This window comes from Dama dama, chromosome X (genome assembly GCF_033118175.1).
Source record: "Dama dama isolate Ldn47 chromosome X, ASM3311817v1, whole genome shotgun sequence".
In the NCBI taxonomy this organism is placed as follows: domain Eukaryota; kingdom Metazoa; phylum Chordata; class Mammalia; order Artiodactyla; family Cervidae; genus Dama; species Dama dama.
This window is the reverse complement of record NC_083714.1, coordinates 24,757,913-24,830,001: the sequence shown is the minus strand read 5'-3', so window position 1 is coordinate 24,830,001 and position 72,089 is coordinate 24,757,913. Positions and strand designations below refer to the sequence as shown.

The 72,089-nt window shown below is 37.7% G+C and overlaps 2 pseudogenes; one reads left to right on the top strand and one right to left on the bottom strand.

Annotated features, from left to right (window-relative positions):
• Window positions 1-8,656: 8,656 nt before the first annotated feature.
• Window positions 8,657-9,301, bottom strand: LOC133051597 (PRELI domain-containing protein 1, mitochondrial-like; annotated as a pseudogene).
• Window positions 9,302-13,280: 3,979 nt separating this feature from the next.
• Window positions 13,281-41,794, top strand: LOC133052575 (histone-lysine N-methyltransferase SETMAR-like; annotated as a pseudogene).
• The last annotated feature ends 30,295 nt before the right edge of the window (window positions 41,795-72,089 follow it).

The window sequence follows — 72,089 nt, the reverse complement described above, 5'->3', positions numbered from 1 at the left end:
GGGTGCACGCTTTAAGAGCCAGTGCATATTGCATTATACACTCTTTCCCTCTGTTGAGATGATCAACAATCCTAGAGATAACAGATAGATTCTGTCAACCTGGGTCCTGCAATGATGACGATGACATGCAACCAAAACTATGTAGCAAAACCAAGGAAAGAACTTCTGTGATTTTAAGCCATAAGATTCAGAGCTTCCTCCTGCAATACGATGATCCATACTAAATCGTATAGACTAAATGATTACAAATTTAGGCTCTGAAGTCAAAAAGATCAAGTTTCACTTCAGATGTATAATCTTAAATTATGGAACCTCACTTAGCTTAATTTCATCATTTGTAAACTGGGCAAAAACAATATTTACATCATTGGGTTCTTTCCAGAATTAAATGAAGTAATACACATATGTCTATGAAAAGTGTCTAACACAACTATGAACTATGTCCTCAGTTCATCATGTGATTATCATCTAATCCTACAAGGTGGAAGGGACTTGCTGTGCCCATTTTGAAGATGAGAGAATAGAGGCCAACAAAAAATATGTTTGTCTTGAACAATGTCATAGAATTCATTACTGGCACAATTATACCTAAAATAGAAATCTCCTAATGCCTAGCCCAACTGTTCGATTTTAAAATGTAGCATATCTCCTGAATTTAGAATATCTGTTTTAAGGCAGTGGTTCATATCTGAGGACTCCTAATACCCAGGAATCTGCACAGTAGTAACAAAAATCTGTGATTTCTTTTACTGCTTCCAACAGCCTAATATGTAATTTCTCCCACAAAAGACTAACAAAACAAAATTAACAAAAGCATCAAGTTTCTCATCTTTAACAGCAATTATATCAGCTCAGCTCGGAAACAAAGTAAAATGAAGGCGGTGGTAACAGAAAACCTTTACAAACACCAAAATGTATAACAGAAGGTTTTATAATTGTCAAAAGTAGGGCACAAATGTGGATTTCATAAGTTAATGGGGGATACATGTTGTTATAAACATATTATCCATAAGACAACTGCATATCAGTTACCCAGAAGACATAAAGGCTTTCCCTGCTACTAAAGACAGGAAAAAAAAAAACCAGCATATTTTAATAAAGAGACACTAGATAGTGTAGTAAGTCTTCCCAAACCACTATTCCATGGACTTGTTACATCAAAATCACCATGAGTAACTGTTAACAATACATATTCCCAGGCAGTACTTAAGATCAGTAGTTTACAAACGTCTCAGATGATTCTTTTGTGCAATCAGGCCTTGGAATCACTTCTGTAGTGTATAATATTCTCAGTAGTATCCAGCAGTAAATACAATGAATTTCAACAGCTGCTTTTCACAGTGGTCTTCAGTGCAAATAAATGAGAGAGAAAACTAAAGCATGCTGTGTGAAACAATTAGCCAAAGCTTGGGAACTGAGTGCACAGCTTTCCAACGATCTGGCCTGATCCAGGAGTAAAACATACAGCAAAGCCCAGAAAAATATTTATTCAGAGAAACTCAAAATTTGGCATAAAATTTCAGTGAGTAAACAGACTTCCTGAAGACCAGCTCCTGTTGAGCTTCAGATAAGGCTATCTGCTCTAAACTACTGCTTTTCAGACCTTAATGTGCATATAAAGCACCCAGGAATTCCTGTTAAAATGCAGATTCTGATACTGTAGGTCTGGAATGGGTCCTGAGAGTCTCCATTTTTTCCCTAAGTTTTCAGCTGATGCTGATGGACCTCTGGATATTCTAGGACTGATCCTGAAGAACTGTGTATCTTTCAAACAATCCTCCATGAATATGTGGTCGTACCATTTGGCTTTCATAAACATGTTGAAGTTACATTCTCAAGCAAAAAGCTGGAACTCAGCTGTGTTTCCATCCCAAATGAAATATTTGGGTTAACTTTTTAGTGCCTGCCTACATAGCAGAAAAAGACTTTTCAGAGAAACAAGAGAATTTTTAAAATATATACTGAATAAGTTGGAATTCCACGGTTTCTCCTTCCCTGAGCCAGAGTAGCTATGGGCACTTAAGTACTTAATACACCATCCCATTTACACAGCCAGCCATTCCTTTACAAAGGGTGGTCCTGTAGGGTTCTCAAAGCATTTACATTGCCTACCTGTTATCATGTCTATTTTAGCCACTATCCAATGAGATAGCAGTGTACACTTTAACTTCATTTCTCTGTAGTTACTACTTTTTTGTGTGGCTGCTTCTTTTTTCAGTAGTTACTATTTTTTAGTATCCTTCCATGGATTTTTTTCAAAGCTCAAGTAAAATATGTGGAGAATAGTTAATTCTACATTTTTTTTCCACCAGCCAACAACCTAGTGGAAATATTCTACAAAAATGTACTTACTGCTTAATCCTATTAGTTTGGGGTTCATTTGTTTGGATTATATCAGATGCACAAAAATGGGTCATCAATCACAACACACACTCATGTTTGGTCCATGCATGGTACTCTTTTATTTACTTTTTAATTATTTTAATAATATTATAAGCTGATGATCCCATTAAACCAATTTAGGAACCAGAACATTACTAACAGCCTACACTAACCTGCTCTTCCCCATCCCATTCTCCTATCTCACCCTCAGAGATAACCACCAACCTAAATTTTATGATTATGTTTACCAAGTTTTGTTTTCTCTTTAATTTTATCTCATGTATGTTTGTGTTTGTGTGTAATTCACCTAAGCTATATGATATTTGATTTTGCTTGGATGTGTACATTATACAAAGGGTAATGATACTGTATGGAGTACCTTGGGAACTTGCATCTTTTACTCCAACTTATGCTATTAAGATTTATCCAGGCTATTGCACACTGTAGCTCATTGACTTTCAAAGCTTTATAATATTCCATCATGTCTATATATCACAATTTACCCATTCTCCTGTTGATGAGGATTTGGGTAACCTCCAGTTTATTACTACTATATTAAATGTTGCTATGAGTATTTGTGGACATTACTGCTGGTTTCCAGTAGCTAATGTTTCTGTTGGGTAGAGGTGATGCAGACAGGAAGGTGGGAAGGGGAAAACCTGGTAAGAGGAGGGAGATGGTCTGGGCATGAGGTAGGAACAGGACCAGGTAGGTCTAAGTAACTGGTGACTAAGGCAGGCACAGGATAAAGTGACAGGGAAGTCATAGGGACAAGAGGCAGAAGAGAAGGAAGGGAGGGAACCGAAAGCTGAGCAAAGGCAGAGGGAGAAGTATGATAAAGAGGAGGTTGAGCAGGAAAGAGACAGGGCAGCTTTTCCTGAAAAGCTCTCAGATGAAATGCTGGGTTCAGTGTTCTGCATTCTTTCTTTGCTGGATTCCATTATGACTTAGATTCCATTAAAAGAGAGTCTAAGATTCTATGACATTTTGTCTTGGAAGATAACTTTGACATTTGAATACAGCTTTCTTATAAATTAAGAAACAAAGGTCCAAAAGGACTAGCCAAAGGTACCTAACAATCAAGGGCACAGTTTGGAGACAATACAATTCAGAGCTCATAAAAGTAATCCCAGGATGACCAGGCAATGGATCAAAGTGCAGCTCTCCCCAGGGTGCAGGGGGGCTCCTCTTGAAATTAGGACCACCCTAGATACAGGCGATAAAGAATGACCACTCTTTATCCAAGAAAGGCACTTTATATTCCTGTCTTTCAAAAACTGAGACTTCAAAACCATAAATATATTATGCCTTCCTCTATATATATATATATATCCTTTCCAAAATTTACAGTTTCTCTCTAGCATATTTGATCATCTTTCATTGGATTAATTCCTAGGTCATGTTTTTTGTTGATACTGTAAAGATCAGGAAAACTGATAAACTTCCAGCAAGACTAACAGTAAAAAAGAAAAAAAAGAACATAAATACTCATATCAAAAGTGAAAGAGGGGCTAATACTATAGGTCTCACAAATATTAATGGGCTTCCCTGGTGGCTGAGACAGTAAAGAATCTGCCTGCAATGCAGGAGACCTGGGATCAGTCCCTGGATCAGGAAGATCCTCTGGAGAAGGGAATGGCAATCACTCCAGTTTTCTTTACTGGAGAATTCCATGGACAGGGGAGCCTGATGGGCTACAGTCCATGGGGTCACAAATACTCAGACACAACTGACCAATTAACACTTTCACAAACGTTGAAAGTATAACAAAGCTATACTACAAACAACTCTATGTACCTAAATTTGTCATCTTGGATAAAATAAACCAATTGCTCAAAAATCACAAACTGTCAAAACTCACTCAAGAAGAAGAGAGAAATCCAAACAGTCATATAATTAAATAAAATGATTATATAGTTTTAAAACTTGTCCAAAAATGGTTTCTCTAGGCCCAGAAGATTTCACTGGCAAATTCTAACAAACAGTTAAAGAAATAATGCCAATCTACATAACCTTTCTACAGAAAACAGAGGAGGAAGTAATGCTTCCCAACTCATTTTATGAGGCAACATTAACCTGATAGCAAAACCAGATAATAATACAAGAAAGTAAAACTACAGACCAATACCCCTCATGATTCATGTAAAAATCCACAAAGTATCAGCAAATTAAATCAGGCAATAGTTAAAAATAATACCAAATAACCAAATGGGGTTTATACCAGGAATGCAACTCTGTTTCAATATTCTCAAATTAATCAATGCAATCCAACATATTAAATGAGTTTTAAAAAAGAAAAATCACATTATTATATCAATGGGTACAGAAAAAACACTTGACAAAATTCAATATTAATACATAATTTTAAAACTCAGCAATTTCTTCAACTTGATAAAGGGCATCCACAAAATCTATAGCTAACATTGTACCTAATGGAGAGAGACTAAATGCATTTCCTCTAGTATCACTATTCTTAGTGCAATAAGGAAAATAAATAAAATGCATATCAATTAGAAAAGAAGAAATTAAATGATCCTTATTTGCTAACATGCTGCCTAAGTAGAAAATGACAAATAATCTAAAAACAAATAACCATAAAAAAACTTCCTACTACTAATCTGTAAGTTTAATATTATAAAATAAAAAGACAATACACAAAAATCAACATTTATATATATTAGCAATGTAAAATTGGAAACTGAAATTCCACCCTCCCCCAAAAAATTAACATCAATTAAAACACGTCCAGAACATGAGACACTTTAAATACAAATCCAATAAAATATGCACAGGATATTTATGCTGAAAATGACAAAATTTTGATGAAAAAAAATCAGCAAAGACCTAAATAAATGGAGAGACATAGTGCTCTCATGGATCCAAAGACTTAGTACAATTTAGATGTTAATCTCCTCTACAAAATAAATTTAATGCAATATCTTTAGAAATTTAGTAGGTATTGACAAATTGATTCTAAAATTTATGTGGAAAGGAAAAAAAAGGAGCAAAAATATTTTGAAAAAAGAACAAAGTTGGAAGACTCACACAACCCAATGAGGTACCACATCATGCTGGTCAGAACAGCTGCTTTCAAAAAGTCTACAAACAATAAATGCTGGAGAGGGTGTGGAGAAAAGGGAACCCTCTTACACTGTTGGTGAGAATGCAGACTAGTACAGCCACTATGGAGAATAGTGTGGAGATTCCTTAAAAAACTGGAAATAGAACCCCCATATGACCCAGCAATCCCACTGCTGGGCATATACACCGAGGAAACCAGAATTGAAAGAGACACGTGCACCCCAATGTTCATCACAGCACTGTTTATAATAGCCAGGTCATGGAAGCAGCCTAGATATGCATCAGCAGACAAATGGATAAGAAAGCTGTGGTACATGTACACTATGGAATATTACTCAGCCATTAAAAAGAATAAATTTGAATCAGTTCTAATGAGGTGGATGAAACTGAAGCCTACTATACAGAGTGAAGTAAGCCAGAAAGAAAAACACCAATACAGTATATTAACGCATATATATGAAATTTAGAAAGATGGTAATGATGACCCTATATGCAAGACAGCAAAAGAGACACAGATGTAAAGAACAGACTTTTGGACTCTGTGGGAGAAGGCGAGGGTGGAATGATTTGAGAGAATAGCATTGAAACATGTATATTACCATATGTAAAATACATCGCCAGTCCAGGTTCGATGCATGAGACAGGGCACTCAGGGCTGGTGCACTGGGATGACCCAGAGGGATGGGATGGGGAGGGAGGTGGGAGGGGGTTCAGGATGGGGGACACACGTACACCCATGGCTGATTCATGTCAATGTATGGCAAAAACCACTACAATACTGTAAAGCAAGTAGCCTCCAATTAAAATTAATTAATTAAAAAAAAAGAAAAACAAAAGCTACAAACATGAAGATGTATGCAAATCACACAGCCAACAAGACATGTTCATAATGTATAAAGAACTCTCAAAGTTCAACAGTAAGAAAACAAATAATCCAATTTTAAAACATACAAAGAACCTGACCATATACAAATAGAAAAAAATAGACAGATGTTAAACATCATTAGCCATTAGGGAGATGCAAATTGAAACAATGACAAGATACCACCACATACCTATTATAACACATAAATAAAAAAACAACAATACCAAGAGTTGATGAGAATGCAAGAAACTACAACTCTCATATACTGCTCATGGGGATGCAAAAATCACATATACTGGCAAATGATTTGGCCATTTGTTACAAAATTAACCACAAAGTTTATCATAATGATAAGGTAATCCCACCCCTGGGTATTTACTCTAAAGAAAATTGGTATTCACACTAAACTCTCCACAGAATATTTCTTGAGATTCTGTTCATAACTGCCCAAAACTGGAAGCAATCCAAATGACCATTAACAAGTCAATGGATAAACAAACTGGTAAATCCATATAATGGACTACTACTTGGCAATAATAAAGAATGAACATATCACAACATGGATAAATCTCCAGAGAACTGCTAAGTGAAAGAAGCTAGTCTTAAAAAGGTTACATACTGTATGTATGTTCCAAACTGTGGAAAATTCTTAAAGAGATGAGAATTAGACCACCTTAACCCCTCCTAAGAAACCTGTATGCAGTTCAAGAAGCAACAGTTAGAACCATACATGGAGAAATGGACTGGTTCCAAAGTGAGAAAGGAGTACATCAAGGATGTATATTGTCGTCCTGCTTATTTAATTTCTATGTAGAGTACATCTTGCCAAATGTTGGGCTGCATAAAGCACAAGCTGGAATCAAGATTGCTGGGAGAAATATCAATAACCTCAGATATGCAGATGACACCACCCTTATGGCAGAAAGCAAAGAAGACTAAAGAGCCTCTTGATGAAAATGAAAGAGGAGAGTGAAAAAGTTGGCTTAAAGCTCAACATTCAGAAAACTAAGATCATGGCATCTGGTCCCATCACTTCATGGCAAATAGATGGGGAAATAATGCAAACAGTGAGAGACTTCATTTTCTTGTGCTCCAAAACTACTGCAGATAGTGACTGCAACCATGAAATTAAAAGACACTTTCTCCTTGGAAGAAAATCTATGACAAACCTAGACAGCATATAAAGGAGCAGAGACATTAGTTTGCTGACAAAGGTTTAAATAGTCAATGCTATGGTTTTTCCAGTAATCATGTATGGATGTGAGAGCTGAACCATAAAGAAGGCTGAGTGCCAAAGAATTGATGGTTTTGAACTGTCATGTGGAGAAGACTCTTCAGAGTCCCTTGGACTGCAAAGAGATCAAACCAGTCAACCCTAAAGGAAATCAACCCTGAATATTCACTGGAAGGGCTGATGCTAAAGCTGAAGTTCCAATACTTTGGCCAACTGATGTGAATAGCCAAATCATTAGAAAAGCCCCTATTGCTGGGAAAGATTGAAGGTGGGAGAAGAAGGGGACAACAGAGGATGAGATGGTTGGATGGCATCACCAACTCAATGGAAATGAGTATGAGCAAGCTCCGGGAGATAGTAAAGGATAGGGAAGCCTGGTGTGCTGCAGTCTGTGGGGTCACAGAGAGTCTGAGATGACTGAGTGACTGAACAACAACAACAACTGTATGATTCCATGAATATGACATTCTGGAAAAAAACTACAGTGATAGAAAACTGATCAGTTATTTACACAGCAAATAGAGGTTAGAAGTGAGTAGAGGGTTTAACTCAAATGGAACAGCACAAGGGAGCTTTCAGGGGAGAGGGAACTATTCTGTATCTTCATTGTGGTGGTAGTTTTGTGACTCTGTGTGTGTGTAACAACTGATAAAAATGCACACCAAAAAAGACAACTTCACTGAATGATAATTTTTATTTTTTTTTAATTTTTTATTTCAGTATTTACTGAGTGCCTATTACATGCAAGATTTTGTTTCATATACTTGGGACACATCAAAGGATAAAACAACAGTCCCTGCCCTCACGGAGCTTACAGTCTAGCATTTACAACCATTTCACCTGGATGCAGTCACCCTGGGCAAGTCACTGGGCCTCTGTCCTCAGCCACCTGATGCAGGAGTAAGGAGGCCCAGCTCAGACATGGGTAACAGACCGGCTGTGCTGGAGATGCCAAAAAGGGCACCTATCCCCAGCCCACCATCCAGACAGTTGATAGGACTGGAAACTGGCTTTTAATGATAAAGTATAGGAGGAGGGGGCACAGGGACTGGAGCCAGCAGTCTGCTAGGCTGCTGCCTCAGGGCCTGGGCTGGCTACATCATCTTCTGCTGCTGCTGCTGCTTCTTGTTGGCCGCCTTGCCAGCAAGGTCCTTGGCCTTCTCTGTAGCTGCCACTGCCATCTCCTCGGCCTTCTCCTTGGCTTCCTTGGTTGTTTCAACAAGGGTTTTGGGAGGGGCCTCACCTTGCAGCTTGGCCAAGATGTATTCAAAACCCTTCATAGTCATGGTCATGTTACTTTTGAACCACGCAAGACCAAATTCCTAGACGGCTCTGGAGATGCCAAATAAGCTAGAGGAGACCCAGGTTTCCTGGCAGATTTCAGCCCAGCTGCTGTTATCAGAGTTCACACAGTAAACACATCATTCCTCCACCACCATCAGCTGGGTGTGGTTGATGTTCCAGGTGAAGGTGGCCATGGTCTGGTTTCCTGGGTCCACAATAGAATCTTCCGGGAAGTACACTGAATGAGCAACACTGGCAGGCAACAGTCGCTCAGCCCAGCAGGGCATCCTGTTCGTCTTGGTCAGGAGCTTCTGGTCAGAGGTCACCTCTCGGTGCACTATGTCTTCCATCAAGACATGTTTGCTACAGGGATTTGGGTACCGCTGCCAGAAGGCAGCAAACACTTGGTCCCAAGAACTCCAGAGCATGCTCTGGCCCAGGAAATACTCCACCATTGTCCCGGCCAGGGCGGGCTCAGTGCCGGGGCTGCATCAGGGGTGTGGAGCCCCAGGGGCATGCAGAGGCCAGGCTGGAGCTCAACGCTCGGCTGCCAGGCTAGCGGCAACTCAGTTGCTATAGCGCTGCACCCAACCAGCCACCGCCACCGCTGCCATGAGGGCTAACTTTTAAAATACAGTGAAAAACTAATCCTGATTCAAGGAGGTTAAATGATAAATTTTATGTTATACATTTTATCTCAATTTAAAAAATCAATGCATCAATCAATCTTAGTTCAGTCACTGACCCCAGGCAACTTGACTTCATTTTATCTGTATATAAAATGTGAATAATAAAACTGCCTACCTCATAAGCTTATCATGAGAATTATATATAAACTTTGTATAACATGTTTGCCATATGACAAGGGTTCAATAAATGTTATTTACTAATTTTACCCTGTAGATAATTTCTCCCTTTTGAATCCATCCTAAACACATCCTTGAGAATATTTTTATTAATATATATGTGCCTTCATTTTTTCCTATCCCTCCACAATGTGCTGTCTATTCAGCAAACAGGTGGACCCCCAGGAGAGACCCAAATTCCTATTAATGAGTCCTTCAATCAATTTCCAGCCATGGCCCATAACGAACAAGGATTTGCCCCATCCCCAGGGCATCATGCTTACACTAAGTCTCCTTTTCTGGAGACACAGTCTTTTACATCAGGCAGTCCTGCCATCACCCCTGTATCCCAGGTATATTCCCCTCTCTAAGAAAGTTACTTTACCACTGATGTTTCACTATAACCTTAACAGAGGGGGATTCTAGATTCACCAGTGGAGAATAATAAGAGCGAAACAGTGAAACGAATAGAAAGGTAGGATATTAGACATATTTTCCCAACTTCACAGTTGGTCAAGGGCCAACTATTTTCTTTAACAATCCTCTCCCCCAAATTGAGACATGAAATTTATCCCAGTCCACCTTATCATCTAGGAAAATCTTTGAAAAAAAGTGAAAACACTGGGTCTAGCTACTGGCTTTGATTTTGGATGCAACATTTGTGCAGGCCACAGCTCCGACAAATCTGTTCTATGCAACAATTATTGTTTCCTCTGTTCATCATTATCCTGCACTCTGCCTCACTTGCAAAAACATGTTTCAGGTGCTATTTGCTCCATAATGTTCCACTGAGAAACAAAGCATGCATCATGCCCCCAACAGTAGCTCCCAGAGCATACAGTTGCCGGCATCAGAACCCATCATAAAGAAGAGCAAGAAATTTCCATCTCCCGCCCCCTCATGATCAAACTGGGGCTTCAGCCCACACAGATCTGTCACTCTGAGAAGGCTCCCCAGTCACAGCATCATCTTTGCCAAGGAAGAACAGAGAAAATTGCATCTCAGAGCTACACAAAGTTAACTTTTCTATTCTAGCCTGTATTTTAGCAGCACTGTCTTCTTAGAACAATTATCTCAAAAGTAAAAACTCAGTTTTCACCTAAAGTGGAAAACTGACTTGGGAGAGGAGTGTCCTGGACTAAGTTCATACCAGATCCTAAAATCATATTGCAAAAGAACCAAACCGTAGAATAGTGGAACACAGAATGTAAGATTTGGCATAATCAAAAAAAGGTGGGGGGAAGGAGGGGGGAAAGAAACAAAACCTCCTTTGACAGGCCCCCTCCTAACTTGTCACCTGAAATGAAGAGAAATATTCCTTGAAAAAGAATTAATTACAGGGTTTCTATCATGCCATTCTGCTATCCCAAAATAGTAGCACTAACACTGATTCACAAACACACGCTGCCATCTAAACCTTAACCCATGCTCTCAGCATCGGTTCAAAGGTCCTCCCTTTCAGGAAGCTTCTTTAAGTAGACTGACCCATATCTCATTCTCTGTCCCAATCTCCCTAGCATAAGTTTATAAGTGCGTTGTGTGCTGCTCAGTATTGGTGGGAAAAAAATGTAAGGTTTCCCTTCCCAATTAGATGGTAGGCTCAAGAGCAAGGAGTTTGTTTATAACATCCCTGTTGGTAGGTGTTTCTCAAATACTTGCTGCTCAACTATAAAACACTGAAGTGCTAAGGAAGCTTAAGCAAGCCTGGCTCCCACTGGGTCCACAGGACTCACACACAGAGGGCCATCCATGATACCATTTCAGTGTTGAAAAGAAGGTACCTACCGACAATCCATACAATCCAGAAAGCTGTTTGTTGCTATTATATTAATGAAAAATTGTCCCAAATGCTCAATACCAAACATTTAAGTATGGAGATTCATGTACTCACAGGGAGATAGAGGCTCAGGCAATGCAGCCCATTGAAACCCTTAAAGGAGATCTGTGTTGGAGGAGGCAGGATGTGGGTTGGAAATCTTGCCTCACTTATTATGCCTTCTTTCACTGCTCATATCCACAAATGTAACATTTTGCAAGTAACAGAGTTCAAAGGCCAATATTTCCTCAGGTCCAACAGACTGAAAGTGGGTGTTCCTCTATGTTCTTGGGAAGAAAAAGTTCCAGTGCCACAAATTCATCTGCAAGTCTTGTGTCAATGCCAAGACTGTAGTACAAGGATGACAGGAACAGGGGAAGGCGCCTGGACAGGGAAAACCAAAACAAGAGATGTATATATACACGGCAAAGTATAGGTATGAGCAAGGCAGGTAAACCAAAAGCAGGAGGTCACAGTGGACGAAGGTAGAAGTCAGACAGGTCATGAGGAGTCTGGAAACACATGGGTACCAGAGAACAAAGCAAGAATTGACTTGACCAATTAAAGTAAATACAATGGATGTGGAGGCAGAGTCCCAGTTATGCCACTTACTAGATCTGTGATGCTTGACAGGTTGCATCTCCAACGGCCTAAACTCCTTTATCTATGAAACAGGGACAGTTAAACCTACTCAACTGCCTACCTCACATTCAGTAACAGGAAACAAAGGAGATAAAGCACATCTGAACATGCCTGCTAAATTCCAAATCACTGTTCAAATGTAAGTGACTGCTGTGATGAGATCATTTTGTGGACAAGGAGAAGTATGTGGCACTACTGGACTGGTAAGCCCAGTAGTGAGTCCAGAACTTGCATCATAGACCACAGAAATGCAAAAATAGATCATAGCAGCAGAGAGAAGATTCCTAGAGTAGCAACAACAAAGAGGCCATGTAACTAACATCCTTCCACTGCAGGAAGTATCTTACATAAGCTAAGGCAGGACACAAAGAAAAGGCAAGACTTTCTCTTCCCTCTTAACAGAATAAAATTAATATCATGCATTTGTGAGCACCTACTGTGGGCCCATATGGGATTGCAGGAGGAAGGGGAGGAGACCCATGAGGGAGTGGGCTGACTCCTGCTCCTTGCCTCAGTGAGTGGCACTAACACCCACCCAGTGGTCCAAACCAGAAACCTGAGAGTCAACTCTAGACTTCTCCTCCCTGCCTCTGGCCCTTCTCATCTGATCAGTCACTAAGTTCTATCAATTTTGCTCCCAAACACCTCTAAAATCAGTGCTTTCTCTCAATTTCTATTGCCATGGTACTCACTCCCTCAGTCCTCCAGTATCTTAACCTCCTAATCAGCCTCCATGTCATCAGTCATCTTTTAAAATCACTAATCAGATCATGTAACTATTTCACACAAAATTCTACAATGGCTAACCACCACTGCATGTAACCTGAAGTTCAGTGGATAATACAAGACAATATAATAAGCACATGCTAAATGGTATGTTGCAGAAAACAGGCACCGAAGGAGATGAAAAAAAAAGCAACACAGGTTCCCTTACTGGGGAAGAATACAAGGAGAGGAGGAGACTTACACTGAGTCTCAAAGAACTGACAGAATTGGAAAAGTTGGAAGTATGTAAGTATGTCTGCATCTGAGGATATGTGTGGGGGTGGGGGGTGGGAGAATCACAGAGATTTTTAAGAAGGAGAATTAAACCTCAGGAACACAATGAGCTTCCTAAGATTCAGGGGGATAATGTCAGCCCCCACGCAGCACCAAATAAGCACATTTCCAGTTAATAAGGTGGCTTGCTCTTTGCTTTCTGAAAATGGAGAAATTAAATTATCTGCTTTGAAAAGGCTGCCTCAGAAGCACTTGGCAAACAGATTGAATATGGAGCCACCATCCTGGCAGAAGATAAATCAGATACAGAATGGCTCTGACAAAGCTCAGAACATGCGACGAAAACTGAGAGAGACAGGACCTGGATTCCAGCCATATCCAGTGTGTCAAGGTCTCTGAGGGGCAGCTGCAAGAAGGAAGCTAAATCAAAGATGAAGAAGCAGTATTTTAAAGAGACTATCATCTACAGAAACAGCGCCACTTCCAAAAAAAATAGTAGCAACGGGATGCATTTTAAAAAAGCACTTTAATATGGAAGTGAGACAAACAGCAGGCAGACGCACAGAGGCTGACACAGTTGTTTCTGTGTTTTAAAAACTGGGAAGCTTTTGGAGAACCCAGCCATTCCAATTCTCGGTACTGTGACTCCCACATGATACTAATATGTTTGGCTGAGAGTTGAGAAGTTCATAAAATCAACCTCATTTTTTGCCAATTTGTATGATATCAAATACACAGCTTTTATTAGCGGTCGGTTTTTTTTTTTTTTTTTTTTTTGGCTGAGCAACACAGCCATCATACAGGATCTTAGTTTCCCCTCCAGGGATAGAACTTGCGCCCCCTGCAGTGGAAGCACAGAATCTCAACCACTAGACCAGCCAGGACGTCCCTTTATTGGTGATTTTTATTGACATAACTAATTGTGGTGATATCATGTTATCTGTCAAGTCAAATTCACCTTTTGGAGACTGTTTTCTGTCTCTGCATAGTAAACACAAAATATTCCTAGTTCATGATGTTGACATGGGAGAGAACAGCCTTGGTGCCCTGGTCAGAGAAAGAATCTGGGCCTGAGTGGAATACACCAAAAGGAGGGATTTAGGACTTGTATAGCATTGAAGATTCTGCCTAGGACTTCTGGAGAATAGATATATAACAGATCATAATGAGAGGTGATAGAGATAGATGACAAGACCTAAATGATGAGATATAGACGATGACAGAGACAGACCGCAATTGCATTCCACTCTAATTAAAGATAGAGCAAACAGCACACAGTTGCATCTTAGCTAGATTGTGAACCTGAACTGAACTTCCTGCCTGCAGATGTGTGGGTGTTCAAGCTAGAGAGGCTCATAGAACATGTAGCTCTCGACACAGCACAGATGTATCTAAGCACAAACACCTTCTCCCCCGCTCAGGATATACGCTGAACCATATAATTATTCTATCAAACTTAATACTGACAGCCAGATTTGGATCTCCCAATAGCTCAAAAAGAGTTGCAGTTGTTTTTTTTTAAATAAAGCACCAAAAATAAATGCAGGACCTGGCTTGCAATAATTCATGGCCCCAGGCTCTACCATCCTGATCTGAATGAGCACAGGTGTGAGACAGTTCTGTACTTCCTCTATTCTGTTCTCCTGTTTGGCTAAGTTTGGGTCCACTGAAGGGAGAAAGTAGGTGCCTTTACACCCTGGACAAGTTGATCAAATCCACTGCTGTCATTTCCAGAGTTAATCTACCTCATAGCAGGAAATATCTAGGGCTTCCTAGGTGACTCAGAGGTAAAGAATCTGCCTGCAATGCAGGAGACATAATAAGATACGGGTTTGATCCCTGTGTTGGAAAGGTCCCCTGGAGGAGGGCATGGCAACCCACTCCAGTATTCTTGCCTGAAGAATCCCATGGACATAGGAGCCCAGCAGGCTACAGTCCATGGGGTCACAAAGAGCCAGACAAGACTGAGCACACACACGGGGAGTATCTGCAGAAGCTTCCTCACTTGGCAATATTGGGTTAGTTATTTCAGACTGAAAGCTCAGCCCAAATGTCACTTTCCCCAGGAAAGCCTCCCAGACTAGATAACCCATTAAATATGAATTCTTTAACACCCTCTCACTCTTCTTTCTCACTCAACTCAATTGCTATTAATTATCTAAAGTGAAAAAAGTGATAGTCATTCAGTCGTGTCTGACTCTGCTGCTACCCCATAGACTGTAGTAGCTTGCCAGGCTCTTCTGTCCATGGAATTCTCCAGGCAAGAATACTAGAGTATGTTGCCATTCCCTTCTCCAGGGGATCTTCCTGACCCAGGGATGGAACCCAGCTCTCCTACATTGCAGGCAGATTCCTTAGCATCTGAGCTACCATATTAATTATCTAAGTGTTGTCCAATAGAACTTCTGATGAGAATGGAAATAAATGTTCCATATCTGTGCTGCCCAGTACAATGGTCATTAGCATGTGGCTATTGAGTCCTTGAACTGTTAATGTAACTGAGAGACTGAGTTCTCTTTGACTTTAAATAATTTAAACTTAAATTGCTATACATAGCTTGGTTATCATTGCAGACAGCACCAGCAATTGCATTCTGTGTTTTAAGAGGGCAAGAGTTATTCTGGTGTTTTTGTAACACTGTATCCCCAGGACGCATGCACAGTAAGCATTCGATGAATACGTAATTGCTCGATCAGTTAATCAGTCTACTATTATTTATTTATTTAGCCCACCAATATTAACTCTCTTGGAAACTATTTCACAAATGATTCCACAAGATGATCATTTGATATTCAGGCTGAGGTAGGAGAGTGTAAGCATTGAAGGTAATGGGGAAGGGAGCAGGAAGGAGGAGAAGGCAGCTACCTGAGTCCACATTCTGGTTCAGATACTCAGTAGCTATATGACCTTGGGAAAGTCCTTTAACCTCATTGAGTCTCAGCTTCCTCATCTGTATAATCTGGACAATAATATCTATCTATCTAGGGTTGTTGTGATGGTGAAATAAAATAATGCATACAAAGCACTATAAATGTAAGTGGTATCTATTATAACTATTTCTATTTATTGAAAGAATAGGATTAGCCAGACAAAGACAGCATAACCCAAGAGACCAAATTTTATACAAAAAGCACAGTCTCTAGTATCTCTCCTGAGAAATTCCTTTGTTTTCTCTATTTTCAACCAAATTCAAACAGGATCCTATATGCCACCCTCCTACTTCCTCTTCTTCATGGGGATAACGACTTAGCCAATACCTAGCCACTAAATTCATGATTCAATAGCATCTTATACAGTGACATTTTTTCAACTAATACAGGCTTCCTAAAACCACACAATCTCCTCTATATCAGCCACTGTGGTATTACAGCCTGCTCTGAGTATTTATCATGATAATGGGTGCTTCTGTCTTTGGTCCTGCCTCCCCTACCAACACAGACACTGGAAGAGATGGCAGCATTTCAACCCATGATGCTCAGTGTGAGAAACAGCCTTCATAGTTTGGAATTGATAGCTATGGCTCAGGACAGGAGACTTCTGTCTGAACATCCCATATACAGCTTCTCATAAACAAGGGCAAAAGTTGCCATACAATTCATTAACATTGCAAGGACCATCGAGTCTTCCTGTTTCAGGACAAAGTTGAAAATATTTTTAAAAATTGGAAAATGGAATTTGAAGCAAATCAATCCTACTTTTAAAACATTTGGAACCTCATGTATCTAAAATTCAGTCACTCTCCAGTATACAAATAAATAAAATACACATAACTTATCAACTTCAGGGGCAGGACAATAAAAAAGAAAAACAGGATCTATATGTTAATGAGGTCCTGTCTTAATTAAGCAAAGCATACTATAGCTTCCAGTTTTACTTTTCAAGTGGAAAAAAGAGAGGTCACAGAACATGTTTGTCTATGCTTAAAAAGCCTTTGGAAGCAATTCAATCTGAGTTTCTTTTTTATAGATAAGGAACTGAAATGCAGAGAGGGAACATGACTTTTCCAAGGGCACCAAGACTCAGACCTGAATTTACATACTGGATTTTCCTTTTACTAGGTGAAGTTATTTGACCTCTCCAATCCTTATTTTTCTAAGAATATGGGATGAATAATGATCCTCCACCTTGCGTGTTTACCATAAGGACTACATAAGAAAACATATAAAACACCTACTTTGTGCTGGACATATAAGACAAGTTGAGTAAACTTAGTTTTCTTCTCTTGACCATGTATTATAGTGTTCTTTTTATTTAGCTATATCTTTATTTGCTTCATGGAAATAACAGCAACAATTTATCTTTGCGAAAAGAGATGGGGACAAAGTTGGTCACCAGAATTTCTTTCAAGAATAACACTGTCTTGGATTGGAAGACTGCCTTAGTAGGTGTTTAAGGCAAAAAGATAGAAAGTGACCCTCCCCACCACTCCCCCAACCTCTTCCTCCTTCAAAAAAACAACCTGGATAAGCAGGCGGCACCAAGTCAGGATGGGCACATTGTTGCTATGAATGGAATGGGGAAGGAATTTTGTTGTTATCTTAAAATATGAGAGAACATGAAAGAAATTGGTCAGCTAGAAAGAGACTTGGGTTCAGAGAACATGTTAGTGAAACTCCACAGGGTTGTGGTAGCTAATATTGTCTGTGGTACATGTTAAAGTCATTTGCATTGCTGTAACGTAAATTATTCTCCATAGCCTCTATAAAATTTCAGTAAATTCTACACTGGTAATACTTTATATATGTGGATTATTTGGAGGAAACTTGAATTTTTAGGGATGCAGGGAAAGGTTTTGGACTTCCATAGTCCATGAAATCGGCAAGAATTCATGCTAATTACAACTAGGACTGACTCTGAGGTTGTACCTAACTTTTGAGGCATGAACATCTCAAGCATCATAGGACATTTATCAAATCCATGCCTCTTAGGTGTCCTGTCCCTAATCTAGCTTCCAACGAGATGGGATTCAAGCTCTGAGGACTAAGGGCAACTATATTAGAGGTAGGTAGTCAAAAGGCATAGAACTGAAAGCCAAAGTTTCTTAAGTGCCCCTAAGGAAATGCGCAAAGTGTTATTTCCAAGTATCAGGCACTATCCCCAGAGAGGAAGAAGGGGAGCAGTGGCCAAACGTCAAATCCAGCTTCAATGACCTTTTTAAAGAACCAATTCTAGGTTAGTCTTGATACCAGCTTCTCCCTAAAATAATATATTCCTCTCTTCCTTGATTTATCTTGAACGTATAGTCCCCATAGCCTCCAGGCTTTCTGGAATTTTCACTGACAATTCCAGATATGCCAAAGATAACTGGGATATGCAATCCCTATTTTCTGCTAACACCTAGGTAGAAAGTCCCTGAAGACAGAACAAAAACTTGACATGACAAAAATATATGAAAAAAACCCTCCCCCTTTTTAGTGCCCTGAGGTCCATATTTCAGCAATTCTCAAATTTAATGTGTATAAGAATCACCTGAGCTTTCTTGAGCCCCACCACAGAAATTTTGATTCAGTCTGAGTAGTCAGGAAACTGCATTTTTAACAATATCTCTAACTGCTTCTTATACAGAAAGTATATTAGTCTGCTAGGGCTGACATAACAAATAACCACAGACTATGTAGCTTAAATAGCAGAAATTCATTCCTCACGGTTCTGACTGAGGGGAGTCTAACAGAACATGCTGGCAGATTTGATTTCTCCTGACACCTCTCTTTCTTTGGACTGCAGATGGTGGTGTTGTTTGTGTCCTCACCATGGCCTTTTCTCTGTGCATGGGCATCCCTTGTCTCTCTGCCTCTTCATGTAATAATACCATTTCTATTGGATTAGAGCCCCATCCTCATGACATCACTTAATGTTAATTGTCTCCTTAAAGGCCCTCTCTCCAAATACAGTCAAATGAAGGTTAGGACTTTGACATATGAATGAGAGGGGGGCGGGGGAACCAACTCAGTTCATGACAGATAGTTTATAAACATGGAGAAATAATGATGGCCAAACTGCGAAATAAAGAATATAGTTAGTTAGAAACAGCTACCCAGAACCCATGGTATACAGATTCTAGGGTACTTATAGGAGAAACTACAAAATAAAAATGCTCCTACCTTCATGAAATTTTAAGATAAAAGGAGAATTTTATAAATACACTCAAGAAATTTACAAGTGCCAAATACTGTATTGACTAAAAAGTTCATTTGAGTTTTTTCAGATGATGTTACAGAAAAACCCAAACAAAATTTTGGCCAATTCAATAAATACAGTGACCATATAATTTATCATCTAAATAAGGACACTTGAGAGTAAAACAAGACAAAAGGTATAAACTGGAATATCCAGGGTAAACCATACCCTCTGGTCATCCAATAGATACTTTCTCCTTAAATGTTCAGGGACAAAGCCAGCTTTAAAAGGTAGACAGCAGCCCAGTCCATTCACATTTGCTGCACACTTAATAAAATGACTTCCTTCCAGGTGAATTCATCTTATAAAATATAAATAGTAATTGAGAGGGTATGGGGGTTAGAAGGAAGGGCACAGTGATACATGAAACCATTATCACTTATTAATGCCTTAGTTTGAATTAGTATTTTCCATATTATCTTGAGGTCTCAGTTGAGCCCTATTAAAAAGGATGCAGAATAGGTATACTTTGATAAAGAAAGGAGGAAAAGGCCATGGATGAGGAAGTGGAGGCTCCAGGAAGTTAAGTGATTTGCCCAAAGTTACATAGCTCATAAGTGAAGAGGCTGTTTTCTAACCCTGGCTTTCTGTCTCCTATTCTGGTGTTCCTATCTGTCCATTATACTCCAAGATCTTTTGGAAACAATAGCCTTACATGAGTGTGAAGGATTCTGGGCACCCAATGAATAGAATTAAGTCTGGAGCACTTGACATATGTGGTAGAAGAACAACACACACCCTCACCCTGGCAAAGATGTCCACTTCTCAACCCCCAGAATCTGAGAACATGCTAGGTGATAATGGAAAAAGGGAACTAAGGCTGAAGATGGAATTAATGTTAATAATCAGCTGACTTTAAAATAGAGATTATCCTCAATTACCTAGATGGGTCCAATCTAATTAAAAGATCCTTAACACTGGGAAAGGGAGAGAGAAAGGTAGGTCAGAGCCATCCCCCATGAGAAAGAGTTCACTGGTCATTGCTGGTTTGAAGATGGAGGATGGAGCCACAAGTCAAGCAATGTAGCCTCTAGAAGCTGGAAAAGGAAAGGAAAGAGATTCCGCCTGAGAGCCTCCAGCAAGGAATTCAGGCCTGCCGACATCTTGGTTTTTAGCCCAGTGAGATCCATTTTGGACTTCCAGACTTCAACCTCCAGAACTGTAAGATAATAAATGTATATTATCTGAGCCACTAAGTCTGTGCTAATGTGTTATAGCAGCAATGGAAAACTAATACAACACAGCAGGAAGAGTGATAAGGAAGGACAGTGGTGGGGGCGGTGCACGTGTGTGTGCGCATTTGTGTGTGTGTGTCTATGATAGAAAGAGACAATACAGAGACCCAACAGATTTGAGGTAATTTATCTGCCACAGCAAACTTTATCTACTTTGCTCTTCTATTTGCGATTTGCCCAACAGATAAAATGAGTAGATACTTTAGATAATAGTTTTTAATATATGTAGTCTTGGAGTCTTCTAGTATTCAAAATCTGCATGAATAAATCACTCATTTGATAATGCTGCATTAGGACAGATGCAGAGTCCATTCCCTTCCCAATACATCTCTCTGGAAAGAATTAGCATTTTAAAACTAGAACTTGAAAGGGTAAATTAAGAGAAGGAAGACTGAAATAAAATGTTTCCCTTCCAAACTTTCCTCTGAAAAGAACATGTCTGCCTGCATGACCCAAGGATGATTTTGCCAGTGACTTGCACAAGCATGAAATTCTATTTACTCTGCATTTATTTTTCTATTACTTGATTCCATGGAGAAAGAAGAGTGTTAACCAATTACAGAGGAAGCTGACTCTCGATGTGCTTTTCCCAAATGACAACCAGATTTTCAGGGCCAGGGTTTGATCTGTGAATATACTGCACTGTCTCAGAAAAGGGCCCTGAACTGGACTCTTACATAGAACCATTTGTGACAATATCAGAATTCTAATAGTTCTACAATTTTTACTACCTTGAGCACTGTATCAAGAGCAATACTCTATCAACCTTCAAACCAACAGTCTAAAAAAAGATTTCTCTTCAACTAAATGTTAAACAATTGAATGACTGGCTCATGGGGCTCAAAATTTTCAATAGTCTCTCACCCAAAAGAATTCAATTCTTTCCAAGAGCTCAGCAGTTAATATCCACAGTAGGGAAGGCAATTAGCCAATTCATAAAGTTGGGTTCAGCTGACACATCCATTGGAAAGGGAAATTATTTTTTAGCTTATGTAAGAATCTGTAACTCAATTTCAGTCAAGACTAATATTACAAAGAGTGTTCACCCATGGCTAGATCATCCTTTTGTCTTAGGCCATTGTGACTCTATGAATATTTCAACCAGGGCCATGAGCACCATCACAACAGGATTAACTTTACAAAAGTCCACTTCTTTAGTGGATTGTAATATCATCTGCCCAGCATAATATTCCTTTCCCTTTTCTTCTTGTAACCAAATCTCCCTTCCCATAGGAAACTTATTCCATAAAATTTAAGTGAGGCCATCATCTCATAATCATCTGCCCCCACCATATCACCTGAGTTGGTATGTAAACTGGAATCACCATGCTTTCCTTGAAACTAACACAAAAGTGTAAATCAACTATATGTCAATTTTAAAAATATTTATTAAATGAGGGGACTCCCCCCAAAAAAGTCCTGGGATGGATGCTATCAATGAATGTGAAGAAAAATAAGGCAGTAAGTACCTCCACTCCACAGACTGACAGTCCACTGAGGGAGAGAGGTATTTACTCAAATAAACCAAAGCAGAGTATGATAAGTACTCCAAAGTAAGTGCAACCAATGGGCTATGGGGAAATAAGGGGCAAGGGAATTTATCCCAATTGGAGGCCTCTTGGGAGGCCTTCTGGAGTACTTATTATTTGAGAAATGTCTTTGAAGGCAGGTAAAACGGAAAATTCCTGGAAAAGAAGCAAGTGTGCAAGATGAGACAGAGCTGAACCTGTAAGAGAAAGGCAGAGTTGTCTCATTCAGTTTAAGATCACCTGACAGTACTGCCATTTACAGATTGCAATGTTGTGGATGGTGGAAATTGTGTCATATAAAATGAACGGAGAAACATAAGCTTAGATGAGATTGTAGGCACAAAAGGAGACCAAATATTATTCTGTATTTAAGGGGGAACCATCTTGAGAGGTAAAATGATACAGTCAGATCTATTTTGGGGCTTTTTCCCCCAGAAAGTTAGTCTGGCCCTAATGTAAAGGACAGAAAAAAGAAAGAACAGTTAGGAGTGGGGTATGCAGAAAATAAGAGCCTCAGCCTGAGTCACGGCACCAAGAGTGAGAAGATAATACACCAAAAAGGGAAAAGTCATATGTCTTCTAAATTAACAGCAGTGTTGGGCAAGAGTGGATGATGGTTAAAAATATAACCCTAATTTTCTTCCTCAGAACTTTTAACCTTCCATAGGTTATACTGCCTAGTAAATTAGTAGAGGGTAGAGTGGAGGAAATCCACAAAAATTTCTCTTCATAAAAATAATTCTAAACCACAGAAATGTTAAAACCACAGGAGGAAAAAAGGTTGGTTACTTTTAGTACCACATCTTTTTTGAAAAGGGGGTTGTGAGGAGTTAGCGAGTTTGATGGCTGACCTTAGAGATAAGTTACTCACCACTCTCTTTGGGCTGTTTTTAAATATCAAGGCCACATTCAAAAGACAAAGATTCCACTTCCAATTGCAGCCAAGGCGGAGTAACAGGGCTTGGATTATCTTCTCACCTGAAACGACCCAAAAAACAGAGACAATAATAAACGAGAGTTTTCAAGATATAGTACACCAAGCAATGAACAATAGTAATCCCTGAAACAAATGATTGTGCCAGTTTACTGCCTGAAAAGAGTTTCCAGGACACACTCAGGGCACAGGGAGAGAGAGAGAATGGAGGAAAAGTCTAATGGGTTTTCTGAGCTAGAGAGAAAGAATCTGTGAGTACAAGAAGAACAAGGAGTTCGTAGCACAGATAACCAGACAGGAGGGAGTAGCAGACAGAACCCTGGAAGTCAACAGAGTATTGATCAGAACATACATGCGAAGAAACTAACCAAGGGAGGGGAAAGAACCACCTGAAAGGACTGCAGGGAACAGTAGCCAGCACTCACCCAGGGCTAGGAATAAAGCCTGTTCCTATAAGCTAAACTGAAAAACCTAGGGTAGAGTACTTGTCAAAAACTGTAAAGTGTCTGGGTTTCCCCCTACTTGTAAACCAAAAAGATAAAACATACTTTTTCATGGGTACTGAAAGAAGATGAAAGACTCTTGGGTCAGAGATAGAGTTCTTATTGCTCACAGCACAGCAAGGAGCATGATCATGTGTTTATTTGTGTTGGTTCTCTGGTAAGTCATAACTGAATGCTTATGTCCTCTCAAAATTCCTATGCAGAACCACTAACCTCCTATATAACAATATGAGAAGGTGGAGCCTTTGGGAGACAACTAGGTTTAGATGAGGTAATAAGGGTAGGCCCCTATAATGGGATTAGTGTCCTTAAATGAAGAGACACTAGAAAGCTGGCTTCATTTTCTTCCCTCTGCCATGCAAGGATACAGTGAGAAGGCGGCTGTGTGCCAGTTAGGAAGAGGATTCTCAGCAGAATTTGACCATGCCTGCACCTTGATCTTGGACTTCTCAGATTCCAGAATTGTGAGGAAATATATGTCTGTTGTATAAGCCACACAGTCTATGGTGTTTAGATACAGCAGCCTGAGCAGATTAAGACAGTTCCCCTTGTCAATGAGTCCCATGGAGGTGATTTGATAAAGGCCCAGGTAAATGTGAACTTCCATCACAGCTGAGGAACACCAGGCTTGGATAACTGTTTTCATAAGCAGCAGTAAGCCTGTGGGTCCCTAAGAGAATGTTAACAATTCAGAAAGGCAACATAGGAAATCATTAGCACCCATTAAGCATGCAGGAACAAGATGGTGAAATCACCTGGAACATAGGCCTGGGAAGATAATAAGCATAGGAAAAAAAAGGGCCATAGCATGGTTCAAAGATACCTAGTTCACGGGCAAATAAAAGCAAGGAGAAGTGGCATGGTATAAGGGAAAATCATCTCACCTGTAAAATGAGGGTACTAATATTTACTTTGCAAGAAAATATTAATGCCTGGTATATAGCATATATTCATATAGCAAATGATAGCTCCTTGAAGACAAGGACCAGGAAAAAAAAAGCATATATATAGTACCAATGGGCTTCCCAGGTGGCCCACTGGTAAGAAATCCAACTGCCAATGCAGGAGGTGCAGATTTGATCCCTGGGTTGGGAATACCCCCTAGAAGAGGAAGTGGAAACCCACTGCACTAATCCCCTGGACAGAGGAGCCTGGCAGGCTACCGTCCATGAGGGGCAAAAGAGCTGGACATGACTTAGAAACTAAACAACATACTACCAATAGCAAGCAACAGTGCTTGAAAAGCATGAGGCACAGTGGAAAGAGAGAGAATGCTTTGCATTCAGGGAGACCTCGGCTTGAACCACTTGCTGTGTAACTCGAAGCATGTTATCTCCCCTCTCTGCTCCTCAGTTTCCTCATGTACAAAGTAGGGATGCAAATATCAATGTTGCAGTACTTAGAAATAATGTGTAAAATGTAATTGTCATCTGATATGTCTTGATAACTAATATCTATTATTTTTATTAATATAATTATTAAATTTGCCTCAAAACTAGCCTCAGGCAAAGTGTCACAGTGTGGAAGACTACTCTATAAACTCTTCAGCCCTATTTTCTGAAAGCACAGAAAACAGCACTATTGCTGATACCCATTTGCCTTTCATAGATAGCAGGAGTAACAAAAGACCAGGAAGCTCCATCCAGAGTTACAAGGCATTCAAATGAATTACAAGAAAGAAGTGTCACCAGACACATTAACAACAAAATAGAACAGTGTGCTGTAAGGTTTTTCCGAAGCCTTCCTGGCAAATATTAGCAGAATGTCAATGCTCAAACATACTCCAAGTTCCTATTAATGGCTACCTGAGTCGCCTTCACTTCCTTTTTTAGCTTTTGTTTTTTCAAGAAAAAGACTCAAATCTGTTCCTCATTTAAGGCACTAAGAAAATGAAATCTCTCTGACACACACATACACAAGACATAATTTATCTTCTTTCCATCAAGGCAAAGTCAAATGCTCTTAGCTAAATTTCCCAGTAAATCAAAGAAATCAATAACAAGGAGAAGCACACTGAATATTAGCTCTCAAAGGTTCATGAGAAAAAGAAACTGACAAAGAAAGTCCCATGTAACTCACTCACCAAGGTGATCCATAGGTATCAAATTTTTCTGAACCAAAAGTCAGGACACATAGGATGAAAATTATGAGCACACTTATGAGGGAAATGTTAATATCTAAAATCACTGCTATCCATTCACTTTTCTACCCAAACCTTAGACAAGTCAAAAGTCCTAGACTTAGAACATTTTAATTGATTATCTCTGGCTACTGATTCTGTATACTACATAATCACTTGGGCTAAGGGGAACTAAACAAAATGTAATTTCTACCAACAGAAAAGAAAATGAGCCAACAGAGATTCTAGAAGAGAGAACTCTAGTTGGAAAAACCCATCAGGAGAGGACAGAAAACAGTGCTCAAGACCAAAAAGAATGACTGGGCATTCTCATTAGTAATAGGAAAAGGTAGTAGGTAAAGAAAATTTTACTAAGATGAAACCAAACAGACTGAGGTCACAACAAGTATGAAAGGTGGCCTCACAGTCTGGTAACATTTGTTTTTAGAATGAGGATAAGTGACCATACAACTTTTGACTACTCGGGGATAGCCCTCTGGAAACTAAGCCATCATGAAAGAAATTTACTTACCAATAATCTGAAATTAAAATACAGATGACTTCTTCAAAATTGACCTGTACTCAGAACCTTTTTAGCTAGCCATGAGGATAATTTGGTCTGGTGGAAAGAGCCTTCCACTAGCAGTTAGGTGACTTGATTTTTGATACTTCCTATATCTTGACTATTACTCTGTGGCTTTGTGAAATGTGGTCCATGCCCAGATAGAATTCAGCCACTCTGAGACTGCTTGTGACCTATTTTTGTTCATTCTAATTAATAAGATATTGATTATAATAACACATAGCGGGTATGGCATCAGTGAAAATTATGGAGTAAAGAATCCCTAGGGCCAATCCCTCCACAAAAACACCAAAGAGAAAAAAAACTGACAAAAACTATCAGAATCAAATTTATCAGAACTCCACAAAACAGACAAAGCAAATATTTCAGTAAGAAAAAGGTGACTAAAACCCAGTTAACAGAGCTTTGTGGCATTTTAGCTTATTCCTTCTGCATCCACACCTTTTATGTTTGGTGTGGGTTTGTGAAACACCAATTCACATGCCCAGAATTGGTTCCTGGTATCAGACAGAGCAAACTGGAACTTGTTCTCAAAAATTATGACAGTTGGCTTTGATCTGGATGGCAATTCCCTGAAGGACTAACACAAAAAGATTGCTTTATTTTGCCAAAACTGAAACTCTCTCGGGGTATATGAGTGAGTACACAGAAGGGAGCATTTGTCAAAAACATTTTAAAGGCAAATGAACTAGCATCTTCCACCTGAAACAATGGATATCAGTTGAGGTAAACCAAAGACACAATGGAAAGCCAAAGGAAAGGCTAAGGAAGATGCTTTGGGGAATAAAAGTTTCTACATACTCCTGGAAACTTAAAAGGCTATGCATATGCCCAAAATGAGAAGCATGATAAAAAAAAATTAAGCAATCCCTAAGCCCTCTCCTTTAGCTGTCATTCAAGCTCTGCACAAGAAGGAAGTGAGGACAGAGTTATAAAATGCCTGAGTGTGGAAGCCCGACTCAACACATATGCAAAGACCAGCTACAAAGACTGAGAGAGCTTTTTCTTGATCTAAGAGTTTAAGGAGCTATCTGTCCAATCATTAGCTAAAGGAACAGACTTCAGTGACCATTTATGACAAATACACCATCTTTACAAAATACACCAGAGAAGTCACTAAACAGACAAAATACTACAACCCATGACAAACAAACAAACCCCATGAGGAAGGGGGAAATCTGATGTTCAGTGTTATCACATTTTTAATGTTCAAAATGTCCAGTTTTCAACAATAGGAAATTATGAGGCATGCAAAAAGACATAAGAATATATGGCCCATTTACAAGGGAAAAAATAAATTAAAAGAAACCATTATTAAGGAAGCCCAAACACTGTACTTACAAGAGGAGAACTTTACATAAACTATATTAAATATGCTGAAAGAGCTTAAGGAAGCAATGGACAAAAACCTAAAGAAACTCAGAAGAACACTGTCTTGCCAAATAGAATAAACAAAGATCTATTATTTTATAAATAAATTTTTATAAATATTTATTATTTATATAATATTTTTAAATGTTTCTTGCCATCAATAAAGAAAAAGAAATTTTAAAATGGAAAAAAACAAATTTTGAAGCTAAAAATACCATAGTTGAATTGAAATATTCACTAGAGAGGTTGAAGAGTTAAACCCTAGAGAACTCTAATAGCCAAAACAATCTTGAAAGAGGAGAACAAATCCAGATTTATCATGTTTCCTGATTTCAAACTATACCACAAAGCTATAGTAATCAAAACAGAATGAGACTGGCACAAAAACAGAGACATAGAGCAATGGAACTGAGAGAGCCTGGAAATCAGCACAATTATGTGGTCAATTAACCTCCAACAAAGGAGACAAGAATACAAGATGGGGAAAACCATCTTCAATAAATAATTCTAGAAAAACTGGGCAGCAACATGCAAAAGAAACTGGACTACTTTCTTATGCCACATACAAAAATAAACTAAAAATGGATTAAAGACTTAAATGTAAAATCTGAAACCATAAACTTCTAAATGAAAACTAGATTGACTAAACTAAACTTCTATATTGACATCAATCTTAGCAATACTTCTTTGAACATGTTTCCTCAGGCAAAGCAAGCAAGAGCAGAAATAAACAAATTAGACTACATCAAACTAAAAAGCCTTTGCACAGCAAGGAAAATTATCAACAAAATAGAAAGGGTGCTTACTAAATGGGAGGAGATATTTGCAAACATTATATCTAATAAGGGATTAATATCAAATATATACAAAGAACTCATACAACTCAACATGAAAAATAACCCAATTTAAAAAAGCAGAGGACCTAAATAGACATTTTTTCATAGAAGACATACAGACGGCCAACAGGAACATGAAAAGATGCTGAACATCACTAATTAGCAGGGAAATACAAATCAAAACAAAAATGAGATATTAACTCATACCTGTCAAAATGCCATTTATCAGACAGACAATAAATAACATAAGTTGGCAAGGGTATGGATAAAAGGGGAACTGTGGGTGGGGATGTAAACTGATGCAGCCACTAAGATGAAGAGTATCAAGTTACTCAAAAAATTAAAAATAGAACTACCATATGATCCAGAAATTCTGCTCCTTGATATTTACCTGAAGAAAACAAAACTCTAATTAGAAAATACATATACACCCCTATATTTGCTGTAGCATAATAGCCAAGATATGGAAGCAACCTAAGTGCCTATCAATAAATGAATGAATAAAGAAGATATATGTGTGTATGTGTTCTGTCCATGTGTGTGTCTATAATGGGGTATCAGTCATAAAAAATAATGACATCTTGCCATTTGACACAACATGGATGGACCTACAGAGTAGTATCCTGAGTGAAATAAGTCAGACACAGAAAGACAAGTATTACGATTTCACTTATATGTGGAATCTAAAAACAAATAAACAAACATAAAGCAGAAACAGAGTTGAAGATACAGAGAACAAACATGTTTGCCAGAGGGGGGGAGATGGGAAGAGAAAAGAAATAGTTGAGGGAGATTAAGAGGTACAAAGTTTCAGTTACAAAAAAAAAATGAATCATGAGTATGAAGTGTACAGTGTGAGAAATATAGTCAATAATTATGCAATATCTTTGTATGGTGACAGATGTTAACTAGATTTACCATGATGATCAGTTTCAAATGTATAGAAATACTGAATCACTATGTTGTACACCAGAACCTAACAGTGTTGAAGGTCAATTATATTTTTTAAAAAGACTCATAGAAAAAGAAATCAGATCTGTGGTTATGAGAGGTGTGGTGTGGTGGAGGGGAACTGGATGAAGATAGTCAAAAGGTGCAAACTTCCAGGTATAAATAAGTACTAGGGATGTAGTGTATAACATGATAAATATAATGAGCTCTGCTTTATGTTATATGTGAAATTTAAGAGAGTAAATCCTAAGAGTTCTCATCACAGGGAAAAACACCTTTCTTCTATTTCTTTAGTTGTAGAGCCACATGAAATGATGGATGTTCACTAAACTTATTGTGATAATCACCTCATGAGGTGTTAATATGTAAGTCAAATCATTATGCTATATATCTTATGTAGTGCTGTATGTCAATTATATCTCAATAAAACTGGGGTGAAAAAAGGACCAAGAATATGAAAGTCAATGAAAAACTAAAGAACTATTCTAGACTAAAAGGTCATCATCATTAAATGCAGCACATGATTATGTACTGGACCCTTTGGACATTCTATGGATTGGGACAATCTATGAAACTTGAACAGAATCTATGAATTGAATGGCAGTATTATATTAATGTTATTTTCATGAACTGGATTTTTTTAGGTATGTAGGGAAATCTCTTTGCTTACTGGAAATAATGTATAAGACTAAAAGAAGATGAAATTGTGACTGACATAGAGGAAGAGGAATGGAGCTTATCGGAGCATATTTTGTATACTATAAAAGCTAAGTTGATGTTAATTTAAACTAGATTGTTATAAATTTAAGATGTTCTTTAAAATTCCAAGGATATACACCAAGAAGATAACTTTTACATAGAAAGGAAAATAAGAAGGGAATATAAGTGGTACATTAAAAAAATATCAATTAAACACAAAAGATAGCAATAATAAAGTAAAAAGGAACAAAATTGATGCATAAGATAGAAAATAAATAGCAAAATGGCAGAAGTCCTTGGATATCAGTAATACTTTAAAAATAAATAGATTAAATTATCTTAAATTAAAAGTAGAGTGGCAAAATGAATATAAAAACATGATCTAATTATATGCTGTATACACGAGACTCACATTAGATCCAAAGACACAAATAAGTTAACAAGGAAAGGATGGTAAAAGATAGCAAATACTAACCAAAGACAACTGGAGTTCTGTACTAACATCAGATAAAATAGACTTTTAAGTCAAAACTGTTACAAGAGAAAAGGATACATAATAATAAAAGGGTCTATCCATCCAGAAGATAAACAATTATAAACATATCTGTACCTAAAAAGAGAGTCCTAGAAATATGAAGCAAACACTGAGAGAAAGGAAGGCAGAAATAGGCAGTTCTACAACAGTAGTTGGGCTTCTCTGATGGCTAAGTGGTGAAGAAGATCTGGGACAAGAAGATCCACTGGAAAAGGAAATGGCCACCCACTCCAGTATTCTTAAATGGGAAACCATGGACAGAGGAGCCTGAGGGCTACAGTCCATAGGATCAGAAAAACACACAACTGAGTTACTGAGCAAACATATGTCCATTAAGAATACTGGGGCTTCCAAAGTGACTCAGTGGTAAAGAATCCACCTGCCAATGCAGGAGTCATGGATTCAATCCCTGAGTTTAGAAGATCCCCTGGAGAAGGAAATGGGCTGAAGAATTCCATGAACAGAGGAGCCTGGTGGGCTACAGTCCATGGGGTTGCCAAGAATTGGACATGACTTGGCAACTAAACAACAGCAACAGTAGTTGGAGACTTCAATATACTGCTTTCAATAATGTATGAAATCATTAGAAGAGCAATAAAAAATATATGGCTGATTTGAGAACATAATAAACAACTAGACCTAATTGACAGATACAAAGACAAGATACATATTCTTTACATGGCACATGGAATATTTTCCAGTACAGATAACATGTTAGGCCACAAAACAATTTTCAATAATTTTTAAAATACTGAAATTGTAAAACATATCTTCTCTGATAACAGTAGAATGAAGCTAGTTCTCAAAAAAAGGAAAAGAAAATTTTTTTAAAACATGTAGAAATTAAACAATATACTCTTAACCAATGGGTCAAAATGAGAAGTCACAAGTGAAATTAGAAAATATTTTAAGATGAATGAAAAAATACATCATAACCAAACTTATGGGATGATATTAAAAGTAATACTAAGATGGAAATTTATAGTTGTAAATGCCTACATTTAAAAATGGGGAAAGATATCAAGTCAATAATCTAAAGTTTACCTTCAGAAACAATAAAAAGAAGGGAAAACTAAATTCAAAATCTGGATTGGGAAGGAAATAGTAAAATTTAAAGCAGGAATACAAGATACCAAAAAAAGAAAAACAATTAGAATCAATAAAACAAAAAGTTGATTCTCTGGGGAAAAAAAACATTTAGATAAACTTATCAAGAATTTTTTAAAAAGTTAAGGCAAAATCATAAATACAATTGGGGATATTTCTACCAACTTTACTAAAACAAAAAATATAAGACATTACTGTGAGCAACTGTACATCAATCAATTTGATAACCTAAATGAATGGGAAAATTTCCAGAGACATGCAAACTACCAAATCGACACAAGAATAAACAGAAAATCTAAATATGCCTATTATAATTAAGAAAATTAAATCAATAATCAAAAATCTCCCCCAAAAGAAAAGCCCAGAACAAGTTGGATTCATTGGTAAATTCTAACAAACATCTAAAATTAGAGCATTCCTCAAACTCCTCTTACTATGTGAAATGGTAGGAACACATCCTAACTGATTCTATGAGGCTTAAACTGAGGGTAAGTCATCAGTTAGATCTATTAAACCATAACTTGCTTAGCAAACAATGAACTGTAACCTGCTTTCACTGACCAAGATTGTTTTTCTTTTTAACAAAGCCTTACATGTCCTCCAAGTGTCATGTACCCTAAACAATAGGATGTTTGCCCAAGTTGTTTTTCAGGATCTTGGAGTCAGCTGTGTCCAGTTAGAGCTTGAGCATGCTAAGAGTGCTTGGGACCACTGACTGTCCAGCTTGTACATCCAGACACGAACAAAAGTCTGACATCAGAGGGCTAAAATCCCCACCCTCAGAATGTGCTAACACTGCCATTTTTGTCCCAAGAGGAAGCTTACAGCTTAACTGTGCTTGTTGTGCCTATGCAGAATGATGATTACCTCACCTTTTACTTATGTCCAATCACTTCTCATGCTCCCATGCTTCAGCTTCATCCCATAAATATCCACATCCCCTTGCCTTGGGGGCTTGGATATTTGAAAGTTCTCCTCCCATATTATTATTTGGTTTCCTTGTGAATAAACTTTTCCTCTGCAACAAATCTCAGAGTCTCAGTGTTTGCTTGCTCTGCATCAAATCAATCTGGTTCAGTAACAAGGCCAACACTTATCTAACATTGAAGTCAGACAAGGATGATACAAAAATCAACAGAACAGCATCTTTTATGAATATAGACACAAAATCCTCAATAAACTATAGTAAATTGAATCCAGCAGCATATAAAAAGGATTATACACCATGACCAGGTGCGATTCATGCTAGGAATATAAGAGGTTCAACACACACACAAAATAATCAATACAATACACCACATTAACAGAATTTAGGGCAGGAAAAGCACATGATCATCTCAATTGATGCCAAAGAAGAATTTGACAAAATCATATACCTTTGTATTATATGAATACTCAGCAAACCAGGAAAAGAAGGGAACTTTCTCAACATGACAAAAGTCATAAATGAAAAACCCACAGCTTACATCATACTTAATGGTGAAAGACTAAAAGCTTTCCCACTAAGATCAGGAACAAGACAAGGATGCTCACTTTTGCCAGTTCTACTCTAACCAGAGCAACTAGGAAATAAAGAGAAACAACAGACATCAAAATTGGAGGGGAAGAAGTCAAAATATCTGTTTGCAGATGGTGTGATCTAATGTGTAGAAAACCCTAAATATTTCAATGTTAAGCTAATAAACTCAATGCATCGAAAAGAATAAAATATTTACAAATAAATTTAACCAAGGAGGCAAAACATTTGTACACAGAACACTATAAAACATTGCTAAAGACATTACCTTCAATGGAAAGTATTCTGCATTCATGGATTATAAAAATATTAACATGAAAATTCTGCCTAAAAGTTATCACAATTTCAATGCAATTTCTATGAATATACCAATGACTTTTTTACCTACAGAAATGGAAAAACTCACCCTAAAATTCATATGGAATTTCAAAGGACCCAGAATAACCAAAAAATATCTTGAAAAAGAAGAATACAGAGAAGTCAAATTTCCCAATTTTAAAACTTTTTGCAAACCTACAATAATCAAAACAGTGTGGTACTAGCATAAGGAAAGACATACAGACCAACGAAATTGAAAGTTTTGAACTAAATCCTCACATCTACAGTCAACTTATTTTCAACAAGAATGCTTAAACCATATAATAAGGAAATAACAGTGTTTTCAACAAATATTACTGAGAAAGCTAGATAACCACATGCAAAAGAATAAAGCTGGACCTTTACCTTACATCATATATAAAAATTAACACACATGAATCAAAGACGTAAATTTAAGAGCTAAAACCACAGAACTCTTACAAGAAAACATAACCAAGATTGTATGACCTTGGATTTTAAAGTGGTTTCTCAAATATGACACCAAAAGAACAGGGGACAAAAGAAAAAATAGACATAATTAAAATTAAAAATTGTGTGCAAAGGACACTATCAAGAGAGTAAAAAAGAAATCCACAGATTGGGAGAATATATTTGCAAATCATAGATGATAAGGGTTTAATGCCCAGAATATAAGAAGAACCTGTGAAACTCAACAATAAGACAAAAAAAAATTTAATGGGGAAAGGACATTAGGAGACTTTTCTTCAAAGAACATATACACATGTGCTATAAGCATATGAAAAGATGCTTAGTACCATTAGTCATTAGTGAAGTCGCTCAGTCATGTCCAACTCTTCGCAATCCCATGGACTGCAGCCTACCAGGCTCCTCTGTCCATGGGATTTTCCAGGCAAGAGTACTGGAGTGGGTCGCCATTGAATGTAAATAAAACCATCTCATTGGAGATCACATTTACTGAGATGGCTCTAATTTTTTAAATAGGGAAAATAAATAAGTGTTGGTGAAGGTATCAGCTATTGGAGCCCTCATACATTGCTGGTGAGAATGTAAAATTGGGGAGGAATTCCCTGGCAGTCCAGTGGTTAGGACTTGTTCCTTTCAATGTAGAGAACACAGGTCAGGAAACTAAGATCCTGCAGACCGTGTGCGCCCCCCCCCCCAAAAAAAAAGAATGTAAAATTGTACAATCACCATGGAAAATAGTTTAATAGTTCCTCAAAAAGTTAAACATAGAATTTTCATATGACCCAGCAACTTTAGTCCTATATAGATATTAGGTTGGTGCAAGTTATTACAGTTCTGCATTGTTGAAATTTGATTTTGATATTGGAATATTTTCTTAAATAAGTGTGGTTATGTTGTACATCATTTTAATAGGCATTTCTCATTTTTTTTTGCTAATGACATTACTTGCTGTTTATTTTGTATTTATTTTAGACTATAGAAATGATTTTAGACAAAAAGCTTTTTGAGTGATTTTTTTATTTGAGTTCAAAATGGGTCATAAAGTAGTGGACACAACTCGCAACAGCAACAACACATTTGGCCCAGGAACTGCTAACAAACATAAAGTGAAGTGGTGATTCAAGAAGTTTTGCAAAGGAGACAAGAGTCTTGAAGATGGGGAGCACAGTGGTCAGCCATCGGAAGTTGACAACAACCTATTGAGAGGATCATCGAAGTTGATCCACTTAGAACTACACAAGAAGATGCCGAAGAATTCAACATCAACAATTCTAAGGTCACTGTTCATGTGAAGCAAACTGGAAAGGTGAAAAAGATCCATAAGGTGGGAGCCTCACATTGTTGTTGCTTAGTCCACTCAGTCATGTCCAACTCTTTGTGACCCCATGGACTGCAGTACGCCAGGCATCCCTGTCCTTCACCATCTCCCGGAGTTTTCTCAAACTCATGTCTGTTGAGTTGATGATGCCATCCAACCATCTCATCCTCTGTCACCCACTTCTCTTCCTGCCCTCAATCTTTCCCAGCATCAGGGTCTTTTCAAATGAGTCAGCTCTTTGTATCAGGTGGCCAAAGTATTGGAGCTTCAGCATCAGTCCCTCCAATGAATATTCAGGATTGATTTTCCTTCAGGATTGACTGGTTTGATCTCCTTGCAGTTCAAGGGACTCTCAAGAGTCTTCTCCAGCATCAATTCAAAAGCATTAATTCTTCAGCACTCAGTCTTCTTTATAGTCCAACTCTCACATCCGAACAGGACTACTGGAAAAACCATGCCTTTGACTACATGGACCTTTGCCAGCAAAGTGATGTCTCTGTTGTTTAATACACTGTCTAGGTTTCTCATAGCTTTTCTTCCAAGGAGCAAACATCTTTTAATTTCATGGCTGCAGTCACCATCTGCAGTGATTTTCTGAGCCCAAGAAAATAAAGTCTGTCACTGTTTCCATTGTTTTCCCATCTATTTGCCATGAAGTGATGGGACCAGATGCCATGATCTTTGTTTTTTGAATGCTGAGTTTTAATCCAGCTTTTTCACTCTCCTCTGTCACCTTCTTCATTACCTTCCTCTTTGCTTTCTGCCATTAGGGTTGTGTCATCTGCCTATCTGAGGTTATTGATATTTCTCCTGGCAATCTTGATTCCAGCTTGAACTTCACCCAGCCCAGCATTTTGCATGATGTATTCTGCATATAAGTTAAATAAGCAGGATGGCAATATACAGCCTTGACATACTCCTGTCCCAATTTTGAACCAGTCTGTTGTTCCATGTCCGGTTCTAACTGTTGCTTCTTGACCTGCATACAGGTTTCTCAGGAGGCAGGTAAGGAGATCTGTCTTTAGCATAGTCAGTAACCATGAGCTGACCACAAATCAAAAAACAAAAATCATTTTGAAGTGTCATCTTCTTTTATTCTTTGTAACAACAATGAACAGTTTCTCCATTGGATTGTGATGTGTGATGAAAAGTGGATTTTAAATGACAACCAACAATGAACAGCTCAGCAGCTGAACCAGAAGAAGCTCCAAAGCACTTCTTAAAGCCAAACTTGCACCAAAAAAGGTCATGGTCACTGTTTGGTGGTCTGCAGCCCATCTGATACACTACAGCTTTCTGAATCCTGGCAAAACCATTACATCTGAGAAGTATGCTCAGCAAACTGATGAGATGCACCGAAAACTGCAATTCCTGCAGCCAGCATAAGTCAACAGAAAGAGCCCATTTCTTCTACATGACAATGCTCAACCACACATTGCACAATCAACGCTTCAACAGTTGAAAACTTCTACAAAGTTTTGCCTCATCCACCATATTCACCTGACCTGTCAACCAATTACCACTTCAAGCATCTAGACAACTTTTTGCAGAGAAAACGCTTCCACAATAAGCAGGAGGCAAAAAATGCTTTCCAAGAGTTCTTTGAATCCCAAAGCACAGATTTTTTTTTTATTATTTTTTTTTCCAGTGGGTTTTGTCATACATTGATATGAATCAGCCATGGATTTACATGTATTCCCAATCCCGATCCCCCCTCCCACCTCCCTCTCCACCCGACTCCTCTGGGTCTTCCCAGTGCACCAGGCCCGAGCACTTGTCTCATGCATCCCACCTGGGCTGGTGATCTGTTTCACCATAGATAGTATACATGCTGTTCTTTTGAAACATCCCACCTTCACCTTCTCCCACAGAGTCCAAAAGTCTGTTCTGTATTTCTGTGTCTCTTTTTCTGTTCTGCATATAGGGTTATCGTTACCATCTTTCTAGATTCCATATATATGTGTTAGTATGTTGTAATGTTCTTTATCTTTCTGGCTTACTTCACTCTGTATAATGGGCTCCAGTATCATCCATCTCATTAGGGCTGATTCAAATGAATTCTTTTTAATGGCTGAGTAATATTCCATGGTGTATATGTACCACAGCTTCCTTATCCATTCATCTGCTGATGGGCATCTAGGTTGCTTCCATGTCCTGGCTATTATAAACAGTGCTGCGATGAACATTGGGGTGCATGTGTCTCTTTCAGATCTGGTTTCCTCAGTGTGTATGCCCAGAAGTGGGATTGCTGGGTCATATGGCAGTTCTATTTCCAGTTTTTTAAGAAATCTCCACACTGTTTTCCATAGCGGCTGTACTAGTTTGCATTCCGACCAACAGTGTAAGAGGGTTCCCTTTTCTCCACACCCTCTCCAGCATTTATTGCTTGTAGACTTTTGGATAGCAGCCATCCTGACTGGCGTGTAATGGTACCTCATTGTGGTTTTGATTTGCATTTCTCTAATAATGAGTGATGTTGAGCATCTTTTCATGTGTTTGTTAGCCAACTGTATGTCTTCTTTGGAGAAATGTCTGTTTAGTTCTTTGGCCCATTTTTTGATTGGGTCATTTATTTTTCTGGAATTGAGCTGCAGGAGTTGCTTGTATATTTTTGAGATTAATCCTTTGTCTGTTTCTTCATTTGCTATTATTTTCTCCCAATCTGAGGGCTGTCTTTTCACCTTACTTATAGTTTCCTTTGTAGTGCAAAAGCTTTTAAGTTTCATTAGGTCCCATTTGTTTAGTTTTGCTTTTATTTCCAATATTCTGGGAGGTGGGTCATAGAGGATCTTGCTTTGATTTATGTCGGAGAGTGTTTTGCCTATGTTCACCTCTAGGAGTTTTATAGGGTCTGGTCTTACATTTAGATCTTTAATCCATTTTGAGTTTATTTTTGTGTATGGTGTTAGAAAGTGTTCTAGTTTCATTCTTTTACAAGTGGTTGACCAGTTTTCCCAGCACCACTTGTTAAAGAGGTTGTCTTTTTTCCATTGTATATCCTTGCCTCCTTTGTCAAAGATAAGGTGTCCATAGGTTCGTGGATTTATCTCTGGGCTTTCTATTCTGTTCCATTGATCTATATTTAAATAAATTCATTTTAATTGGATGCTAATTACTTTACAATATTGTAGTGGTTTTGCCATACATTGACATGAATCAGCCACAGATACACATGTGTTCCCCATCTGAACCCCCCTCCCACCTTCCTCTCCATCCCATCCCTCTGGGTCATCCCAGTGCACCAGCCCCAAGCATCCTGTCCAATGCATTGAACCTGGACTGGCGATCCATTTCACATATGATAATATACATGTTTCAATGCTATTCTCCCAAATCATCACACCCCCGCCTTCTCCCACAGAGTCCAAAAGTCTGTTCTGTACATCTGTGTCTCTTTTTCTGTTTTGCATATAGGGTTATCGTTACCATCTTTCTAAATTCCATATATATGTGTTAGTATACTGTATTGGTCTTTATCTTTCTGGCTTACTTCACTCTGTATAATGGGCTCCAGTTTCATCCATCTCATTAGAACAGATTCAAATGAATTCTTTTTAATGGCTGAGTAATATTCCATGGTGTATATGTACCACAGCTTCCTTATCCATTCGTCTGCTGATGGACATCTAGGTTGCTTCCATGTCCTGGCTATTATAAACAGTGCAGCGATGAACATTGGGGTGCACGTGTCTCTTTCAGATCTGGTTTCCTCGGTGTGTATGCCCAGAAGTGGGATTGCTGGGTCATATGGCAGTTCTATTTCCAGTTTTTTAAGAAATCTCCACACTGTTTTCCATAGCTAGCCCATTTTTGGATTGGGTCGTTTATTTTTCTGGAATTGAGTTGCAGGAGTTGCTTGTATATTTTTGAGATTAATTCTTTGCCCATTGCTTCATTTGCTATTATTTTCTCCCATCCTGAAGGCTGTCTTGTCAGCTTGCTTATAGTTTCCTTCACTGTGCAAAAGCTTTTAAGTTTAATTAGGTCCCATGTGTTATTTTTGCTTTTATTTCCATTACTCTGGGAGGTGGGTCATAGAGGATCCTGCTGTGATTTATGTTGGAGAGTGTTTTGCCTATGTTTTCCTCTAGGAGTTTTAGAGTTTCTAGTCTTACATCTAGATCTTTAATCCATTTTGAATTTATTTTTGTGTATGGTGTTAGAAAGTGTTCTAGTTTCATTCTTTTACAAGTGGTTGACCAGTTTTCCTAGCACCACTTGTTGAAGAGATTGTCTTTTTTCCATTGTATATTCTTGCCTCCTTTGTCGAAGATAAGGTGTCCATAGGTGCGTGGATTTTTCTCTGGGCTTTCTGTATTGTTCCATTGATCTATATTTCTGTCTTTGTGCCAGTACCATACTGTCTTGATGACTGTAGCTTTGTAGTAGAGCCTGAAGTCAGGTAGGTTGATTTCTCCAGTTCCATTCTTTTTTCTCAAGATTGCTTTGGCTATTCGAGGATTTTTGTGTATTCATACAAATTGTGAAATTATTTGTTCTAGTTCTCTGAAAAATACCGTTGGTAGCTTGATAGGGATTGCATTGAATCTATAGATTGCTTTGGATATTATACTCATTTTCACTATACTGATTCTTCCAATCCATGAACATGGAATATTTCTCCATCAATTTGTGTCCTCTGATTTCTTTCATCAGTGTTTTATAGTTTTCTATATATAGGTCTTTTGTTTCTTTAGGTAGATATACTCCTAAGTATTTTATTCTTTTAGTTGCAATGGTGAATGGGCTTGTTTCCTTAATTTATCTTTCTGTTCTCTCATTCTTAGTGTATAGGAATGCAAGGGATTTCTGTGTATTAATTTTATATCCTGCAACTTTACTATATTCATTGTTAGCTATAGTAATTTTCTGGTGGAGTCTTTAGGGTTTTCTATGTAGAGGATCATGTCATCTGCAAACAGTAAGAGTTTTACTGCTTCTTTTTCTATCTGGATTCCTTTTATTTCTTTTTCTGCTCTGATTGCTGTGGCCAAAACTTCCAAAACTATGTTGAATAGCAGTGGTGAGAGTAGGCACCCTTGTCTTTTTCCTGACTTTAGGGGAAATGCTTTCAATTTTTCACCATTGAGGATAATGTTTGCTGTGGGTTTGTCACATATAGGTTTAATTATATGTTGAGGTATGTTCCTTCTATTCCTGCTTTCTGGAGGGTCTTTATCATAAATGGGTGATGAATTTTGTCAAAGGCTTTCTCTGCATCTATTGAGATAATCATATGGTTTTTATCTTTCAATTTGTTAATGTGGTGTATTACTTTGATTGATTTGTGGATATTGAAGAATCCTTGCATCCCTGGGATAAAGAGCACTTGGTCATGATGTATGATCTTTTTAATATGTTGCTGGATTCTGTTTGCTACAACTTTGTTCAGGATTTTTGCATCTATGTTCATCAGTGATATTGGCCTGGAATTTTCTTTTTTTGTGTCATCTTTGTCTGGTTTTGGTATTAGGGTGATGATGGCCTCATAGAATGAGTTTTGAAGTTTACCTTCCTCTGCAATTTTCTGGAAGAGTTTGAGTAAGATAGCTCAAACTTAGCTCTTCTCTAAATTTTTGGTAGAATTCACCTGTGAAGCCATCTGGTCCTGGGCTTTTGTTTGCTGGAAGATTTCTGATTACAGTTTCAATTTCCTTGCTTGTGATGGGTCTGTTAAGATCTTCTATTTCTTCCTGGTTCAGTTTTGGAAAGGTGCACTTTTCTAAGAATTTCTCCATTTCTTCCAAGTCATCCATTTTATTGGCATATAGTTGCTGATAGTATTCTTTTATGAGCCTTTGTATTTCTGTGTTGTCTGTTGTGATTTCTCTATTTTCATTTCTAATTTTGTTGATTTGATTCTTCTCCCTTTGTTTCTTGATGAGTCTGGCTAATGGTTTGTCTATTTTATTTATCTTCTCAAAGAACTAGCTTTTAGCTTTGTTGATTTTTGCTATGGTCCCTTTTGTTTCTTTTGCATTTTTTTCTGCCCAAATTTTTAAGATTTCTTTCCTCCTACTAACCCTGGGGTTCTTCATTTCTTCCTTTTCGAGTTGCTTTAGGTGAAGAGTTAGATTATTTGCTTTTTTCTTATTTCTTGAGGTAAGCCTTTATTGCTATGAACTTGCCCCTTAGCAGTGCTTTTACAGTGTCCCATAGGTTTTGGGTTGTTGTGTTTTCATTTTCATTCGTTATTATGCATATTTTTATTTCTTTATTTATTCTGTGATTTGTTGCTTATTCAGCAGTGTGTTGTTCAGCCTCCATATGTTGGAATTTTTAATAGCTTTTCTCCTGTAATTGACATCTAATCTTACTGCATTGTGGTCAGAAAAGATGCAAAGCACAGATTTTTATGCTACAGGAATAAACAAACTTATTTCTCACTGGCAAAAATATGTTGATTGTAATGATTCCTATTTTGACTAAAAAACATGTGTTTGAGCCTAGTTATAATGACTTAAAATTCATGGTCTGAAATTGCAATTATTTTTGCACTGACCTAATATGTACCAAAAAGTAGCAAAAACAGATTCAAACAGATACTTTCACACCAATATTCATAACAGTATTTTTTAAGTTAATTTATTTTTTAGGTGTAGGATACTTTACAGAATTGTGTTGGTTTCTGCTGAACATGAACATAAATCGGCCATAAGTATACACATGTCCCCTCCCTTTTGAACCTCCCTTCCACCTTCCTCCCCAACCCACCTCTCTAGGTTGTTACAGAGTCCTAGCTTGGGTTCCCTGAGTCACACAGCAAATTCCCATTGGCTATCCATTTTACATAGGATAATTTAAGTTTCCTTGTTACTCTCTTCACACATCCCACCCTCTCCTTCCTCCTCCCACCTCATTTCCATAAGTCTGTTCTCTATGTCAGTACCTCCATTGTTGCCCTGCAATTATTTTCATCAGTACCATCTTTCTAGATTCCATATATATGTGTTAGTATACATTATTTGTTTTCCTCTTTCTGACTTATCTCAATCTGTATAATTGGCTCTAGGTTCATCCACCTCATTAGAACTGACTCAAATGCATTCCTTTTTATGGCTGAGTAATATTCCATTATATATATGTACCACAGCTTCTTCACCCATTCATCTGTTAATGGACATCTAGGTTGCATAGAATCATTATTCACAATAGCCAAAAGGTAAAAACAATCCATGTGCCCATCAAAAGATGAATGGGGAAGCAAAATGTCGTATAATCTAGTTTTTTTATTCATAAATATATGATTGCTGTGAACACTGAATTGGCAAATCCAGAACCATTGTTCCTAGAGGAAATTCAGGTTAGGTTGCTACAAGCCTCTGGTCACAATATTTTCATCATCCAATCAATACATAACCATGTCGTAGGTGTGTTTTTTATTTAATGTATACTGTTGACTTATAAACACTGGATTCACAGCCAACAGCACTATAACTCATACCAGAACAAAGCTAATCTAATACATATATTTTCTCCAAAAGGCACATCACAGCTTTCTTGTGCTTAGAAACACTAGATAGCATTTCAACACTATGCTCAGGGGCAATTTTAAGCAGAAAATCACCCCAAAAAGCAAAACAAGGACAACCTAAAACCATGGCACTAACTAGACTTCAAAGAAGACACTTATTTGTGAACGCTAAAACAAGAAGGCAGAGCATCACTTCATTCAACCTTAACTTAGAATATGTACATCAGGAGGTTCAAATTTTTTGCCACTCTGCAAAAAAACCTTCTCTGCAAATGACTACAAAAATGACAGTATTATTAACTTAGTGATTACAAATAAATCTTAATGAGTTGGTGAAATCTCAAATTCAGAATCTATGAATAATCAAAATCAACTGCATATACATAAAATGAAATATTAATCAGTCATTAAAGGAAATAAAATTCTGATACTTGCTAAAATATGGGGGAAACTTGAAAACATGACACTAAGTGAAATGAGCCAGACATAAAATAACAAATATTCTAAGAGTCCACCTATATGAAACACCAAAATAGGAAATTCATAGAAACAAAAAGTGGATTAGAGGTTATCAAGGGTTGGGTAAAGGGTAGTATGAGGAATTACTGTTTCTCTTTGGGGTGATATAAATATTTGGTAATGAGACAGTGGTGATGGTTGTACAACATTGTGAATATAACTAATACTATCAAATTGTACACTTAAAATTAGTTACATTGGTAAATTTTATGTTATATATATTTTACAACAATGAATACTAAACAAAAATTACACATGGTATCTACCCAAGTGAAATTTTGTTTTTATGTTATAGGACAAAAAATACAAATGTTTGAGTATTCACAGTCATACCTTACCTCACCCCCACCTCAAAGGATGCAACAATGTTTAACAGCTTACCTCATGAACTTCTGATTTGGTGATGACATTAAACTAGAGAAGTCGAAGGACATATTTATTGATTTTGGGAGTAGACAGTCACTCATTAGAGGTAAAACTAGATCTGGAAAGGCATAGATAAGGAGAAAAAGGTATGGAAGAGCCAGCACAAACAGTCAGATCTTAGGGAATTTCAGGGAGAATAGAGAAGAGATGGAGGGCAACTGCCATACAGTGTGAGTTACTGAAGGAGAGATAGGAAATGAGGATTCTAAGAAGTTTGACTTTGGGCTATAATTTTCATCCCTTTTTTGCACCTCTTCAAAAAGCATTACTAAAAACAATAATTTCAAAACTTTCCTTAGGGTGTAGATTTGTGTTTTCTTTTGGACATAACATTTTATTGAAACAGACCCGCTTTATTCAGATTATATTAAACAAAGGCTAGAGGGGTTATTTAATTCAGAACTTTATGAAAATGAACAAAAGAATGTGTTAAGAATGACTACTGAAAATCCATAATGAGAACAGTATACACTTAACTCCCATGCCTAGATACACTGAACTACAAAGAATACAAATTAAAAAAATGAATACAAATAATTCTGATTTCAATTGCTAGCCCTTTCTAAAAAGGAACTGGTATCCTTATTTGTCCTTTGCTTTGCAAAAAAACTACCCCCAAAACTTTGTGATTTAAAACAATAAACATTTAGCTATATCTCATAATTTTATAGGTTATGAATTCCAGCAGAGCTTGACTGGGTGGTTCAGTTCCACATGACATCAACTGGGATCACTTAGTGGTCTTCAACTGGTGGCTTCATTCATATTCATGGTGCCCTGTCCAGGATGGCTGGAAGATTCATCTCAGCAGGACATCTTTCTCTCTCTATGGAGTCTCAAGGTTTCTCTGCATGACCTCTCAGCAGGGTACTGAGACCTTTTACAGGGTATCTCAGTGCTCCAGGAAATCAAGGTGGAAGCTGCCAATACTCTCATTGGTGAGGCCCAGAACTGACTTAGCATCATTTCCACCATATTTCATTAGCAAGAAGAGGGACTAGCCAGCCCAGATTCAAGTATAGAGGAGATATGTACCAACACTTGATAGGAGAAATGCCAAAGAACTTGAAGCCATCTTTAATTTCCCACAAACACTTAATCAAAATGGCTAGAGGTCATCTATTCCAATACATGTCATCTCCTATTCCACACTGCTCATTCCACACCATCAATTTTGCCTCTGGGGTGGTTGTTTTATACTTTATGGTGCTTATTAATAATGGAAATCAAGTGTATGGCATGAAACTTGGGCTTTAAGATCTTTTTTTAAATCTTTGCTGAATAAAAGAGGTGGACAAAAGTTTCAGTTACTTCAACGATTTCAAGGAATTCTGTCTCTCTAGTGTTCTTGCCTGGAGAATCCCAGGGACGGGGGAGCCTGGTGGGCTGCTGTCTATGGGGTCGCACAGAGTCGGACATGACTGAAGCGACTTAGCGGCAGCAGCAGCAGCAGAGATAAAGACTGTAGTTCAGCCTTCACTTTATTCTTTGGGGAAATTGTGTGGTTACTATCCAGGTGCATGCAGAGACTACAGATGGAAATTTCAACTCTACCACTTAATAAATTGGGCATATCTTTAGCTGAACTACGAAGAGTTAAGAATATTTTAATACAAATTTATATTGGATTATCTCTGAAAATTATCTTTTGTTCATAGAAATTCTAAGTAGGTCTTTTTGTTCAAATATTTGCTCCCAGAAAATTGGGAGAACAAAACCATGCCAAGAAGAGTATGCAGATCTGATCGTTTCTTCATCTCATAATGGAATAAAGGCTGTGAAAAGAAAATTAACTGAATGTACATTAAGTGTTCTGGTTTTCAAGTATAAACTGTTGTTCATGGTCAAGCAAGGACTCTACTTCTGAAGCTTTATGCAATCTGTTGCTAGACTATGTATGAACTGAAATAATATTATACCTGAATCATTACTTGTGACTAAAGAAATAAGCATGGACTTTGTTTTTTGTTTAGTTTTTATCTTAAGAGATATTGAGACTTCATGTGCAGCAATGTAGCTTTGGTTCCTAGGGGAGAGAGTTTCCAGATATAGCTAGAGACATTCTCCCTACTTCCACAAAGAGTTCAGCATTCCTCTGACCCTCAAAAAGAGGTACCTCTGAAAGATGGCACCTTAGGCACTGATGCTGACAATCACCTGAAGGGTATCCCTAATACAAGCTATAGTGAGAAATACTAAGTTGCTTTAAGGGAAGAGGCTATCGGCTAGAGGGGAAGGTGGAACGCAAGGAAAATATCGTGGCAGTTGTTATGTGGTAGAGAGCATACAGATTTTTGAAAACATTTACTGGATATTTTTAAGAACTCCCAGATATGTAGAGAGAAGAATGGGTGCTAAGGCCAAGATATCAAGCCAAAAAGAGTATAAATGATGATCATTTGATCATTAAATGTTATTGTGTCAGGAAAGGATTTCTTAAACAAGACTCAAGAAAGACTGATAAATATGAGCACATTAAATCAAGAAATTCTGATGATCAAAAGTAACCATGAAAAAAAAAAAAGTAACCATGAAGAAAGTAAAACAGGCCATAACCTGGAAAAAGTTGAGAAAGATGTCTATAACACATATAACCCAAGTTTTATTACCAAGATTACATTAATTCCTAGAAATAAATTTTAAAACAATATCCAATACAAAAATGGGTGGAAGACACAAGCATATCACAGAAGATGAAACTTGAATGCCCAATAAACAGATGAAAAGGTGCCCAAACTCATTAGTAACCAAAGAAAACTAAAATCACAAAGAGTTAATACAAGACACTCACTAAAGAAAAACTAAGTTTTATAAAACCAATTGTTGGCAAAGAACTTGGTACAGTCAAAATTCTCATACATTGAAAAAAATTCTCATACACTGCTTGAAATACAAATATGTTCAAAGATCTTGGAATTAGAAAAAGTTTTTCATTTATCTGCAAAAGTAGAAGACATGCATATCCTACTATACAGCAAGTAGCCTATTCCTAAGTATTTGTCCTCAAGAACTTCTCACACTTCTAACTATTCATATAAAGGACTCAAATTTAGCAACATTTTATTAATTTTTTTTAAGAGAAGTAGACCTTTATTTTCTCATTTCACAAATAATGCTGGCCCGGTTGGCTGCTTTCTGGTGATCAGTCAAAGAGACCGAATCCCATATCCTTGTCCAACCCCTCCTCAAATTTAGCAACATTTTAAATGTTCATCGGCACAATGGACAAATTGTGATATAGTTATAGCTATGTGATGGAATATTATACATCAGTGAAAATGAATCAACTATAGATACATGCTGATATATTTGACCTTGATGCTAAGAAAGACTGAGGGAAAGAGGAGAAGGGGGTGGCTGAGGATGAGATGGTTAGAGAGCATCACTGACTCACTGGACATTGAGTTTGAGCAAACTCCAAAAGATAGAGAATGACAGGGAAGCCTGGCATGCTACAGTTCATGGGGTCGCAAAGAGTCAGACATGACTTAGCAAATGAACAACAATAAATACATACAACAACATAGAACAAACTTAGAATATGAAGTAAAAAAAATCAGGTCTCAAAAATAGAAACAGTATAACAATATTTATGACACTAAAAATTTAGCAAAAAAATAAATTGTTTAAGAATATCTACATACATGGGAAAGCTCTAAAAATTTAAAGGAATACTAAATTCAGGACAGTAGTCACCTTTCAGACACAGCAGTGATATGTTGTCAAGGAAGAACACACAGGAATTTCAACAGCATTTGTAATGTTCTGTGGCAAAGTAGGGGTTTAGAGTAATTTGTTTTATTATGATGATCACTAACTTTCATATATGTTACATGTATTCTTCTGTGTAGATCAAATATTTCGTGAAAAAATATGGTAACTTTCTCCATTTGAAAAAAGTTAATGTGATCACATTTTACCACAGGCTTGTGATGAAGTGTAAACATATCTTAGGCAGACAAAGCTTGAGTAAGAGACTGTTAGAAGCCTATCATTTTATAAAATAAAAGCATGCTCATTTTCAGCTACATAGCATGCCATTATGGAACAATGCCTACAGGCTGGCTCCTAAGAGGTCCCACAGGAAGGTGCTCATTACCTTGGTGAATTAACCATAGTCCTGAGTCTGGCCCTCTACCTTGCAATGTCTGAAGTCAGATATTGTTAGCTCACTGAGAGCATATCCACCTCTCAGCAATGCATGCACACTAATTACGCTCCCTAGACTAAGACAGACACCTAAATGCCAATTCATTTACTGACAAAGTAAAACATAATTCTCACATGGACTGGAATAATCAAGGCAGGAAGACGAGAGAATTCTCTCCTAATAATCACACCACATGGACAGCAAAATCACAATAAAAGGTAATTTTTCTAATTTACATTGAGAATTAACTGTCACAGTCACCAGATTATTCATAGTTTATTTGAATAATGTATTTTTCTCCCTGTAGCTATGGTGCATGGAAACCACATCATACTCAGAGAGTTATCTGATGAGCTAGAAATTGTAACAAAGAGAATAAAGTTCACCAAATGCTTAAAATCATCAGGGTAGCTTGAGGTACCCATCTCATTGGGATTCTCCAGCACATTAAGTCAAAGTGCTGGAAGCAAACTGGCTCAGGCTCTCTCTTGCATTGAGCATACTTGGCTGGACACAGCTACCAGGTGGCTTCTTGAGTCTTCTTTTTCTATGCTTATTGAGTTGACCATACCCTCTCATTGATTTGGTCATTACTTAGATATATTATTACAATATAACAATAACTCTGGTCTTAGACATCTTCTTTCAGGTGACAGTATAGATCTACCCTGATCTATGTGTTGATTTCAGAGGGCAATTTATCCCTTTCATTTTCCCATGTTCTTGGGGATACCTCATTAAAGCTCCCCCACTCTAAGTACTTATACTTCCTATTTCCTACTGAATTTAAAGTCCTATCAGTAAAATATAAATATCCACAAAATAGTTCAATAAAGATCAGACACTAGATATCATTAATAAGAAAGGGAATTATAGTTGTACCAAAAACAAAAGGTGAGATCATGACTGTTACTGAGTTTTTCAATACAGCAATGCATACCCTGACAGCCAAGTCAGAAAGGAAAGGCAAAAACAAGTTGCACTTCCCAAAAGAGGACACAAATATTCTTTTGGAAGACCTCGTGAGGAGTCTGTCTGGTATATTATTTAAGTTGCCCCTTTGTCAACTTTGTAGAAAATATAAATGCTTTTCCTAGACAGAAGGGTCACAACTGACCCAAAATCAGTAGATTGAAGTAGTTTGTAGATTGATTGGAGCCAGCCATCTTTCCCCGACTGACCCTCAGAAATAACCATTTGTGACCAAGGTTGCAATTACCCTCTGAAGCTTTTGCAGACAAGTTACCAAACTGTCCCCTCACAAAAATAAAACTTCTGCGTTGGCTTCCTTAGCCCCAAACTGAGCAAACCACTAAGTTGACTGGCCACTAATTCCCCTAAGCCCTACAGTATGAATCTTGGGTATATATAGTACCCAAGCAGACTTTACCATTCTTAGGAGCCCACAGACAATGAAAAGCAAAAAAAGCCCAGAGTTAAATTTAAGAGTCAACAGATACATACCAATGTCATAGCCTTATTCACATAACAAATGTGCTTGAGGAAACAACTTACCCGTACTTCTTCTAGGAAATATTTCCCAAAGATGCAAACATTCCCACAATGAGGTACATTTTTTTCATACTGATTTAATCAGGACCCCCTCTTAGGAAAAAGATGACACTCTCAAAAGGACAATTTAATAAAGGGACTATTTATAATGTTGTAAAAAAATTAAGAGAAATCAAAAAGGGAAGCTGAAGCTTTTCAGGGTAGCAACAGAAACAAGGAGCCTTTACCATCACCTTTATCAAAGAGGGCAGTAGAGGAAGGAGTGAGGCTTCCCAGGTGGGACAGTGATAAAGAATCTGCCTGACAATGCAGGAGACCCTGGTTCAATCCCTGGATCAGGAAGATCCCTGGAAAAGGGAATGCCTACCCACTCCAGTATTTTTGCCTGGAGAATCCCATGGACAGAGGAGCCTGGCAGGCTATAGCCCATGGGGTTGCAAAGAGTCGGACATGACTGAACAACTGAGCACGCGCACACACACACACAGAGAAAAGGAGTAACTAGAACCTGTAAAGAACTGCAGGGTAGACCTATCAGAGAGGAGCTGAGGTATTCAGTAGAGGAACAAAGTTAAATCCAAACCACATCAGGGAGGGAGTCTTGAATAGCCATCTCAGTCTCTCTTTTCTCCTCTCTCCAACTGCCTGTTGGTACCTCCCCTTGAGTAAACTCAAAAGGCAGAGAAAAAGGGCATCCATTAAGGCAATCCATTAGGATTGGCCTTCCAGGGCACAAAGCAGGCACAGGGGAGGAAAAATTATTTTCCCGCTACACTTTTTAGGGTCTTGGCTGGAACCCCCTGTGATAAAAGACATTAACAGAAGAAATACAAACAGAAATTTAATAACATGTGTATCTGCCATACACTAATATATACAAGATACCCAGGAAAACTAAGTAGCTCTCCAAAATAGCCCATGCCTCCACTTTCTGTACCATATCTATCTAAAAGGCAAAAGAAGACTGGGGGTTCCAGTGAAGTTGTAGAGGCTCTCAAGCAAAGCACAGGAAATCAGGGTATGGTTGTTATGCAGACTTAAGTCCTGGCCTTCTCCACTGATAAGAGTTTCAAGAGACTTGTCTTCCTCATATGGAAAGGGGACACCCTTACAAATGGAGATTTCCCTTATAAAAAGGTAACTTCTATTCAGTTTTCAGAGCTTTTCCTACATCGGCTGTTTGTTCAAAATAACCAGCTTAAGGCCATGTTTATGCCACAAAGGTACATTTCACAGTGACTTATTCTGCCCTCCTTCACAGATAAGAAAATTCTGCCTAGAGAGATGAACTGCCTAAGATCACAAAGGTACTAAATGGCAGACACTAAACTTGAATGAAAGACCTCTGATCTTACTTTTGGGAGAAGAATTAGAATAAACTCCTGACAGCCTTGACCATTTCCCCCACTTTCATTGCTTTGAGCAGAGAGGAAATGAGAAGAATATAAAGAGTAGGAGAAAACAAGCAAAGAGAACTAGTAGGACAAGAGGGGAAGGTGTTGAGGTTATCAAGAATCAATAAGTGTGCAGTCCAGCACTCAGACCAACTGATAACACAAAACATACTGACAAAGCACCATAGCCAAAGGTTTACACACATGAATATGTAACATATTGGGGCATTTTCTCAAATACACTAAGATTTAAGAAGCCTGGCAATAATCCTTTTTCTTTATAACAGCTACTAGAACCCTCTGTGACTTCTAACAGCCCCAATTTCTAAAAGTTGAATCAGTGTAAATATAGAAGATACTCTATTCCAAGAAATAAATTTCAGAAATGGAGTTATTCTTGAGTTAAGTCTGTCCAAACCAGAAAGTTGCCCTGTTTCTCTTCTGGATTCCCTCTAGAAACAGAGAATCACCAGTCCATTCTAGGTTTTAGCCTCAGCTCTGAAATAACTTGCTGTCTGAACCTGGGCAAGCCACTTCCCCTTTTTAACTCCTGAATTCCTTGTATGTAAAGTGGGTATACAGGACTGGATGATTTCTAAAATTCAACCTTAATGTTGTCATTATTTTTTCTACAGTTCTAATGTTTAATACTTACCTATGGCTATGAATTTACACAATTCTGTAAAACAAATCAAAAGAAGTCAGAAAGCCAACTTTATTTCCCAATGAACCCTAAAGTTGGAAAGGCTTTAACTTCAAAGACATTTTACCAGAAGCAAACAATATCTTATCCCCTTTCCATGCTGGTCTGACTGAAATAACTGGAGGGAATATTTTTTAAAGAATAAAACAGTTACCAAGACTAAACCAAGAAAGGGTACCATTGACAATCTTTAAGTAATCCTTCGAATGTAAAAGTCAAATGGTACTGGATTGGTGAATGAGCAGAGAAGATGAAACCTCATCCCAAGACAGTAAAGCAAAGTATAGTTTTTCTAAAAAGAGGCACGAGTGAAAATTTAATCAGGAGAAAACAACACCAAGGCAGCAACTGGGCCCAGGAGCATTTATCAGCTTATTTCATTTAATAAACTGCACTCAAAACACCTGAACCAAGGGGATTCCACTCCCTCTCAGAAATAAAAAGAGCAACTGGCAACAGCAGCTTTGCTTCCTACACAGCTGTTCTCAAATTGAGTGTGTATCAGAATAAGCTGGAGAACTTGTTAAAACGTGTGTTTCTGGACTTTATCCTCCCCCTGACACCCCACCAAATTTCTTATTCTGTATTCTGGGGTGGGATCTGAGGATTTGCTTTTCTGTTAAGATTTCAAGTGATGCTTGAATACTGTTGTCCAGACCTCACTTTAAGAACCACTGCCCTAGAAAAAAGCTCCAAATCTTATCTTTTGAAAAGTACTCACTTAGGGCCTTCCCTGGTGCCTCAGTGGTAAAGAATTCTCCTGCCAGTGCAGGAGACATAGGTTCCATCCCTGGTCCAGGAAGACCCCACCTACTGCAGAGCAACTAAGCATGTGCACCACAACTACTGACCCTGTGCTGTAGAGCCCTAGAGGTGCAACTACCGAGCCCACGCGCCACAGCTTCTGAAGCCTGCATGCCCTAGAGTCTGCGCTCCATGAGAGAAACCATCTCAATGAGAAGCCTGAGCACCACAACGAAAGAGCAGCCCCTGCTTGCCATAACTAGAGAAAACCTCCCGCAGCCACGAAGAACCATCACAGCCAAAAACAATAATAATTTAAAGTATTCGATCAATATAGGATTCATTTTTGGGAAGGGGTACATTTCTAATGTGAGTGTTAAAACATACCACCAAAATAGCTCAGAGACTGTACTAACACAATTAATAAAGGAAGGGAGAATAAAGGCAAACTATTTCTATTCAGGAAAAATAATCATTAAAACCACACTCCCAGTAAATCTCACCTTACTTTGGAGATTGTGGGTAGTCATTGTAAATCTACCTGCCTGATCTTTCAAGAAAATTAGAGATGCCAAGGGAATATTTCAAGGAAAAATGGGCACAATAAAGGACAGAAATGGTATGGACCTAAAAGCAGCAGAAGATGTTAAGAAGAAGTGGCAAGAATACACAGAAGAACTATACAAAAAAGATCTTCATGACCCAGATAATCACGATGGTGTGATCACTCACCTAGAGCCAGACATCCTAGAGTACAAAGTCAAGTGGGCCTTAGGAAGCATCACTACAAACTAAGGTAATGGAGGTGATGGAATTGCAGTTGAGCTATTTCAAATCCTAACAGGCTACTGTTAAAGTGCTGCATTCTATATGCCAGCAAATCTGGAAAACTCAGCAGTGGCCACAGGACTGGAAAAGGTCAGTTTTCATTCCCAAAGAAAGGCAATGCCAAAGAATGTTCAAATTACTGCACAATTGCACTCATCTCACACACTAGCAAAGTAATGCTCAAAATTCTCTAAGCAAGGCTTCAACAGTATGTGAACTGAGAACTTCCAGACGTTCAAGCTGGATTTAGAAAGGCAGAAGAACCAGAGATCAAATTGCCAACATCTGTTGGATCATAGAAAAAGCAAGAGAGTTTGAGAAAAGCATCTATTTCTGCTTTATTGACTATGCCAAAGCCTTTGACTACCTGGATCACAACAAACTGTAAAATTCTTCAAAAGACTGGAATACCAGACCACCTGACCTGCCTCCTGAGAAATCTATATGCAGGTCAAGAAGCAACAATCAGAACCGGATATGGAATAATGGACTGGTTCAAAATTGGGAAAGGAGTATGTCAAGGCTGTATATTGTCACCCTGCTTATTTAACTTATATGCAGACTACATCATGTGAAATGCTGGGCTGGAAGAAGCACAAACTGGAATCAAGATTACTGGGAGAAATATCAATAACCTCAGATATGCAGATGACACCATCCTTATGGTAGAAAGTGAAGAGGAACTGAGGAGCCTTTTGATGAAAGTGAAAGAGGAGAGTGAAAAAACTGGCTTAAAACTAAACACTCAAAAAACAAAGATCATGGCATCTGGTCCCATCACTTCATGGCAAATAGATGGGAAAACAATGGAAACAGTGACAGACTTTATTTTCTTGGCCTCTAAAATACCTGCAGATGGTGACTGCAGCCATGAAATAAAAAGATGCTTACTCCTTGGAAGAAAAGCTATGACCAACCTAGACAGCATAGTAAAAAGCAGAGACATTACTTTGCCAACAAAGGTCCATCTAGTCAAAGCTATGGTTTTTCTAATAGTCACGTATGGATGTGAGTTGGATTATAAAGAAAGATGAGTGCCGAAGAATTTATGCTTTTGAACTGTGGTGTTGGAGAAGACTCTTGAGAGTCCCTTGGACTGCAAGGAAATAAAACCGGTAAATCCTAAAGGAAATCAGTCCTGAGTGTTCACTGAAAGGACTGATACTGAAAGTGAAACTCCATTACTTTGGCCACCTGATGGGAAGAGCTGACTCACTGGAAAAGACCCTGATGCTGGGAAAGACTGAAGGCAAGAGGAGAAGGGGATGACAGAGGATGAGATGGTTGGGTGGAATCACCGACTGGATAGACATGAGTTTGGGTAAACTCCAGGAGTTGGTGATAGACGGGGAAGCCTGGCACATTGCAGTCCATGGGGTTGCAAAGACTCAGACACGACTGAGCAACTGAACTGAACTGAACTGATCCTTGAACCCATATGTTATAAGAGCTGCCCATCAATTCTCTAAACACACTTATACAGAATCAAGTCAGTCATTCCTTTCAAAGTTTATTGATAGATTTATCTCAAGCCTTTTACTTGTAGATCTGAATGGACAACTAATGATAGCCAGACATCTGGGGGGCAGGGAGCCGGGGGAAGCACCAGAGAAAAGGATCAAGATCAACAAAAAGGAACACCATAATCAGAGAAAGGAGAAAAAGGAAAACTGAGATAAACAAATAATTCAGAGAAGAAAGACAACTTTAAAAATTCTTATCACTGTCCTCATAGATATTTTAAAAGATATGGCATTCATAAAAGAGCAAACTCTGATATGTCAAAATAAAAACAAAATGTAAGAGTTTGTATACATTAAAACCATTATTACCCCAGAAAAAAATTGTATTTAATTAATTTATTTCAATTGGAGGCTAATTACTTCACAATTTTGTTGTGATTTTTGCCATATATTGACATGAATCAGCCATGGGTGTGCATGTGTCCCCCTGCCCCAAATCCCCCTCCCATGTCCCTCCCCATCCCATCCTTCTGGGTTGTCCCAGTCCACCAGCTTTAGTGCCCTTTTTCATGCATTGAACTTGGACTGGCCATCTATTTCACATATAAAAAAATTTTTTTAATCAATGCGTAGTATGAAACCACTCAATCCATCTAAAAAATGAAGTCAAGGAAATCTTCATTGACATATAGAAGACAAAAAGATGGAAGTTATTAATATGAGAAAAGAGTTAAGATAATGAAGGCTAGATTAAGGATGTCTAACAAGTATTTAAAATGAGTTACAGAATTCAAGAATAGACACAATGAAAGAAAAATATACAAGAAAACTCCTCTAAACTAAAAACAAACTCCTTTGATGAAAGGAGTCACCAAATACCAACTAATGGGTAAAAATACATAAGTATACACAGCTTCTTTACATTTCAGAAAGCCTAAACGAAAGAGAGAGGGGGGTGGAAAAAGGAAAAATGTTATTGACAGAAGAAAAGATTCAGAGCACCAGGTGCAAAAAAGGTTTTGTGTCCTTTTACATCCTAAGCAGAAGTATAATTTTTCACCTATATAAGTTTTAAAGACCAAAACCCAAACTCAATATCATGAATAGATCAATTTTTTCTTCAAAGTATTCAACAGATTAAACGCAATACCAATAAAAAACACAAATGGTTGCATAAGCCTATATCCGAGTTTTGCCAGAGCTGCTCCAAGTCTTAGCTCAAAAACTGCTAAACCTCACCTTTAACAGGAGTCAAGCTAAATTTTTTAAGTTAAAGGTTCCAAAAATATGAAAAGAAGCTGAAAATAAACAAGAAATGCTGGAACAAGCTGGGACGAAGATGGAGATGAATCTGACCTCCAACAGACCCTGAGTCTCATTATATGTTGTTCTAATATTAGCATATTAAATCATACACCTGCCAGCAGCCATGACCAGACATTAAGGACCAAAAAAGGATAAAAAAGGGCATGGCATCCCACTTCCCTGAAAAAGCAAGCCCCTTCCCCAGTAGATTAATGCATTCACTGACCCATCATTAGCCTCACTCCTCCTCCCTTGGTCTTTACCCTTTAAAATTAAATCTCTCCCCGGGTAGGAGAGAAGTTGATCTGTGAATTTAGTTCCCATTTCTCCATTCTTTGGCCACTGAGTAAAACTTGTGCTGTGTTGATTGCAGCTTTGGCTATGTTAATGGCTGCTTGAAACTGAACAGAGAAAGAATTCACCCCTTACCCCCAAACCAAGACAGAGGGCCTCATCAAGGGCTATGGCCTGAGTAGGGTCTACATGACTTAATTTGGTAACAGTATGTGTATATCTGTGGAATTTTAAATTCTGATAATAAAATGCATCAATATAACAATATTATTATATCAGTATATTGGGAATTTCCCAGCAGTCCAGTGGTTAAGACTCTGCTTCCACTGCTGGGGCTAGATTTCGATTCCCAATTTGGGAACTAAGATCCTGTAAGATGGTGTGCCCAAAGTACATATTTTATATATATATATATATATATATATATATATATATATATATATATACACACACATATATATATTACTGTATGTATATCAATATGTACAGTAAATAATACTAAATAATTATAGGGGATCAGATATGCCACCCCAAAATACGAGTATTTGGCATAAGGATTAATTTAGGCTGATCATTTTTAAGAAACTGTAGATACAGCAGAAGCTCTGAAAATTGAGTAGACGCTACTGATTTTAAAGAAACAGTTAAACTTACAAGGCGCTACTGTTTTTAAAGAAACAGTTAAACTTACAAGGGCAGCCTCTACTTGTAAGGATGTCTCCCTCACTGTACCAGGAAGAAGAAGGCATCTAAATCTCTAGAAACTATTATCAATTCAGAAACCAATCACCTAAATCTGCATAACAACCATATTCATCTATTGTGATTTTCTTGTTCAGTTCAGTTGCTCAGTCGCCTCTGACTCTGCGACCCCATGGACTGCAGCATGCCAGGCCTCCCTGTCCATCACCAACTCCTGGAGTTTACCCAAACTCATGTCCATTAAGTGGGTGATGCCATCCAACAATCTTATCCTCTGTCGTCCCCTTCTCCTCCTGCCTTCAATCTTTCCCAGCATCAGGGTCTTTTCAAATGAGTCAGTTCTTCACATCAGGTGGTCAAAGTATTTTCTTGTTACCCTCCCTTAACTGATTCCCCACTCCCAACACCTTCTTTTGTCTTTGACTAAAACTGGTATTTAAGATGATGACATGGGCCATTTGGGAGAGTTACTCAGTTTTCCTGGGTCACTCCCATGTATACATATGTCATTAAACTTGTTTTTCTCTTGTTAATTTGTCTTATAGTAACTTAATTATTATAGACTAGCCAAAGAACCCAGAAATGTAAAGAAAAAAATTTTTCCTCCCCAACAATTGATGTAATTAGCAAGATAAACTTCCCTGGCTGGACTCAGCTGCCTCTAAGGCTAATGTAGCTAAGAAATCCTGGGACCTCTGACAAAAAGCCCTTTACCTGCAGGGTCTGAAGGAAAGTAAGAGCAGTGACAGCCTTTTTCTGATTCTAAATTTAGATTAGCTGGAGGAAATTTTTGTGGAACTAATTTCTCAGATATAGCAACTTTGGTAAAAATGTGTTATGAGCACTCTTGTTTTCTATTGATCCCTTTCCTCCCATAGATGGTCATTCATGGTTTTGTCTCAGTTGTCCATGTTCTGAGAGTTTGGCTTTAGAACCAGTGAGAATAGTCTCTCCAGCAACTGGCAGATGTATGTACTGACATGAATCTGGAAACAAAACTGAGTAGGCTGTGGGACCAGTAAACTGGTTGGTTAGAAGCACAGGTAACAACCTGGGCTTATGACTGGTATCTTGGAATTCTGTTTGTGCTACAGTCAAATGAAGGCTGACTACAAATGAAGGCTCTCAGGAGACTTCATCAAACGGGGCCCCAGTCCATTAGAGGACTTTTTTGTGTCAATGTTCATAGTCTCTTCAGTGCTGAAAAAGTTTCATTCCAGTAGCGCTTGCCCAGTGTCACACTGGTGGGTCTATACCTGGAGGTGTCTCCCATTCTCACAGGAAACTGGAGAGACTGCTTGCTCTATACCATTCATATGGCCTGTGACAACAGTTCTTGCTTTCTTAGGTTAACTCTGATAAAATTTCTGGATCTTTTGAGGGCTGCATATTTTGCATTCCCCTTTGAGGATGCTCCTTGCCTCCATGATTAAGCCATGAAAAAAGTTATTGGTTTGAGTCACTATCAAGGTTAATATCAAGGAATATTAAGTTAATATCAAGGTCACTATCAAGGTAAAACAGTGGGAACAGGGGCAGACTTTATTTTCGGGGGCTCCAAAATCACTGCAGATGGTAACTGAAGCCATGAAATAAAAAGATGCTTACTCCTTGGAAGAAAAGTTGTGACCAACCAAGACAGCATATTAAAAAACAGAGACATTACTTTGCCAACAAAGGTCCATCTAGTCAAGGCTATGGCTTTTCCAGTAGTCATGTATGGATGTGAGAGTTGGACTATAAAGAAAGCTGAGCACTGAAGAACTGGAGAAGACTCTTGAGAGTCCCTTGGACTGCAAGGAGATCCAACCAGTCCATCCTAAAGGAGATCAGTCCTGGGTGTTCATTGGAGGACTGATATTGAAGCTGAAACTCCAATACTTTGGCCAACTGATGCGACGAACTGACTCATTTGAAAAGACGCTGATGCTGGGAAAGATTGAGGACAGGAGGAGAATGGGACGACAGAGATGAGATGGCTGGATGGCATCATAGACTCAGTGGACATGAATTTGAGTGGACTCTGGGAGTTGGCGATGGACAGGGAGGCCTGGCATGCTGCAGTTCATGGGGTCGCAAAGAGTCGGACATAACTGAGCAACTGAACTGAACTGAACAAGGTTAATATAAAATCCTTCTTAATCACCAAATGATGAATCCTTTATTTTTTTTTTATTATCTTATTTTTTTTTTATTAGTTGGAGGCTAATTACTTCACAACATTTCAGTGGGTTTTGTCATACATTGATATGAATCAGCCATAGATTTACACATATTCCCCATCCCAATCCCCCCTCCCACCTCCCTCTCCACCCGATTCCTCTGGGTCTTCCCAGTGCACCAGGCCCGAGCACTTGTCTCATGCATCCCACCTGGGCTGGTGATCTGTTTCACCATAGATAATATACATGCTGTTCTTTTGAAATATCCCACCCTCACATTCTCCCACAGAGTTCAAAAGTCTGTTCTGTATTTCTGTGTCTCTTTTTCTGCTTTGCATATAGGGTTATCGTTACCATCTTTCTAAATTCCATATATATGTGTTAGTATGCTGTAATGTTCTTTATCTTTCTGGCTTACTTCACTCTGTATAAGGGGTTCCAGTTTCATCCATCTCATTAGGACTGGTTCAAATGAATTCTTTTTAACGGCTGAGTAATATTCCATGGTGTATATGTACCACAGCTTCCTTATCCATTCATCTGCTGATGGGCATCTAGGTTGCTTCCATGTCCTGGCTATTATAAACAGTGCTGCGATGAACATTGGGGTGCACGTGTCTCTTTCAGATCTGGTTTCCTCAGTGTGTATGCCCAGAAGTGGGATTGCTGGGTCATATGGCAGTTCTATTTCCAGTTTTTTAAGAAATCTCCACACTGTTTTCCATAGCGGCTGTACTAGTTTGCATTCCCACCAACAGTGTAAGAGGGTTCCCTTTTCTCCACACCCTCTCCAGCATTTATTGCTTGTAGACTTTTGGATAGCAGCCATCCTGACTGGCGTGTAATGGTACCTCATTGTGGTTTTGATTTGCATTTCTCTAATAATGAGTGATGTTGAGCATCTTTTCATGTGTTTGTTAGCCATCTGTATGTCTTCTTTGGAGAAATGTCTGTTTAGTTCTTTGGCCCATTTTTTGATTGGGTCATTTGTTTTTCTGGAATTGAGCTGCAGGAGTTGCTTGTATATTTTTGAGATTAATCCTTTGTCTGTTTCTTCATTTGCTACTATTTTCTCCCAATCTGAGGGCTGTCTTTTCACCTTACTTATAGTTTCCTTTGTAGTGCAAAAGCTTTTAAGTTTCATTAGGTCCCATTTGTTTAGTTTTGCTTTTTTTCCAATATTCTGGGAGGTGGGTCATAGAGGATCCTGCTGTGATTTATGTCGGAGAGTGTTTTGCCTATGTTCTCCTCTAGGAGTTTTATAGTTTCTGGTCTTACATTTAGATCTTTAATCCATTTTGAGTTTATTTTTGTGTATGGTGTTAGAAAGTGTTCTAGTTTCATTCTTTTACAAGTGGTTGACCAGTTTTCCCAGCACCACTTGTTAAAGAGGTTGTCTTTTTTCCACTGTATTTCCTTGCCTCCTTTGTCAAAGATAAGGTGTCCACAGGTTCATGGATTTATCTCTGGGCTTTCTATTCTGTTCCATTGATCTATATTTCTGTCTTTGTGCCAGTACCATACTGTCTTGATGACTGTGGCTTTGTAGTAGAGTCTGAAGTCAGGCAGGTTGATTCCTCCAGTTCCATTCTTCTTTCTCAAGATTACTTTGGCTATTCGAGGTTTTTTGTATTTCCATACAAATTGTGAAATTCTTTGGTCTAGTTCTGTGAAAAATACCGTTGGTAGCTTGATACGGATTGCATTGAATCTATAGATTGCTTTGGGTAGAATAGCCATTCTGACAATATTAATTCTTCCAATCCATGAACACGGTATGTTTCTCCATCTGTTTGTGTCCTCTTTGATTTCTTTCATCAGTGTTTTATAGTTTTCTATGTATAGGTCTTTTGTTTCTTTAGGTAGATATACTCCTAAGTATTTTATTCTTTTTGTTGCAATGGTGAATGGTATTGTTTCCTTAATTTCTCTTTCTGTTTTTTCATTGTTAGTATATAGGAATGCAAGGGATTTCTGTGTGTTAATTTTATATCCTGCAACTTTACTATATTCGTTGATTAGCTCTAGTAATTTTCTGGAAGAGTCTTTAGGGTTTTCTATGTAGAGGATTATGTCATCTGCAAACAGCGAGAGTTTCACTTCTTCTTTTCCTATCTGGATTCCTTTTACTTCTTTTTCTGCTCTGATTGCTGTGGCCAAAACTTCCAACACTATGTTGAATAGTAGTGGTGAGAGTGGGCACCCTTGTCTTGTTCCTGATTTCAGGGGAAATGCTTTCAATTTTTCACCATTGAGGGTGATGCTTGCTGTGGGTTTGTCATATATAGCTTTTATTATGTTGAGGTATGTTCCCTCTATTCCTGCTTTCTGGAGAGTTTTAATCATAAATGAGTGTTGAATTTTGTCAAAGGCTTTCTCTGCATCTATTGAGATAACCATATGGTTTTTATCTTTCAATTTGATGATGAATCTTTTAAATTGGCTATATTTAGATTCCTCACCTGGGACCTGAACAGCACGTGTGTGCATGCTCAGTCCTGTCCTACTCTGCAACACTATGGACTGTAGCCTATCAGGCTCCTCCATCCATGGAATTTTCCAGGCAAGAATACTGGAGTGGGTTGCCATTTCCTCCTCCAGGGTACTTCCTGGCACAGGGATCGAACCTGTGTCTCCTGCACTACAGAGAGATTCTTTACCACTGAGCCATCAGGGAAGCCCTACATTGGCTGTATTTAAAAGAAAAAAAAATTTTTCTTAGGAGAGCTCTCATCCTAAATAATTGTCACATTAATACCTATGGAAAGACCAACTTAAGGGCACGAAGATGCGTAAAAGTCTTAGGGATCCCCTTAATAAGATTTTTTTAAAAATTAGATTTAGAACAAAAATAATGTCTACATCCAACATAAATTTCCCCTCAAAATCCAGTCCCATCAGCTCAGCAAATTTCTTAAAATATTCAAACTCCTCTAACTTCCCCAGAAAAATCTCTTAAACACTCAATTGCCTGTTTTGACTTCCCTCTCTACAAGACTTACAGAGAGCATTCCACCCTAACTTTAAGGCCCAGAGTATACCAGGTTACTCATGTAAATACAGAAAGCCAGGAAATGAATTTAGTAGAAACGCTCAAGATATGTAATAGGGATGCTTTGCTGTCCCTTACAATTCTTCCTCCTTTCCAGGGCTCCCTAATCTAATTACCTAATTACTAAATATAGGTTTATCCATGATGGCTTCCTCTTACAGAAAAACTAAAGATATTTGAGTGTATTAGTTAACTCATTTGGTGCCATGCTGAGAAATTTTCTATGAAAAATCATGTTTCTAGAAATTTCAAAAGTATTTATAAATTTTCCAATATACAAAACACTAATGTAAAAGACAGTTCACAACTACTTACTTTTTCAGTTTTCACTAGAAATTAATGGTTTTAAGGGTTACAGGTTAAAGGATGAAATGGTTAGACAGTATTCACTAACACAATGGCCATGAATTTGACCAAACTCCAGGAGATAGTGGAGGACAGGGGAGCCTGGCATGCTGCAGTCCATGGGGTTGCAAAGAATCAGACACGATTGAGCAACTGAACAACACGAAAGGGCTAAAAAAAAATCTAATATATGTGATTAAAGCTACTAGAAATAATAAAGGGAACATTTCCATATGACAGGAAAATAGGATGTACGCTTTGGGTAAAAGAAGATTTATGAGAAAATCTTTGGAAAGCAATTTTATGTGTGGTCAAAACTAAGTTTGTAATGAATTTAATTAAGCAAATGAGTTTTAATATTAAAATTAAGCTGGTACAAAATGTAAATTTGGTTTTCTGTTAAAAGGATAAAGTTTTCTTTCACTATTTGTCTGCTCTTGATAAGAGATTGCAAAAGGCTTCACTTTACCTTTTAAAATTATCTGCCTAAAAAAAGCAAGGGTTCTGTGTTTTCTCAAAATAATTTCCTGTGTTCAGAAAACCGAACCTTCTCTGTATTAAAAGAGATAAGGTGTTTTGTTTTGGTTTTTTTTTGCAACTATTTAGCTGTATTTTTTTTTTTTTTTTTACTATTTAGCCTTTAATACCTTCTGTTGTCAATTTGATTAAAAGGATAACTAAGCATTATTTCACAAGTGAACTATGATCCTATTTGACCAAGTGTTTTAAAATCTTTTTCTTATTTTGACAAACTTCCCAAAGTCAAATTCTAAATGAAGTGTGGTTTGTTTTTGTTTTTTACCTCAAACTAATTTTGAAATTCCCCAGAGGGCCCTGGATTATTTTAAAAGATTTGTTCTCTCTCCTTATAAAAAGGAAAATGTGACAGGAGTTAGGCTTATTTGATATGTTAAATTACATGGGTTTGTTTTAGTCGTTAAGTCATGTCCGACTCTTTTACAACCCCATGGACTCTAGCCTGCCAGGCTCCTCTGTCCATGGGATTTTCCAGGCAAGAACACTGGAGTGGGTTGCCACTTCCTTCTCCAGGGGATCTTCCTGACCCAGGGATTGAACCCTTGGCTCCTGTGTGTCTCCTGCATTGCGGGCAGATTCTTTACCACTGAGCCACCGGGAAGAGTTGTCAAATAAGCAACAATACTATCTTCTTTATGTTGTGTATAGACTATAAGTATTCCAGAAATTGAAATCCCTAGAAATCTGATATGTCCCATATAATGTTATCAGTCATAACTCAAGTTATCTTAAAATGTTACATATTATAGAAATAATTCACTCCTTGTCATTTCCATCATAATAAATTCTCATCAGATATTTAACAATGAGCATTTTTCAGTCTTTTTTCATTTACAGAGAATTATTGTTTTACTCTGATGCTTTTACAAGAGCATACTGCAAAAGTGCTTCACCCTCAAAGAGATTCAAGGAAAACACTTTTGACAAGTATAGCTTTCTGGTAAGTTTAACATCAAACAATTGAACTGGGTAAGAATTTCCAGAACTACTGGAAGAATGATACAAGCAGAATAAATATTAATAAAATAGGGCTAAATGAGCTGAGAATTATGATTATAAATTTTCATGACTTCTTACCTGAAATATTGCTGATTTTTTTTAATGTTTTGTTTTTTCAGATTTAAGGAAACATTTTTCTCTTAAGCCACCTCTGACCTACAGCAATTTGGTAAAATATATCTTTGTGAAAAAAGATGAAACATTTCTCCCTACCTGATTGCCCCTCTGAACTCAGAGTCTAAGTGAGTATTCTTATTTTCATGGCAATATAGTTATTTGCCTAAGTTCACTAGCAAATTGTGTTCCTTGTAACAGGACACAATTGGAAACACTGCATACATTAATTACCAAGGCTTTGAGTGGAATATCATATTTGAAAGAGGCATGCATAGACTCACATATGACGAGATGGCTTTAAGTAGCCAAGGTTGACTTTATACAGTCAATAAAGCCCCTTGGAAAAGTAGCCTGGTACCTTGCTAACAGGGTCTCCAGCAGCCTTAGTAAGCATCTAGTAGATGAATAAGAAAGGTCAATTCCTGGCAAGTGCAGGAACCTCCAGATATCTGGGGGACTTACAGAAGGGAGGAATTAACTCAAATCTATAGATACTGCTGCCAAGTCTGATGATAATTCTTTGTTTTGTCTTCCTAGCTTTGAGACTTTTAAAAGTCCAATCTGAAATTCCTTATGAAAAGTTCCAGCAAAATAGACTTTTTAAAAGCCTACATGGTCCATGACTGGTCTTGCTGTACTTAAACAAATGATCCAGCAAAGTTTGCTGAGACTAGACTTATTTTGCAAACAAATTAGTCTCAATTTGGTTATCTTAGGTGAGAATGATGGTGACTTTAGAGAGAAAAAATATGCTCCAGTAACACATATTTGTGAATATTAGATTCTAGTTGTTTGTCTTTGAAGGTTTGTGTTTTCTGCCTATAAATTGGAATGATGCTAAAGTATAGTTTCCTCCAATGTCTAGTCACAACTCTCTAAATTAACATTTCCAATTTTCCCCATCTTTTTGACTTAGAATCATTAAGAACTAAATCTACCCTTTTTCTTTAAACCCTGCAAACTGAGTGAAGTAAGTCAGAGAAAGACAGACATCACATGATATTCATTACATGTAGAATCTAAAAGATGACACAAAAGAACATATCAATGAAACAGAAACAGATTCACAGATATAGAGAACAAACTTATGGCTACCAAAGGGCAAAGGAGGTGAGAGAGGGATAAATTCAAAGTTTGGGATTAGCAGACGCAAACTACATATAAAATAGATAAACAACAAGGTACTACTATATACTACAGGAAACTATTGACAAAATGCTATAAAAAGCCCATAATGTAAAAGTATATACAAACACACACATATATATGTATATATATCTGAATCACTGTGCTATACACCAGACACTGACACAACATTGGAAATCAACTATACTTCAATAAAAAAAAAAAGAGACACAAGGAAAGTGGGACAATGGAAGAATATATGTGCATCTTATATAAAGAATTAATACAGAATACATGCGCATCTTATATAAAGAAAATATACAGCACTCCTACAAATCAATACAAAAGCTCGTGAACAGGTATTTCACAGAAAAGGACACAAATTTTGAATCAACATAGGAAAAGATTCTTAACTCCAGTAGGGATCAGGGAAATGTGAATTAAAATCGTGATGAGATACTATTTTAAACCTTCAAAATAAGCAAAACTTTAGAACTCTGATAATTCCACATGGTGGCAATGATGCAGATGAACAGGAACTTTCACTTACTGCAATGTAAATGCAAATTTAAAGAACCACTTTAGAAAACAATTTAGTATTATCTTTTAAAATTGGAAACTTGCTCACCCTTGACCTAACAATTTTATGTATATACTCTAGAGAAACTTTGCAGAGGCATACAGACAGATAAGTTGAAATATCTTCATGGTAATATTGTAATAGCAGAAAAACAGAAACAACCACAATGTCTAGTGGTTAAAGAATAGATATGCAATATTCTTGTAAATATAATTTATCAGTAAAATTGAGTTTGCTACAAATCACAAATGAAAGTATCTTAGAATCTTTGACTGAAACTGTTAGAAAATTTGCAAATAAAACAATGAATTTGTAGAAAACAGCATATAACATGGCACATTTAAAAAATGACAGGATCCCCGAAGATCAGGAACAAGAGAAATATGCCCATTTTTGCATTTTTACTCAATATATTATTGGAAATTCTAAACAGAGCAATTTGGCAAGGAAGATAAATAAAAGGCACCCAAATTAGAAAGAAGAGGTCAAATCATCTCTGTTCACAGACAACATGATCTAATGTATAAAAACTCTAAATATTTCACACAAAAAAGTTACAGCTAACAAACTCAAAGTTTCTGAACACACAGTCAACATGAAAAAAATTTTTATATTTCTATATCCAAAAAAAGAAATTAAGGAATTACTTCCATTTACAGTAGCATCAAAAAGAATAAAATATTTGGAAATAAATTTAATCAAGGAGGTAAAAGATTTATAAAATGAAAACTACAAAACACTGCTGAAACAAATGAAAGGCATAAGTAAAAAAAAAATACTGCCCACATTTATTTAATATTGCTAAAATGACAATTCTATCCAAAAGTGATCTAAAGATTCAATACAATCTCTATGAATATCATAATGATGCTTTTCATAGAAATAGAGAAGGCTATCCTAAAATTCATGGAATTTCATGGGACCCAGAAAAAACAAAACCATCTTGAAAAAGAATAAAACATTGGAGGATTCACACTTCCTGATTTCAAAACTTATTATACAAAGGTATAGTAATTAAACCAATACGGTACAGGCCCAAGGGCAAATGTATAAACAAATGGATTAGAATAGAAAGCCTAGAAATAAACCCCCACATATCTGATCAATTGATTTTTTAAACAAAGATACCAAGATCATTTGATGGGGAAAAGAGTCATTCAACAAATAAAGCTGGGGAAACTAAATATCCACTTGCAAAAGTATAAATTTGGATCCTTACCTTGCACTACATACAAAAATTAACTCAAAATGAACCAAAGACCTAAATTTAAGAGCTAAAATAGTAAAATCCATGAAAAAAGATAGGAGAAGTTCTTCAGAGCATTGAATTTTGGAGTTATTTCTAGGACATAATAGTCAACAAAAGAAAAAAACAGGTAAGTTAGATTTCATCAAAATTTAAATCCTTTATACATCAAAAAATACTACCAAGACAGGCAAAAATATGGACAGATCTTATACCTGATAAGAGATTATATCCAGAAAACAAAGAACTATATAAAAAATAACAAGATAATTCAAAAATGTGCAAAGGACTTTAATAGACATTACTCAGAGATAATACAAATGGTCAACAACAAACAAGCACATGAAAATATAGTCCACATCACTAATCATTAGGGAATTGCAGATGACATAATACTATTCATAGAAAATCCTAAAAACACTACCAGAAATCTACTAGAGTTCATTAAGTACAAGTGTCAGTCACTCAGCTGTGTCCGACTCTTTACAACCCCACAGACTTAGCCTGCCAGGCTCCTCTGTCCATGGAGTTCTCCAGGCAAGAATACTGGAGTGGGTAGCCATTTCCTTCTCCAGGGTTTCTTTCTGACCCAGGAATTGAACCCAGGTCTTCCGCATTGCGGGCAGATTCTATACTGTCTGAGCCACCAGGGAAGCTCAGAGTTCATTAATGAGTTCAGTTAAAGTTGCAGGATACAAAATTTTTTTTTTCTTTTTTTTTCATTTATTTTTATTAGTTGGAGGCTAATTACTTTACAATATTGTAGTGGGTTTTGTCATACATTGACATGAATCAGCCAATATAAAGAAATATCTTGCATTTCTATACACTAACAACAAAAGATCATTAACAGAAATTAAGAAATAATCCCATTTACTTTTGCATCAAAAAGAATAAAATATCTAGAAATAAACCTACTTAAGGAGTCAAAAGAATTGTATTCCAAAAATTATAACACACTGATGAAAGAAACTGAAGATGACACAAACAAATGGAAAGATATACCGTGTTCTTGGATTAGAAGAATCAATATTGTCAAAGTTTCTATACTACTCAAAGCAATCTATAGATGCATTGAAATCCCAATCTAATTACCAATGGCATTTATCACAAAACCAAAACAAAAATGTTTAAATTTGTATGGAAACACAAAAGAGTCCAAGTAGCCAAAGCAATCTTAAAAAAGAAAAACAGAGCTGGGGGAATCAGGCTGCTTGACTTCAGACTACATTACAAAGCTACAGTGCTACAATCAAAACAGTATGGTACTGACACAAAGCAGAAATATCACTCAATGGGACAGGATTGAAAGCCCTGAAATAAATTCATGTGCCTATGGTCAATTAATCTATGACAAAGAAGGCAAAAATATAAATGAGGAAAAGACAGTCTCTTCAATAAGTGGTGCTGGGAAAACTGGACAGCCACATGTAAAAGAAGGAAATTAGCACATTCTATAACACCATACACAAAAATAAACTCAACATAAATGTAAGAGCTATAATATCTTAGAGGAAAACACAGGTAGAACACTCTTTGGCACAAATGGCAGCAATATTTTTTTTGTATCGACCTCCTAGAATAAGGAAAGAAAAATTTTTGAAGTGACCTATTTAAACTTAAGCAAAACTTAAAGCAAAAACAATACCCAATTGTGGATAGGACTGGTGATAGAAGCAAGGTCCAATGCTGTAAAGAGCAATATTGCATAGGAACCTGGAATGTTAGGTCCATGAATCAAGGCAAATTGGAACTTGTCAAACAGGAGATGGCAAGAGTGAATGTCGACATTCTAGGAAGCAGTGAATTAAAATGGACTGGAATGGGTGGATTTAACTCAGATGACCATTATATCTACTACTATGGGCAGGAATCCCTTAGAAGAAATGGAGTAGCCATCATGGTCAACAAAAGAGCCTGAAATGCAGTACTTGGATGCAATCTCAAAAATGACAGAATGATCTCTGTTCGTTTCCAAGGCAAACCATTCAGTATCATGGTAATCTGAGCCTATGCCCCAACCAGTAACATTGAAGAAGCTGAAGTTGAACAGTTCTAAGACCTACAAAACCTTTTAGAACTCACATCCAAAAAAAAGGTCCTTTTCATTATAGGGGACTGGAATGCAAAAGTAGGAAGTCAAGAAACACCTGGAGTAACAGGCAAATTTGGCCTTGGAGTACAGAATGAAGCAGGGCAAAGGCTAATAGAGTTTTGCCAAGAGAACACACTGGTCATAGGAAACACCCTCTTCCAACAACACAAGAGAAGACATGGACATCACCAGATGGTCAACACCAAAATCAGACTGATTATATTCTTTGCAGCCAAAGATGGAGAAGCTCTATACAATCAGCAAAAACAAGACCAGGGGCTGACTGTGGCTCAGATCATGAACTCCTTATTGCCAAATCCAGACTTAAATTTAAGAAAGTAGGGAAAACCACTAGACCATTCAGGCATGACCTAAATCAAATCCCTTATGACTATACAGTGGAAGTGAGAAATAGATTTAAGGGACTAGATCTGATAGAGTGCCTGATGAACTATGGATGGAGGTTCATGACTTGTATAGGAGACAGGGACCAAGACCATACCCATGGAAAAGAAATGCAAAAAGGCAAAATGGCTGTCTGAGGAGGCCTTACAAATAGCTGTGAAAAGAAGGGAAGTGAAAAGCAAAGGAGAAAAGGAAAGATATACTCATTTGAATGCAGAGTTCCAAAGAATAGTAAGGAGAGATAAGAAAGCCTTCCTCAGTGATCAATGCAAAGAAATAGAGGAAAACAACAGAATGGGAAGAGAGCTCTTCAAGAAAATTAGAAATACCAAGGGAACATTTCATGCAAAGATGGGTTCGGTAAAGGACACAAGTGGTATGGACCTAACAGAAGCAGAAGATATTAAGAAGAGGTGGCAAGAATACACAGAAGAACTGTACAAAAAAATCTTCCCGAGCCAGATAATCACGATGGTGTGATCACTCACCTAGAGCCAGACATCCTGGAATGTGAAGTCAAGTGGGCCTTAGAAAGCATCACTATGAATAAAGCTAGTGGAGGTGATGGAATTCCAGTTGAGCTATTTCAAATCCTGAAAGATGATGCTGTGAAAGTGCTGTACTCAATATGCCAGCAAATATGGAAAATTCAACAGTAGCCACAGGACCGGAAAAGGTCTGTTTTCATTTCAATCCCTAAGAAAGGCAATCCCAAAGAATGCTCAAACTACTGCAAAATTGCACTCATCTCACACGCTAGTAAAGTAATGCTCAAAATTCTCCAAGCCAGGCTTCAGCAATACATAAACCATGAACTTCCAGATATTCAAGCTGGTTTTAGAAAAGACAGAGGAACCAGAGATCAAATTGCCAACATCCTATGGATCATCGAAAAAGCAAGAGAGTTCCAGAAAAACATCTATTTCTGCTTTATTGACTATACCAAAGCCTTTGATTACTTGGATCACAACAAACTGTGGAAAATTCTGAAAGAAATGGGAATACCAGATCACCTGACCTGCCTCTTGAGAAACCTATATGCAAGTCAGGAAGCAATAGTTAGAACTGGACATGGAACAACAGACTGGTTCCAAATAGGAAAAGGAGTACGTCAAGGCTGTATATTGTCATCTTGCTTATTTAACTTATATGCAGAGTACATCATGAGAAATGCTGGGCTGGAAGAAGCACAAGCTGGAATCAAGACTGCCAGGAGAAATATCAATGACCTCAGATATGCAGATGACACCACCCTTATGGCAGACAGTGAAGAGGAACTAAAAAGTCTCTTGATGAAAGTGAAAGAGGAGAGTGAAAAAGTTGGCTTAAAGCTCAACATTCAGAAAACTAAGATCATGGCATCTGGTCCCATCACTTCATGGGAAATAGATGGGGAAACAGTGGAAACAGTGGCTGACTTTATTTTTTTGGGCTCCAAAATCACTGCAGATGGTGACTGCAGCCATGAAATTAAAAGACGCTTACTCCTTGGAAGGAAAGTTATGACCAACCTAGACAGCATATTAAAAAGCAGAGACATTACTTTGAAACAAAGGTGCATCTAGTAAAGGCTATGGTTTTTCCAGTGGTCATGTATGGATGTGAGAGTTGGACTGTGAAGAAAGCTGAGCACCGAAGAATTGATGCTTTTGAACTGTGGTGTTGGAGAAGACTCTTGAGAGTCCCTTGGACTGCAAGGAGATCCAACCAGTCCATTCTAAAGGAGATCAGTCCTGGGTGTTCATTGGAAGGACTGATGCTGAAGCTGAAACTCCAATACTTTGGCCACCTCATGTGAAGAGTTGACTCATTGGAAAAGACCCTGATTCTGGGAGGGATTGGGGGCAGGAGGAGAAGAGGACGACAGAGGATGAGATGGCTGGATGGCAACACCGACTTGATGGACATGAGTTTGAGTAAACTCCGAGTGTTGGTGATGGACAGGGAGGCCTGTCGAGCTGTCATTCATGGGGTCGCAAAGAGTCGGACATGACTGAGTGACTGAACTGAACTGAATTAAACTTAAAAGCTTTTGCACAGCAAAGGAAATCATAAAATGAAAAGATGACCCACAGAATGGGAAAAAGTATCTACAAATGATATAAAGAGCAACAGATTAATTTCCAAAATATAAACACCTCATGCAGTTCACTACCCAAAAAAAAAAAAAAAAAAACCTCAAGAAATGGGCAGAAAATCTATTAATAGACTGTTATCCAAAGGAGACACACAGATGGCCAAAAAGCATACAAAAAGGTGCTCAACACTGCTAATTATTAGGAAAATTCAAATCAAAACTACACGAGTTATCACCTCATACATCAGAATGGCCATTATCAAAATGTGTACAAAGAACAAATGCTGGAGAGGGTATGGAGAAAAGGAAATCCTCCTACACTGTTGGTGGAATGTAAATGTACAGCTAGTACAGAGAACAGTACAGAACTTCCTTAAAAGACTAAAAATAGAGTTATCATATGATTCTGCAAATCCCACTCCTGGGCATATATCCAAAGAAAACCATAATTCAAAAAGATACAGCACCCC